This window comes from Pezoporus wallicus, unplaced genomic scaffold, assembly GCF_028554395.1.
Source record: "Pezoporus wallicus isolate ANWC-B61680 ecotype Strahan unplaced genomic scaffold, APGP_CSIRO_Pwel_v1 contig_7985, whole genome shotgun sequence".
Lineage (NCBI taxonomy): Eukaryota > Metazoa > Chordata > Aves > Psittaciformes > Psittacidae > Pezoporus > Pezoporus wallicus.
This window is the reverse complement of record NW_026636538.1, coordinates 887,884-948,831: the sequence shown is the minus strand read 5'-3', so window position 1 is coordinate 948,831 and position 60,948 is coordinate 887,884. Positions and strand designations below refer to the sequence as shown.

The window sequence follows — 60,948 nt, the reverse complement described above, 5'->3', positions numbered from 1 at the left end:
CTCTCGTTGTAGCCGCCCTTTAAATACTGGAACATGGCAACATCCACCTATCACTAGGCTCCATGGAAGCTTCACATGGAATCCATCCCTTCTTGGGAAAACTCAAGTCTGTAGTAATTTCAAACGTGACTGCCTTGTGTATGGGTGAAACAAGGTTACCAGTCTCTCATAATGCCTTCAGGGACTTCAAGAGCAGAAGCAAAGCTTGTGCATCTCCATGGATATACACCTACACCCAGCCACTCAGACCCACAGCAGCAGAGGGACCATCAGTTCATAGAACTCCTTTTGGCTAACGCTGAGATTGGATGACACCCATCTCCAATCTAGCACATCTCTTGAAGAGAGACAGTAAAGCCTGGCTGTCCACGAACAAACCCATGTTACCCTATCACATCAGAGAGGAGTTACCTCCCATCCAGAGCTTCACTTGCAGATGTAGCTCAAGGCCCAGCTTTGTTCGCTAGCTACGTAGATAAGGATGGTCAAGGAAATAGTAGGCATGAAAACAAGCTGTGGCAGCTTTAGTCATAACACCCTCTGAAAACAGTGTCCTCAGTGAAGTATTTAGTTTATACTTCATCAGATATCTGAAATGAGGAATCACTTTGAACCAGAGCTTACTGAACAGCAGTGGAAACACTGTGTAAGAGACTTGATATCCCCAAGGAAAAAAGGGAACAGTCTCAAACAAGTCAGTTTTATGAGTTCATTGTGGTGATCCAGTTCTCAGTGGTCCATGCCTTACCCTCTGCTGTGAACTGAATTAAAAATGCTGAGCCAAGCTAAGAGGTTACTTGATGCCACAATAAGGACAGAAAATGTACTTGCTTTGAGCTGCAGATGTTCTAAGTGTTTTAAGAGCACTGTAGGAAACCCTGAAACTAGGAGTTTCATGTTAAGAGTTTTAAATACAGTTTTCTTTTCCAGAATACACCAAAATTAAAGACATCATAGTTTCAGTAAAGAAATGAATTTTCAGTGAACCTTCAGCTTGGTAGAACTAGCCACATATTTAAAAGAATGCAAATTCAAGAGTTTCTTAAACTGGAAGGTCCCACTATGGAAACCAGACAATTTCAGCAATTCAACCAAATTTAAACAGGAACAGTCTGCGAACCACTAACAGCAACAAGACACAGAGTACAGGAAACAATAACTCCCACCCATCAGACAAAAATATATGCTCTTCCACTTTGCTCCCAACATCCATCCCAATTCACAGCAGTTCTGTTAGTCCTTCAGGGAAGAAAATCCATAGTGACACTGCACTACTTTAAGAACAGGCAGCCCTTTCTGGTCCTTCTCCCCACCTGAAGTCACTCAGCTGAAGCTCTTGGTTCCTAAAGAATCAATTCATGTGCCATTTTAACAGTATTAGGATAATTTTAGTAGTATCTTCAGAAGAAATTCAGCTTTGTAGTGCTTCCCTCCCCCTCATTTATAGCAGAACAATGGAGAAATCTTTCAGTACTGGCCCAGAAAACTGAAACTCTGTCCTTCGTTGGCACTCAGTGGTCACCAGAAGGAGACTCTCAGGTACAAGTGGCTGCAAGAGACTTGCATTTTTAACAACTGAAATCTTGACTGGTGACCAACTCAAGTCAAACTATGATTAACAATAACTGAAAGTCTGCTATACCATGTATTCTGAGGTCTGCATTTCTCAAAAGCCTTACTCACAGGACAATCCCATGGCTAGGAACTATTAATAAGGCAGTTTCCAAAGAGATGCAATTCAGTTACAACACAACAGTACCAGAAGTATTTCTATAAAGTTTGAAATGTTTTTAATATGTACATTCTTTCTTAGTAAATATTAAAGTAGTGCTTTTCTCTTGCACTTTTTTCATTAGACTTCTAAAAGGGCATCAGAAATACATTTTTCAACCCCCTCCAAACCAATGCACAGTTGTTACCTTCGTAACAAACACATATGAATTCTGTACACCTTTCCCTCCCCACAACAGAAATAAAAATATGCCATGACTATCCAATTACACATCATCACAACAGGTTTAAATTATGCATACAAATAATTCCAGAGCCCAACATACTGGATTTATGAAACCATTCCATGCATTCAACAACAAATAAAAAGAAAAAAAGAAAAAAAAAAAGATTAAGTTTCTTTAAATGGTGTTCTCTTTCTATCCAAGTACCAAAGTCTGGATTCAGTGTATCATTAAGACTAACCACTGCTTGAGTCATAGAAACATGACAGTACATAGATAACCAAACTTCTATTTATAGACAATATGCTATACAGTTACTACCTCTTTTAATGAATGTCAGATAAAGCAAGTTTCGCTTTCTAAGACACTGAAACTGCACATTAAGAAAAGAGTAAGAGGTGCTGCTAAATAGGTAACAACATTTTGAAAGGAGGCTATGTATTTATATGATCCTTCTTAATAGCAGCAGTTAATTAGCAGAGTTCCTATGCTGTTGGCTAGTTTGTTTCTTTTTCTCCAGAATGACAAACTATTCAAGCCGACTCACCCAGAAATATCACCAACTTTATCTTCAAGAGGACAAAAAACACTTTATGCAGTGAAAGCCCCTGGGGGCAGTCTCTCTCATTACATAAAATCTTGGTATTTTCTACAAAAGAGGCTCATAGCACAACATACAGATTGGAAACAGACATTTCAGACATACATTACAAACCTGAATTCGAAGGGTATTCTTTTTCATCTTTACTATGAAGACGACAAGTAAAATTATAATACTATTTACATGCAAATGACTCTGCATGATTTTGTAATATCCTATTTTTGTGTTTGCCTTAAGATACTCCTTGAAAAGCTGTACTTCAGTTCTAAATTTATTTTACATGAATCTTGACAGGTATCAGTCTCAGGCATTACTCCCTACCAGTGAATAAATCAATACTGTCAATATGCTCAATTTATTTTAACAAATCAATGTAGAGTGTCTTATGTTTCTGATATACAGGGGATAATTCCTGTGCACATTAGTATCCATTTAGTAGAAAATCTCTCCATTAGCAAAGTGCTTTTTCAGTACAATTAAAACCAGCTCGCTGCATTAAATATTTGCACCTTGCAATACTGCTGAACTGCAGTCAAATACAGTGAGAGTACAAAATCATTGATCAGTACCATGTGTTTCAGCTGCTAACAATTCTGTTTGTGCCACAAAACCAGAAGCCAATCACTGAAAAAAAATCTTGGCTCTTCTTTAACTGCATTTACCAGGTGATGTTGGTTACCATCCTTATCAAACACATTTTGTATAGGCTATTTACAGTGTACATGGCTGACCATGCACCTTACAGACACAAACACATCTGCCAGTTTGATACCATGTAATTACACAGTGCCTGAAAATGACAACACATCTTAAACACCATTTTAATTAACAGTTTCAAGCGGGAAATGGTCTTTATTTCATAACTGCTATACTTGCACGAGTTTTAATTTTTTTTATATAAAACGCTAACTCCTGTCCAGAAGTCTAGACACATTCTACATACTACAGGTTAAGGCAGTAAAAAAAAAATGTGTTCCTGATAACTGGTCTTGACAATGTCAATTAAAGCTGTCTGAAGCCACTCCAGTTCTCCAACAGAGCTCTGAAACACCAAATAATTTGCAAGTGAAAAAAAAATAATTAAGAAAACCCATCACTTTTCTTTCTTCAGAGTTTTAGTAATAGAGAACAACAGAACTGGGTAGGACAGAACAGAACGGGGTATGGCAAGTCAAAAAGCGTTGAGGGAAGGGAACGTCTGATTTCAATTGATTCCATGAGTTTACCAGTTGAAAGAATACAGTTTTAGATGGGAGTCTGACTCAACCAAGAACTGTACGGAATGAAGGAGAAACCCAATTTTATGCACATTACTGCGTTCTTAAAAATATACTGTTATCTTCAATAATTCAAGTAAGGTAATAGACATTATCAAAAATAACTTCATGAACCATACTTAAGTTTCAAATCACATTCTCAAACTTTTAACCCAAAACAGTTTTATTGTGTTAACTTCATATAATAAACCATGAAGGTCTGACTGTACAAATGGTTAATGATTTGCACTTGTGACTGCTGCAATAGCTAGCAGACTTGCTAACCAACTTACTGTAAAGATATGGCAGATTATATGTTTAATCAAAGCACTTTCATTTAGGCATGAAACAAATTCAAATGGTTGACATTCTGTGCTTCTAATGCATCACTCCTAAGAGAGGCAAGAAACACCCCCTATTGTACAGACATTTTTACAGAATACCCTTCCTTGAAATTAATCTTTTCTCCACAGTTGTAGATGAGAGTATAATCTGTTGTAAACAGGGCACTGTGTTGTAAAACCAGTTTAAATCAAGATCTCTCTCCAAAAGTTGGAAAAACAGACTCTTCAGCATGTCTTTCAAATGTAGCATGTTCTGTTTGCTATATGAGTTACTTTCCTTTGATTCCTTTTTAAAGACGTTTGTGTTCACAGCAGTTCTGTTTTTAAAAATTGTTTGAAATTTATATAAAATTCTGTACATGTTCACAAATTATTGCATAAACAGCATAATCTTCATGACAATATTCAGCAACACATGTCCATCTCAGGAAGTTCACGTTTCCCTTCTTGCTTTTTTCTTCTTTTTAACTTGTTTGGGGGATTCCCAGCTTTCTTCAGACTTTGCTAAAAGAAAACCAAAAACCAACATAACTATAGTGTTAGGTCTGAGAAAGTTTACAAAGAACTGACTTTAAAAATGCTGGATAGTACACCCCATATATTTTATGAAGTACTTTAGAGCAATCAACTAGCATGATTTTTGAAGGAGAGTTATACTCATCTGTTTCTCCCAAACAGTCTAATTTGAAACGCATCTAAACCAATGTTTGCTAATTTCAACCTATTATTTTATGCCACAAGTATATAGTGATATACAAAGGTAATTAATTTTGTAAATATTATTGACAATAAGAGTCATTATTTTTCAGCTTACTGGAAATACCATACACGTACACAGTTGACATTAAATGTTTACTTTTATCAGATTATGCTGGTTTTAACCACTAAATAAGTAACACTCCAAAAGAGTGTTTTTTAAGAACAATGAACTACGTGAGGATGTTGTTCCATGGAATCCTTAATCAAATCAAGAAGACGTATATTATTTTTTCAAATAGACTGCCTTGAAACATGCTGTCTGCCAGAAGTGATAAATGGGGTAAAATATTTTATATGCTGAACATAAAAGATGTTTTTTCAATTGCCGAGGCATGAATCAATCAGAAAAGCCTTCATATTTAAGAACCAGAACAAAAAGTTTTAAGTTAACACGTGGTTTGAAAGATTCTGTTTAATATATTCAAAACCAAGAAGCCAATTAGTGCAGTTGAATGAAACTAATATTATAAAATCATCTAGTTTCTTCTGCAGTCATTAAAAACTGATTCAGTACTTCAACACTTAGCCAGGAAGTTCTTACAAAATGTCAGTATTTATTAACCTCACTGAAAAGTCTAATTCAAAGACTTTTACCTTTAAGCAACACTTTCCGCATCCTGCCTGCCTTCCTAATTTTTCTGTCTTGTGGGGTACGTACTCTGGTACAAGCCCTTTTGCTAAGTACACCAGGATGTGTTTGACATCTTTGGACACAACATATTTTTAAAAAGCAATCTACCTGCAGTAGTTCAATCTGAAGTATGTGCTGTTAAGCTACAACAAACAACTGCATCACCCAGTATCTTTCTACTCTCATACCAGCAACTGTTTCCCTCCATGATTATGACATGGAAGCATATGGAAAAAGATGTTAATAAGCTGAGAAGCAAAAAAAAAAAAAAAAAACCCAAAAAAAAACAATTAAAAAAAACACCCAGTAGGTTGAATATTGAACTGCTTGTATTTTTCCAAGTTTTCCAAATTTTGGTAGCTAAACATCCTGTCAACTGCTATGTTAGTACCCATCTGTTTCACTGAAGACTCGCAAGCAGGCCTTTAGAAACAGCGCTGGCAGAACTACTTAATCACTGCATGGAGTCCCAGTCCTGATGGCAAAGAGTAAGTCCAAATGTCTGTTAAGGACCAGACAAGGCCAACAGACATTTTCAGTCACTCAAGCATATGAAGCCAGTGAAAACACATTTGTCAAATTATTTCAAGAAAAGCTAAAATACGGAAAGATACATAAATGAAGCACATAAAGCACGTAAGCACAAAAGTACCTGATATGGCCCTCTAGCCCCAGACCTCAGTGCAAAGCATTCCTACTATATATGCTCTGTGGGGACAAAAAGTACATGCTGCATTAAAAAGAATGAATTGTACCGAGAGATACTTACTCTGTGGAGGAGGCACACTGTTTTGCTTAATATTGGGACTAGAAACATCTGTCTCTGGCAGCATCTGTGGCACTTGGGAAGCGATCTTGTCAGACTCGCTCTCTGATACAATTATGGATGGCTCAGTAGAAACAGCAAGCGAAGGAGCCTCCTCAGGCTATTTGAAATGCAGAAAGAAGTTGACAAAGGTTTACTATGTCATACAGCAGTAAAACATTCTTATACAGTGTTATTCTGGCAGTATACTTAGTAGCTGCTGGAAAGATGGCACTGAAAAATTAAACCAATATTAAGATACTTCACAACTTGAGCTCAAGGCCACAAGACTATGACTGCCATCTAGTGTCAAAAAGACTCTAGAACTTATACTCAGGAGAGATGCAAGACAGTGAAGCTTACACACTGGGTTGCAAGGCAAATAGGCAAACTGTGTATGCCTAAATAGACAATACAAACCCAAAATTTTGTAATATTTAGAAAGCATTTGCTTTCTAAACATAACATTTAGAAAGTCATTCCTATCCGCTGCTCAAAACCCTCTGTATGCTGATATTAGAATACCAGATATTTGCAAGAGCAGTAAAAAAGTATTTCAGTGGAAACTACTGGAGGAGTAATTGCCAAAAGATACTTGTATTTTCCAATTATCTGGTCAACCTATTTTGAACGTTCCCACAACAGAGGCAAGATGTAACAGTAGCTCACTCTGTGGCACTTAATGGCACTGAAGTACAGTAAACCAGAAATCAGAATTTAAAAAAAACATTTTGACATTCCAATAGTAAAATCAGAACATAAACGTACGATTCCACTGCAGGTAACCTACTGACAAAAAGGTTTCAAATATTAGAAGCCTTCAAATACTAGAAAACAGTGCCTCAGTCAAGCGATAAACCCCAAACCTGACAGTGTTACTAAGAAGTCATGGCTATAGCTGTGCCGCAACAGCCAGAACCTGGAACTATCATAACAAAACAGTGAAGCCTACACCTAGCCCTGGATGTGGCTCTACACAGATCCTACACTGTAGTCACCAGTTAGTACTGTTTCCCTTGCAGTAAACATTTCAAAAATATAGCAAAACCAGAAAAAAAAGAGCAAAAATCTTTTATTAAAACCACACAGGAATCTGGAGGGTATCTCTCTAACCTTCCATGAGTACAGGAGTTTGACATACATCAGCCAAAAATGTTTTTTAATAACGATAATTGCAGTATTTCTTTTAATCTACTGAAAATACGGTAATCAATTTTTTTAGGATCAACCATGCTGGTAAAAATCAACTCCTATCCTGCAGGATTTCTAAGCTTAGCCAATTCTAATGTCTAATCAACCAGCAATCATCAGCTACACATAGAACAGAATCATAGAACAGTTAGTAGGGCTGGAAAGGACCTTGAGATCATCTAGTTCCAACCCCCCTGCCATGGGCAGGGACATCTCACACTAAACCATCTCACCCAAGGCTTCGTCCAACCTGGCCTTGAACACTGCCAGGGATGGAGCATTCACAATTTTCTTAGGCAACCCACTTCAGTGCCTCACCACCCTAACAGGAAAGAATTTCCTCCTTATATCCAATCTAACCTTCCCCTGTTTAACCCATTACCCCTTGTCCTATCAACTACAGTGCCTAATGAAAAGTCCCTCCCCAGCATCCCTACAGGCCCCCTTCAGATACTGGAAGGCTGCTATGAGGTCTCCAAGAAGCCTTCTCTTCTCCATGCTGAACAGCCCCAACCTTCTCAGCCTATCTTCATATGGGAGGTGCTCCAGTCCCCTGATCATCCTCGTGGCCCCCTGGACTTGTTCCAACAGTTCCATGTCCTTTTTATGTTGAGGACACCAGAACTGCACACAATACTCCAGGTGAGGTCTCACAAGAGCAGAGTAAAGGGGCAGGATCACCTCCTTTGACCTGCTGGTCATACTCCTTTTGATGCAGACCAGGATACGGTTGGGTTTCTGGGCTGCGAGCGCACACTGAAGCCGGCTCATGTTCATTTTCTGATCGATCAACACCCCCAAGTCCTTCTCCACAGGGCTGCTCTGAATCTCTTCTCTGCCCAACCTGTAGCTGTGCCTGGGATTGCTCCGACCCAGGTGTAGGACCTTGCACTTGGCATGGTTAAACTTCATAAGGTTGGCATCAGCCCACCTCACAAGCATGTCAAGGTTCCTCTGGATGGCATTCCTTCCCTCCAGCGTATCAACCGAACCACACAGCTTGGTGTCATCGGCAAACTTGCTGAGGGCGCACTCAATCCCACTGTCCACGTCACCAACAAAGATGTTGAACAAGACCGGTCCCAACACCGATCCCTGAGGGACACCACTCATTACTGGTCTCCAGCCGAACATTGAGCCATTGACCACAACTCTTTGTGTGCGGCCATCCAGCCAGTTCTTTATCCACCGAGTGGTCCATCCATCAAATTGATGTCTCTCCAATTTAGAGACAAGGATGTTGTGTGGGACAGTGTTGAACGCTTTACACGAGTCCAGGTAGATGACATGAACTGCTCTACCCCTGTCCATCAGTTCTGCAGCCCCATCATAGGCGGCCACCAAATTGGTCAGGCAGGATTTCCCCTTGCTGTCACCAAGCACTTTGTTTTTTTTTTTCTTGTGACTCAACACGCCTTCTAGGAGAATCTGCCCCAAGATTTTGCCAGGCAGAGGTGAGACTGACTGGTCTGTAATTCCCTGGGTCATCCATTTTCCCCTTCCTGAAAATGGGGGTTGTATTTCCCTTTTTTCAGTCGTCGACAACTTCACCTGACTGCCATGATTTTTCAGATACGATGGCCAGAGGCTTAGCATCTTCATTCACCAGCTCCTTCAGGACCCGTGAATGGATCTCATCAGGTCCCATGGACTTGTGCACGTTCAGGTTCTTAATATGGTCTTGAACCAGATCCTCTCCTACAGTGGGCCCAAGGTCTTCATTCTCACAGTCCCTGCATCTGCCTTCCAAGACTTGGGTGGTGTGGTCAGAGCATTTGCCAGTGAAGACCGAGGCAAAGAAGTCGTTGAGAACCTCAGCCTTCTCCGAATCCAGGGTAGCCAACTCTTCTGATAGCTTCTGGAGAGGGCCCACATTGTCCCTAATCTGTCTTCTATTCACAATGCACCTATAGAATCCCTTCCTGTTATCATAGAACCCCTTCCTGTTAACATGAACTCTAACAAAATGGATGTGGTGTGTAGAACAGGAGGAGTTCTTAAAGCTCCTAGTTCTGCAAGATAATTGGTTCAGGTCACTGGCACCATAGTTTCATTAGGACAGAGTCACTCTCCAACTGCAAGTAAAGAAACTTAAGATTTAATGACATACTGCTGACTAACAAACATGTTGCAGCTTGAATACTGAAGCATGCAGTATTACTGCAAATGTAACAATACAGGTATCTACAGCATTATGTGGACATTTTCCCAAATACCATACTTCTGTGTGAACTTTGGAGGAGGGAAGTGGATTGTGGTACCAAACATTAAGAACTGAGTTCTACTCTTTGCTAGGATATTTTGTGCTAACAAAGCATTTTAGAAAGGAAAACTTAGACGACGAATAAAGCCTTTTTTACAGAATCGGAGAATGGTCTGGGCTGGAAGGGACCTTTTGAGAATATAAAGTTATAATTCTATAATTTATTAATGAAGTAGTGACTTGTGAAATTGTCAGAAATAAAGGACTTTCAAAGATATCTCTTAATTTAAAACCTGGGCCTGCTGATAAAATGCAAAGGTTGCCACACAGTCCAATATATGTGAATGATATAACTGCCAGATAAACCACCAAAAGTGTTCAACATTCAGCTGTTGCTGGTCTTTATATTTTGGTTTACAACTTATTTGCATTCAATTATTTTTTCCTCATATTTAGTTCTCAAGTTTTGGAGCACTTGCTCAAGACTAGATTATCTGCCTTGGAAACATAAGTCACCCATTTCACACATCAGTCACAGATGTTTCTAAAGTTTCTAAAGTTTCCAAAACTTTCTGGAACAGCCAAGTTGAACAATATCAGAAAGCATCTTTGCATGTGTGAAATTACAACGAAGCCCAATCTATTGGCAAAGATACTTTATAAAGACTGACAGATCATCTGCCTTGCCAGATACAACAACGCACAATTTGTCCTTTATCAAGTCCAACTAAGTTCCAGAGAATGTTGATAATAAAAATTTTATGTGTCCTTTGCCCCTACACCAAGTAATTTCACACAGGTAATTTCTTGTTTCACAAAATTGCTACTAACACAGCTATACAGAGGCACACATGCAAACAGAATTTAAGACTCAAGGGTAACAGAAGCAATCAAGCTTCCAAAAAGTAGCGCACAGAGCAGCTCTACATCAAAGCTGATGCCAGCAAATTAACTAGGAATGGTTCTGAACACTAAACAACTGAGCAAAGTGTACTAAAACTTGACTGGTATTTTGGCAGTAGTGACACCTTGTGAGAAAAAGTAAAATATCAAACTGCAGATAAAAGGAATCATTACATGTGGCTGAAGAATATTTCTTAAATCAATTTACATTTCTAAACAAGCAACAGCTAGCCTTCTGGGATGCACCAGTACACCTCTTTCTAGATGTCAAAGAAACCACCTTCAAATCACAATTTAAATATGAGATTTCTGACTATGCATTTTCAGATATGGCCTCCAACACAAAACAGTGTATTTGAAGTTTTAAAAAACCCACACATGGCCAGGAAGAAGGCCATTTCCACATATAGGTGTTTTTTCAGATACAGCTTCAAAAAGCCACAAAACCCACCTCTGCATTAGTCAGAGAAAAGAGGCAGCTGTTGCTAACCTTGAATACGGGTTGGACCTAAACACAATTACAGTAAAGGCTGTACTTCAATGTAGAAGTAGATATTTAGAATAACCTAAAAGTACAACTGAATGTGCTTTTCAAGGCACATGTTCTCCATGAACACTTCCTGTAGTTTCCTTTGGTAACCTGAAGTCTCTCATAAAAGATCCTGTTCTAATGTTTTCATTAGAATCTGAAGACCTTATTACTGTTACAAAGCAAACGCTTAGCAATGAAAAAGTAAACCTCTATATTCTGACAGATATTCTGTGGTAGTAAACTGCTGTCACACTGGTATTGTTCTCTCTTTATGGAACACAAATCCAGTATCACTAGAAAAATTAAATGATACTTCTTCCTATAATGTGATGCTTGTAGGATGACGGTATCTAAAAGCTGCTTGTTGGAGAGAGATTAAAGAGAACTTCTATTGTCTAGAATATCTGTTTAAATTGTGAGCTGAAGCAAACAGTTTATGCTTTGATTCAGATGAAACTTTTCTTACACATTTATTAATCTCAGCATAGCCATTAAAAATCAAATTTAGACTGCACTTATTTCAGAATATACTAAGTTAGTAACACTTCATTCTGTTGCAATGAAACAATAAAATACACTTAAGTCTTGCACTTTGACCTATTAGTTCTTAGGTTTCCAGATTGCTTGAATTTTCAAACAAGAAAGTAATTTGACAGTCACAAAAATGACTACTAATTCAGAAGATACTCCTCTTCAAAGCAGACATCCTTTCTAAAATTTGTAACTGACCTATAGCTAAAATCCAACCTCTCAATCCCCTCTATATTCATAAACATACAGCCTGAAACAGTATTCTTACTGTAACTCTACATACACAAATTAATGTTTCAATGGACTTTGAGCATTTCCAAATCAGAAATTGTAACATAAATCCAATTCTGTATCCCTACCTTAGCTGGTTCACTAGTACTTATGGTCTTCAGAGAAAAAGCTATTTCCTTCTGTGGTTGAACTTTTGAGGTATCCTCCTGAAATTCCTCTCCAGCTTCTCTATCCAGTTCTTCAGGGTCCTACAAAAGTGGGATGGGAGAGGGGGGGGAAGAGCCTGTGTTTACAGTAAATTTCATAGAAGCACAAAATGATTTGAGTTGGAAGGGACCTTTAGGATCATCTAGTTCCACCCCCCTGCCATGAGTACAGACACCTTCCACTAGACCAGGTTGTTCAAAGCCCCATCCAATCCATCCCCATCCAAAGCCCCAGTGGCCTTGAACGCTGCCAGGGATGGGGCATCCACAGCTTCTCTGGGCAACCTGTACCAGTGTTTCACCACCCTCACAGTGAAGAATTTCTTCCAAGTATCTAATCTGAATCTCCCCTCTTTCATTTTAAAACCACTACCCCTTTGTCCTATCTCTACGCGTCCTTGTAGAAAGTCCCTCTTCAGCTTTCTTGTAGGTCCCCTTTAGGTACTGGAGGGCTCCTCCAAGGTCTCCCTGGAGCCTTCTCTTCTTAAGTTCTAACTCTTCTTCCTTGCACATCAGTTCTGTTGCCATAATCAGCTTCTGTAACTAAGAAAATCTATCTATAAAAATTTTAAGTAGTGGGCTAATATTAGCTCATGCTAACACTCAAAATTTATAGAACAACACATTACAAAAATACCCATAGGATGCAGTGATATCCCAAGAGCAATACCCTTCACGCAATTTACTAGCAAAAATCCCAATCTGTGAATTAACTGCATTTCACACTCCTGTGAAATTGTAAGATGCAAAATTAAATGGAAGTTATGCCAAAAACTTTGCAAAAGTATCGTGATGAGACTTGACTGCTCCCAATTCTGTGCTTTCTTATACGTGGATGCAAGCTCTGCATATTAAACTGTACATTTTTTACATATTAAGCTTTAAGATTCTTGCAACCCTATTTAGTTTGCCATGATGCCTTTAAAATAAATTATCTTGATACAGAAACTCGAATTACCCAAAGTATCCAAGAGTTTCAACCTTTACCCCTTAAACACTCTTAATAGTGAAAAGTTTTCATTTCAGATGATGAGCAAATAGTTGTATTTGTTTATAGCATCAGAAGAATCCTGTGGTGGTAAACAGTAAATAGAACACATCTGCAGTTTCAAGCTGGAAGTAGCCCTGAAACTTTGTTCCTTCACTTACTTCCCCTGGAACCTTGTGAAAATGCAGTCACAGTCTGTTGATTCTTGACAGGAAAGAATATATATTGCGTTATACCTAGCTCTGAAGGTAGCTTCCACTGCCTTTACCAACACTGAACTCAACAAATGTCAGTGTGAACAGTGTCAGTGAGATAGACAATGCTGTTTAAATGAACATGCTCCATTTTCAGAGGATAAATATATAGGTTTTACGTGAGTCTGAAGTAGAAGTGGCAAGTTAAATTACTGAACTACTATAACAAGGATAATGTATGCAATAGTAGCAGTTCTGTCTGCTCCTGTCAAGTAACCAAAACCAATCTTTCATAAAAATTTAATACAGAGAAATTCTCTTATTTCAACTGATGATCTCATAGACTGATGGATTAAAGGAAAAAGCAACAAAATCAGAATGATTAGAAACCAATGGATAGAATAAATGAATCTGCTTATGTTAATATGGACAGTAGGATTCCGTTTGACATATACAACCTAAAAAGCACCTCACAAGCAATGGAGAAAAAAAATACTTCAGAATGCACTCACTGACCTTAGCATCCATGCAAGACATCCACAAATACCTTAACAATATAACAAATAACAAATAACCCTAACCTATTGATCTTGACTAATACTAGAATGTGACAGATTTCAATTACAAAAAAAGCTGCAGTAATAGTACCCTCAGTTTCAATCTGCTTAAAAAAATCTCACTCTGAATTGACAGCAGCACCCACCTCCACACAACTTTAAAAGTTCTAAAGAGTTAAAAAGAGTGTAATAGGAATTTAGTCTTTTAAAACTGTTTTATTAAAAATCTCAGACTGAAAACATGATAATCATAAAAAGCAAATTCAAAGTGAGAACAGCTGAAGTTACGCTTTCTGCCTCTCTCCAATTCACATAGATTCAACAGAACATTTAATATTTTGTAAATAATGTAAATTATGAATGACTGTCACTACAAGCAGAAGCAGACTGTATTCTGAGCATGGGCTATTAAAAGCTTTTTCCTACTAGGAAAGTACTTGGTTTTTGTCTATTCAAATATGAGTCAATTGCCAAGTGAATGAAGTGCAAACTGCTTTTCCTATTTTTACAAATCTGTTTCAACATAATTCTTAAAAAGCTATTTAAGTAACACAAAACTCCAACCATCCTCAGTCTGCAAATACTATCCAATTCAAATCTGACTCACAGAGCAGCTTCATCTACTGAGCCTGCGGCACTGATACTTGCCATTTCGTATAAATCAAGCTCCAACAGTACTTCAGAAAACCACTATATTCTCCCAGAACTGTACTTTAAGGTAGCCTAAGAGAATACTTAAATTTCCTTCGTTCTCCTAGCTAGCTATATCCACCAAGGCAGCTGGACAAAGGACATGAGAAGAAGGTTTCCCATGCAGAGAAAGTTCCTCCTGGAAGTAACCCTACAGTACAGAATCCCAACTACTTTCCCCAAAATCCAGCAAAACTATGTCGAACTAACGAATCAAATGTGGGATAATTGAAGGAAATACTAGCAAGAGAAGGATTAAATCTTAAGAAACAACAGTAGACAATCCAATACCATAATGAAATTAATTTCCCCCAAATAATTTTTGCTTTAGTCACTAATATACAAAAATAATGTGATTTTATGAATTTCTCACAATTGCATTTCAGACTATCGAGATTTCATTCCATTTACCTGTGCAGGAGAGTTAGTTTCTTCACCCTGCTTCTTCTTTTTCTTCTTCTTTTTCTTGGATTTGCCACTTGTAGAACTCTGAAGAACAGGCTCTGCTTTTTCTCTTTCATTATCTGAAGCCTTCATATGGGAATATAAAGTATTAGCCTTTAAACTGGCAATGAAACATGCCTTTTATAGACTAAACAAATTAGCTCTAAGGAATTTAATTGCATATGAAAGTATAAATGCATACCATCTTATCTGTTCAGTTAATTTTAGGAAAACATGCTACCTGGTAATAGAGGTACAGGAGCCGAGAATGAAAAAGGAACAGAACATCATGCACTGGTGGCATGGAAAAGCTGTTTTTCATACAGAGAGTTAAATACTGTTATGAAGAATTTATGAAAAGAAATCTAAATCCTCTCTTAGTCTACAATGATAAGGTAATCCTTTTAATATGGTGAGACTGTAAGACATGATAGGGAGCTAAGTGGCTATTTTCTGAATAACAACATTCAGCATTTTCCTTCTCTGTGTACGTATTAACAGAACTGTGATGCTCTTATCAGTGTAAAAGAGATGAGAGATTACCTTTATCACCACCATTAAATTACTAAGAAATGGCAGTGGTGAGGTCAAACACTTGGAGCTAAGGAGAAAATATCACCTTTTACCTTCTGAACATCAGGGATCTCTTCAGTTTGAGGAACAGAAGCAACTTTCTCTTCATCTACCCAGTTTCCCCACTCTTCTGCAGGTGCATTCCAATCAGAACTGGGATCAGCTGAAGAAAGTCCATCTACAAAGATTATAAAGATTTTTTAGGAATGTCTCCTTACTTTAGCAGGTGCTATTTGATAGTTTAAAAATGAAAAAAAGAGAATCTATGCATAAAATAATTTCTTGGTATCAAGGTATAAAGATTAATTTCCTGTATTTATGAGGGAAAAATACTAGATTTCAATGACAGGTGGAAGACTTTTGTAAGTAATGAGTATAACAGTTACTTTACAGAGCTATCCTATTACAAACAGCAGCAGCTAGCTAGATGCAATCGCTTTGAGATATTTTTCTAGACTATGTGAAGAGCGACAAATTTAAGGGTTGTTCTCTTAAACGTTCCTAGTTTGTGAAAAAATTAAGGTGAGCTATAACACTGATCAATCTTACCTTCGTAAGAATTCTTTACAAGTCATATCTGGAAATGGAAAGCTTACAAGATGACTTTTGACTCGGTAACACTTTCCATTTTTAATAAATGTTTTAGTTGGAGAATAAAGGTTAAGTCCCCCTTTCATTCTGCTGTCATTCATTTATGATGGCACATATCTATGTTGTCACACAGGAATGACAGATCTAAAGTGTCATCTACGTAAAAAAAAATATCTGAAGGGAAAAACTAAGCCTTAGACTCTGTTTAGTAGAAAGTACAAGCCACTTTTAAAAACAGAACACCATTTCACATTAACATCACTAATATTTCTCAGCCTCAGTCTATGCCAGATTGAAGGAGAAGCAGCAAACCTGGTCTGCCAACTACAGTAGGATTCAGATTAAACATGTGAAAACTAAGTCGAAATGAAAAGCAGTAATAAAACCAATTAAATCTATTGGCAAGCATTATGAAACAAAAAATACATTAAGAGACCTTAAGATTACTTATTAGCCTTTTTCACCTCTTGCTTTCATATAAAAATATTACTTCAATTACACTTTGGACACTAAAATTCACCGATTTGAAAGAAGCCAATTACTGCCCAACATAACACTTCACAGCTACTGCTCTTTCACTACTTGCTTATAAAAAAAAAAAAACTAATAAAATTAGTAGTGTTTGTACATAATTTCCTTGTCTGAACCAGCTAGTGCAACAAGGTGTTAATCTGTGCATTACATCGGCCTAAACATCCATTATTTCCCTATTTCTATTCATGTACACTTAATTAACTGACACCTATGACCAAATTACTGTATTAACAGAAGCTATAGCCATAAACACTCTATGTTCAGAAATGTGAATGAATTATGCTTTTGATAATATGCAAAACTGACTGCTTTCAAATTATTAACTGAAATATGCTTCCCTTATCCTTAAGCAGGATAAAAGACAAAAGAGAAGTTTCAAAGTGTTCTGGTATCTGAGCAGGCATGCCAAAACTTGTGCAGTTAAGGACTGCATCAACCCATTCCACTTCTGCAGTCATTAAACAAGAAGCTGTTCTCCGAGAAGGTAACATGCAAGGTGGCTTTTCTGGCCAACTTCTTGAACAATTTTTCAGGTCAATGACCTAATGAGAGGCACTAAATAGTTTCTCTCGAACACTCTTAGATCTGACTGAAAAGAAGCTGTCAATTACAAAGCAGAACAAAAAGTGAATTTAAGGCTAAAAGCTTTCTCCACGTGTAATGTTTCCTTAACAAATACTTAGGAATGGCTATAACTTTATGACACTACAGCCCAATTTATGGAGAGACTGTGGTAAGAACTACAGGAATATTTTAAAATTGGCAGGGAGGGGGAAAGGGAGAGTAAACACTGATTTGCTACAATTCCCAAGTAATTTTAGTGATTTCTAACCTGCATATGCTTTCCATACATATAATAGCTTCCTAACTTTTGCTAAATGAGAAAGTAAGTTCGATCAATTACAAGAGTCTTATGTCACATAAGTTTTCAGTAAGGTACAAGCATGTAAAAGCAAAATGTGTGACTCAAATACAATCTGCTAAATATGTCTTTTGCAGACTTGCAGTAAATTTTCCTTATCATTTGCAGTAAGACTGCTTTAAGTGATTACTAAGATTTTCTAGCAAAAGCCAGAAGCACATTAAAATGCATGAGCTCTCTTTCACTTCTGCATTTCAATACCTAAATATTTTTCCTAAAAATTAACCATTTTCTGTTATCATTCATCAAAACACTTCTTCCTGCTTCTTCAAACAGTCGATTAGCTTTAAAGCAGTAAAGCATTCCAGGTTTCTCTTCAGATGCTCACAACTGGCTAAATACAAGTAACTAATATAAGAAACTACACTTCAAAGTAATGGTAATTAACAAAATTTTCTTAATTAACATTTTAGAGGAACATACTTAACCCAGACCATTCGTCATCAACAGGAGCTTGAGCATGACTTAAATCCCACTGGAAATCAGAAGTACCAGCCTGAGAAACTGACTCGCTGTTGGATCCTGAAAAGGAATAAATAAAATTGTACTTGTATGTTAACAAGCTCCCCGAGTTTTCTTGGACAAAAAATCCAATCAAAGTAGGAAAAGAAGACAGAAGGCTCAAAGAAAAAAAATCTGCTTCTATGAACAGCACAGGACAGGAAAACTACAAAGCTTTTGAAAATTAAGATATATTCAGAAAACAAGGAAACTGAAGAAGGAAGACAAAATTAAGTCCTGAGAAGAATATGGAAAAAAAGAGGTAAGGGTGAATAATAACAGTCTATAAGGCTTTCAGCAGTCTCCTCAAACTGAAAAAAATACAATGAAATATTACTACCCCGTATCAGTAAGAACACTTACAGGGAGCTTAAATGAACAGTACTAGAAAGAAACCCCAGTAATTACATTGCAGATATAGCAATTAAATTATTCATTACTAAGAATCCAATTGTCATTTCAGATACAGGTTTTCAGGAACATAAAAGCAGCATGACAAATAACACTAAGGCCAATAAAAGCCATGATAACAGAAAGATTTAAAGACATCTAACACCATTATTTTGAGGAAAAAAAAAAAACCAAGAAACATTCCCAAATAGAAACAATGTTATTAAAATAAAAAAATAAACCAAAAAACATTACTTGTGAGACTGAAAAGAAAAAAAAAGTCATTTTCTTACTTTGCGACTTACTTTGGAAGTGAAGTTTAAATAGGGCAATAACTACCTGGGTCTTTATTTTATAAACCACCTCTGCAAAATATCCCTGGCGGTGTTCAAGGCCAATTTGGACAAAACCTTGGGTGGCATGGTTTAGTGTGGGGTGTCCCTGCCCACGGCAGGGGGATTGGAGCTAAGTGATCTTAAGGTCAACCAGGGATGGACTCTTCATTAGGGACTGCAGTGACAGGACAAGGGGTAATGGGTTAAAACTTAAACAGGGGAAGGTCAGATTGGATATAAGGAGGAAATTCTTTCCTGTTAGGGTGTTGAGGCACTGGAATGGGTTGCCAAGGGAGGTTGTGAATGCTCCAGGTTGGACGAAGCCTTGGGCGAGATGGTTTAGCGTGAGGTGTCCCTGCCCACGGCAGGGGTGCTGGAACTAGATGATCTAAAAGTCCTTTCCAACCCTAACTATTCTATGATTCTATGAAAATATACCTCAGATGACATGAGCCTCGACATGTTCTCATTTTTTTTGCTAGCCAGCCACAAGTAAGTAGTAAATATTTATTCATGTGGTCACTTTGCATTACAACATTGTTGGCTAAGGGGCACCAAAGATGCTGAATATATTTCACTGCTTTCACACTTCTCTTTCAATTAAAGTCAAATGGTAATATTGCAGATGAAACTCAGCTCAGCCTTGTCCCACTTTATTAACTACACTTTCTTAAGTTTTAGCCTCAAGACCGAAGGTGAATTCAAGTGGCTCCCTTTGCAGGTAGGGAGGAGATCCTGCCCCTCTACTCTGCTCTTGTGAGACCTCACTTGGGAGTATTGTGTACAGTTCTGGTGTCCTCAACATAAAAAGGACATGGAGCTGTTGGAACAAGTCCAGAGGAGGGCCACGAGGATGATCAGGGAGCTGGAGCACCTCCTATATGAAGATAGGCTGAGAAAGTTGGGGCTGTTCAGCCTGGAGAAGAGAAGGCTGCGTGGAGACCTCATAGCAGCCTTCCAGTACCTGAAGGGGGCCTATAGGGATGCTGGAGAGGGACTCTTCATTAGAGACTGTAGTGATAGGACAAGGGGTAATGGGATAAACCTTAAACAGGGGAAGTTCAGAGTGGATATATAGAGGAAGTTCTTTACTGTGAGGGTGGTGAGGCACTGGAACAGGTTGCCCAAGGAAGTTGTGAATGCTCCATCCCTGGCAGTGTTCAAGGCCAGGATGGACAGAGCCTTGGGTGACATGGTTTACTGTGAGGTGTCCCTGCCCATGGCAGGGGGATTGGAACTAGATGATCTTAAGGTCCTTTCCAACCCTAACTATTCTATGATATGTTATTTTATTATAAAACACTGTTTCATCTTTTTCTTTAAGAGAGCGTCTGTAAGATTTCATTAAGTTCTTTGGACCTTGGCATGTATTTATAACTTCTTTGTTATCATGGCTCATATGTGCCCAAAGAATGAAGCACGCATGAGCCAGGACACTGATATTGAGTTCCACAGTTAAAACTGTGAAGTGCAATACAAGTAAACAGACTAAATGCAACAGCACTGGACCAGCTACTTACTAGAAGAAAATGTCCACGCCAAGATCATTAGATTAACTAGAATAAGCAAGAGCAAAAAACCTGACGTATGATCCCTTTATCGTATAATAACTCACTGCAGCATTTATGTCAGTAGTTTAACACACAAGATTTGTTATAAAGCCAGGTTTGCACTCTGTAGCAATTTCACCCTGCAAATAAGAAAACCCCAGAGCTCAGCTTTCCCACCCGACATACAGAAACTGAAGACTTCAAAGCCTGTCTATGAAACTGAAGCATTACTTTCAAAATAGGTTTCTTGAAGGGGAAAAAACCCAACCATAAAATAACAAATCTCCCAGAAGATCAGGGTAAGAGTGTCTTAGAAAGCAATCTTGAGATCTCCAAACTGAGACACAGCAACACTGAGCAATCTCTTATACCCATTATTTAGACTTAACACACGAACAGGAAGGCTAAGTACGAAATATCACCTCCTTATTGATCTACCTATTGATTATTAATTTACAACAGTTACTTTACTGCGTAATTTCAACATAACAAAAAAGCTTTCTGGACTTCCACAGAACATGTTTTCCACCTGTTTCCAGCTACCAGTACGATTTTTGAATAACAATGAGAAAGATGCACATCAGTAACACTTGGCAAATTCTATTTCCACCTGGTGGAGTATAAGAAAGTGCGTGTGTGTGGAAATTAAAAAAAAAAAAAAAAATCTTTGGAAGGGCATGGCATACATACCAGAAACTCCAGGAGTTAATCCAAAGGAAGAGAAAGAAGTAGAATTCTGTTCAGAGGTATTAATCCTTGCATCCACATTCCAAGCAGCTGTGGGGGAAGGGAAAAAACAAAAACAAAACAAACTTGACACTGCTGGCAATGCTGAAAAAGTTATTTAACTGTGAATAGGGTCAGAACCAAAGTGGACATTCCAGCCATTTTAACATTTCACACAACTGAGGGCATTATTTTGCTTGTTACATCAGATAATCAGTGCTGAGAGAGATGTGACTGTATGAATGCTCAGCTTAAAACAATTTTCAAGCTTTCTAAGATCTTCCCTCTACAGCATTTTGCATACAGAAATTTCTCACAAAGGAAAGGTAAATCGTGTTCTGAGCCCCACAGTATAACTATTCTTTCCATTACTGTAATAATTTAAGGTACTGAAAAGCATATTTATTAACTCTGTAGATGAAACCTAGCTTGAAGCAAACTGGACATATGTTAAAAACCACAACTGAGCTCAGAACAACTTCTGACAAATAGGAGATGCTGCTTAAAAATTAAGATACACCTGCCTGTTAAGTGCAAGGTAAAAAATAAGCAGAAATAATCAGTAGCACTAATGTGTCAAAAGTAACAATGGGTTAGAGTAATAACTTGGATTTATTTAACTGGAGGGGCAGGTGCTCAAAACTGGGCAGACTATTCCAGATGAGGTTGAAGAACTAGACAATCGCTATCCCCAAGCTACTGACTCCTGTTAATACAGCCCAAAATACTGTTGCTGTCCTTTGCTGCCAGGGCCTATGGCTGGTTCATGTCTAGCTTCGTGTCCACCACGACCCCTTATACATCGAGCTGCTCTCCAGACAGTCCTACCCAGGTGCAGCACTTCACATTTGTCCTTGTTGACCCTCCTCAGTTCCTGTTGGCCCATTCCTCCTGGTTTAGATCCCTCTGGATGGCACCCCTGATCTGGACGGCATCAACTGCTCTCCCCTGCACCTCCAATTCTGGTGTAACCTGGGAATCTGATGTGAATGACACTTTGCTGTCTTCTCAAAGTCATTTATAAGGATGGACATAGACAGGACAGCCCTGCATATCCCTGCAATATCCCCCTTGTTATCAGCCTCCAGGTAGAACAGAACTCATCAAAAACTTCCTTTGAGCCAGTTTTTTGACCATCCTAACTTGGATACAACAATATTGTGAGAGACAGAGTTGAAAGCATTACTGAAGTCATCATACAAGACATCCACTGCTCTCCCCTCACTCACAAAACTCTCCATTTTACCAGAAGCAAGTCTGCGTGGTCAGGCACAATGTATTCTTGGTAACAAAATCAACAACGGGCTTGTCAAAGTCACCAAGAACTACCTTATTAGAATATACAGCAGAATACAGCTAACTGGAATATGAATAAAGCCCTTTCCCTCTACTTGGCAACAGTTCACATCTACTTCCAGCAGTTCAGTCTCTGGAAACCCATTTTAAGATATGCGAGACAAATAAGAGAGGTCTAGATTAAAGCAACACTGCTGACTACAGAGAAACTGTGCTTTCCATAAGACACTAGGATCACTTACACTGAACAGTGGGAGGGACCATACTGCAGCATCTACTATTACGTTCAGGACTGCTGCCCAAAGAAAAACAAAGACTTCTCCTTTCATTATTATTATGGACAGTACAAGTTATGAAGGCAAAAAATTGTACCAGAGAACACTAAAAACAATTTCTAATGAGAAAAACAATGTAACATTAGATATCAGGAGAGCTGAACAATCTGTGACTGGAGCCTAAATAAACACCCACCAGAAACACACACAGTTGATTTGACCATGTTGGATCAACAGAACAGACTTATAACCTGGGTTTTAAGGCTTTAATTAAAGAAGAAAGTTACACTTCAAAATTACTTAGTAATCGCTTTCAGAATTTTAGTAAAGGGGTATAAAAAGTCTGATTCCTTCTCAGAAATAATTTTATTTTAGTTATTTATTTTACAGTTATACTGTAAAGATATTAAGCCATTAGAACTAACAGTAAACAAAAAGCTGCTTAGTTCACAAAACCACTCCATGATACTTCTACAATATATAAACATTAAACTATTTTAAGAGATTCACTACTAAAAAAATATACTTATCTAAAAATGTTTAAGTGAAAAACATTTTCTTTGGAATAGCTTACCAATAGGTGTGAACAAAGAACGTTCTTTCCAGGGCCTGCCCACCAGGGTTACACCCCAATCCTTTCCATTTCCATTAGCATCTCCAGTGTCCTGGCCCCAAGCCAATGTCTCAGTCTTCCTTTTCCCAGCTCCAGTTGAAGAAACAGATGTCCATTTCTCCTCCCCTACACCAATCTGTGAGGAGATTTTTACAGACTTCTCATTCCAGCTTCCTCCATTTACTGTATGGCTTTCACTCAATCCTGGAGAAACTTAAATACAGGCATAATGAAAGCATTATATAAAATAAGAACTGGATGAAGAATGAAAACATGACTTATATGCATATACACTTAAAAATTTAAAAAAAAAGTACAAATGAACAGCAGCTTTGCTACACCAGTGCGATACAGAAGAGCTGCTGCTCTATCTCAGCTGATTTTCCAGTTCAGATGACATGCACCATCTGTCTACTAACTTGAAGGGTGAGGAAAAAACAGCACTAAACTGCATTCTCCTTCCTGCATCCCTTTTTTTATATGGCTGGTATCTTGGTGAACCAGTGCCTCTACATTAGAAAAAAAAAGGGGTGGGGGTGCTTTCAACACTGACAGGTAATTTATCTCAGAGTATGGCAATGATTTGTGAATACCCCCATGCAGTAAATTGAAAGAAATTTCTATTCCGTAACTGCATACTTCCTGTTCTCTAAGCAGGAAGTAGAAGAAATGAGCAAGGATTAGAAAATGCTTTCTAAACGCTACACAGGATTTACAAAGAGCACAGCTACCATACTGACCATAGCATCCAACAAGATTAGAGTTTACAAAATCATGGTAACACTCAAAATAATTTATAAGCAATATATTTGACATTACACTAAGGTAGAAGACCACAAGAATTTACTAGCCATGACAAGTTTAAAGTATACTTTGAGAGAAGTCAGAAGATCATTATAAAACTTTTTTTAATATTATATATCCTAATGGTCGCGTGGTGCACCCAGCCTGACCTCCTATATATCCCAAAGCTTTCTCAAAGGGCTTTGTATATCATCAAATCCTCTCTATTTTTATAGATGCAGTGTAAACAATAGAAAAACTGCTGATTTACAGATAATTAAGAATATCTGCATACTGCAAGGGTCACACTTAAATAGTCAGCCAAAACGTATCATATGCCAACAAAAATTACATACCACGTATTTTTTCCTCAAATGAACTCATAGCTCAGGCAGCATGAACATGCCACACTGACGGCAGCCTCACTGGCAAGGAATTAATTGCTGAGGTGAAATATCCCTAGATTTTCTCAAAACAAATCACTTCCAAATACAGGCATCTATAAGGTCAGCACTGCTGCAGCTAAAAGCACTGCCCTTTCTCTACAGCACTAACATTGTGTCAATAAACATCCTCTAAGGACAATATGATGTCTCAGCGGATGGCAACAGTAAAAATAGCAAAAAGAGACAGAAACCAAACCACGGCTGGTAGAAAAATACCTTTTTGCATTTTTGCAAAAAGACAGCAGAAATCTTGAAGCTTGATCATCCTATGTTTATCATACTACTCTCCCGTCACGTACATTTACCTTCTATGCAATAAGCAAGTTTTCACAGAATCACAGAAAACTTGAGATTGGAAGGGATGTCCAGAAGTCACCTAATTCCACCTTCTGCTCAAAGCATAGCTGGCTGCAAAATCCTACTGACATTATTGAAGCTCTGGAAATCATAAAGGCTGATAATTCAAAGCATCTCTGAGCAATCTTATGTAGAATTTTTTTTCCTCACGGCTAGCCACAATTTCCCGTACTGAAACTTCATTATTGCCTCCTGCCCTCTCATTATGCATGCCTGAAGAATACAGGTTCCTCCTTCTGTACTATGGTCCAGGAAGTTTGCACATAAAGTAGAAGCTCTGAAAAACTAGCAAAAAGCAATTCACTTTCTGGATCTGGGTTCTTTCAATAACTCATTTATTGACTTAATTATACTAACTACTTTTCCTTACAGCATCACCATTAATGTTGTCTATGAGTAAGAAGCAACCATCTTGATTTATTAACTAAGCTAATTAACTTCAAGTATTACTACAGCAATATCTTTTATTAGAGAACAGCTAAGATTCACCAGTTGATCACAATCTAAAAATAGCCAAATATTTTCACATGTGTGTATGATATATATGTCATGTGTATTTATCAACATACATTTAAGTACTTTCAAAATGAATATATTTAGTGTGCCTTTCAAAAGGAGCACGCAAAGAACTGAGTTACCCATGTATACAATCTGAAGCAAGCACAAGGTCTGCAATAGTCAGGACTGGTATTTTTGAGCTCTTTGCAGTTATCAATATTTGAAGCTTTAATTTGAGCAAATAATTCATTAACACAAAAAAAAAAATCTGAAAAGCTAGTATAAAGAATTTAAGCAGAGCTTGAGAATAAGCTTTGCTGTTCCGTAGGTAACCATTTGTATAATAAATGATCTGTCTTAAAATTCTAGATACTGAATCCTTTTCCTACACATAAGACTGTTCAATCTGTTAAGAAATAACCACAACTTAGAAGTATAACGTCTGAATAACCAAAAAAGCCAGCTGCATAATAAAGTTCCAGATCAGCAACTGCGCAAAACCCTGCACTAACAATTTGTGTTTCACTTCTGTAAAGCACTTTTCCAGTTATTATGGATGCCTAATAATGAAAGCCTTTACCTTGTGGAATTGATGACTCCCCCTTTGCAGGTTTAGAACTGCTAACTTGCGCATTCAGAAGAGCATCACCTGATTAAGAGAAGGAAACAGAATGGTTTTATTCCCCCTCCCAAATGGCAACACCTGAAAAAATCTTCTAAAAAGAACATAATTACTGATACTTTAAGAAAAACCCCAAACAAGCCCAAACTATGCATACATCAAAGTAAATCAAGACATTTCCAGAAAACTCAGTGATAAAAATAAATTATCCAATTTTTATTATTTGTACACAGAATGAACTCAAAAAAGATTTAGGCCCTATAAACGAAGTAACCACAGATTTCAAACAACTCTAGCTAGTTTCCCAAGAATGAAGAGCACAAATCTAAAACAGAGGTTGTCATTTTCAAGCAAAGGGCAGCTCTACGTATTTCAGAAATATATCGCTATTTCTAATTTCTACTGTACCATGAAAACACTAGAAACAACTGAATGCCGTTAGAAAGCTACACTGTTTTCAGATTGTTTTAGCTTCTTAAACCATTTCTCACTAGCAGCCAAATATGAATTCCTATGCCTACACACAGTTTAAATGAGCCCATGCAGTTTTTTTTCTGAAATAGTAGCAACCACAGAGCCTAAAGCCAACATTTCCTCATTGAATCCTTGGCTGTAGTAATTGATCTACCAATTCTCAGCCAGATGGGCTCCACCAGTATGAACAGGTTTTGTATAGGTACTACTAAATCTATGTTGGAAAAAAATTGTCTACATGTTAAGCAGTAAATGAACTCTAAGGAGAACTCATGGGCATAACCTTCCCACAAGGAAGCATCTGAAACTTTTAGCTGGCTGCCTGCAGTCATGCTGAGGGTGCCTTTGAAGTTTCCAGAAACATAAAGGGCAGAGCCAGCAGAACAGAAGGGAAGGAATGGGGACATGGGCCCATGCAGCTGTGCAGCTACTGACAGAGGTTGAGCGCGGAGGCCAGTGTCTCAGCCACTTGCTCCAGAATATTCTTTCCTGAGACTCCCTGCAAGTGTGGCTCAAAAAAAAGGGGGAGTTTTGCACAATGAAAAGCAGCTTTATACAGCTTGAAATAATTGCCTCAACAGCTACACCTCTAAATATACTTAACCACACATCCAAAGAGAGTCACTATTTAAGCATTCAAGTAAAGTTATTTTTCTAGAACACATTCACAGACCTATGGACCACCATACCTTTATTTTTTCTGAGACCAACCGGAAGTGATGCTGTAGGCATCAGCTGTTCAATGGATACAGTAACTGTATTTTCCACCCCTTGGAGATTTGATTCTGCTGAGGCACTGTCGGTCAGCACCTTGTCTCGCTTACGCTGTTGTCGTTTCTCTCTGTTACTGATTTTTGTTTCCCAGGCTCCTAAAACATTCCCCAAATGAAAACATCACTAAATATGTTAGAGAGTAAAAAAGAAAGAATTTTAGCTTGTTTCATATCAAGCTTAAGTCTGAGTATAGGCTGAGTTTAAAAACCACATATGTGGCAGTCAGCTTCAATATTAGCTTGAAAACATGAACAACTGGCCAAAAGCAAGTTTTTCTGGGTGCAGTACGGTAATACTTCGCTTCACAGAGCAAAACATGAACAAGGGCCCTGCTATTCACAGTTTTTCCTCAGGTTTTGTAAGTTAAAAAAAAAAAAGAAAAATCAACTGAAGCTATTAAATACTGCTGTTTGAAAGGTCATATTTCCAGATATAATATACAACTATGATATTATGATAAAACTGTTTCTTTATATAGCACAAACAAGTAAATCTTATTTAGCAATTAACCCAAAAGATGTCTAATTGCATTTTTGTGCATTTGTTTTCAGTACCTTCATCAACTTCCTTTCCATCTAGACGTGACATATCCTGAACCGTTTTAGCATCTCCCTTTGATTTCTTTTTTTTCTTTGACTAGAATAAAAATAAAACATTATCTTAATAATTACTTAGTGATCACTTATCACAGTGATTTAGAATTCCTTCTTTCCCCTAATCCCCCCAAAAAAACAGAGGAGTAAACTTGAAACATTTTCCTGAACAACTCTCTATACGGACAGCCCCTTGAAAGGAGTACTAAACAATACTAACTGCTAAACATAATACCACTGAATCAACATGAAAGACTTGTGCAGTGCAAAAATGGCAGGCGGGTGGAACAACTACTTATGCTACAGATCATAAAGCCTGGTGGAAGAAGTTATGCTGAGGGAATCGCAGTCACAGAGGAAAATGGACTCTTTGGCACGCAGATCCCACCCTGGCAAAATCTGTTTTGTGCAGAAGCAAGTATAAAATTATACATGGAGAAATAAATAATGTCAGTGACTCATTTAAAAAACAGTGGGTAAGAGAATTCCAGCTTGGAAAATGACTTCTAAACAGGAACAATGATTAGGGTCCATGCAATAGATACACACGATTTTTTTCCAAGGTTTTGCCAGTTATGGCTTTTTGGCTATACAAGCAGAGATAAATAAAGAGGAACAGAGATGACTACTTCTGCAAACAGTTAGCAATATAAAGTGTTATAAAGATAACACTGAGAAAAAAAGATGAAAAATGACCAAAGATACTGGGAGAGAGTATATTACAGAAAACCTTGGAGTTTAATCTTTTGATAAGCTAAGTGATAGCAAATTGACCTGACTACCAAAGAACTAGACTCAACAGCTTTTCACTATTGTATAAAGATGTAAGAACCATCAGATAAACCTGAATGAGAAAAAACCCAGGCTTTTAAAAGGAAGATGGTTATCCGTTCAAACGTTGTAAGGGGAACTATTCACTGATTCACTGTATCTGGAATATTCAAATAAGGATATTCTAAGGATGGCTGGATGTCTTTCTGGAATCCATGCTTTTGTCAGAGTAAGATTAGTAATTGTCAGCTTTACACCCGAGTTCAAACTGTATGATATTCTAGTCTTACATGTCCAAGAAGAATGTAACAACCTTTCTAGAATTCAGAACTGGTAAAAGCTAAATTATTACTCCAGTTGCAGCTGATAACGAATGGGCCTACAATTGCATGGAGTTCATATGCCTCTTGAGTTAGCATGCCCCGAAAGTATCATGTAGCTTCAATGTAAGTACTGAAAGCAGTATAGCTTGATAGTGCAGCACCACAGATAATTTCACTGCTTATATGCAATCCTGTGCCAACACACCTACAACAGTTAGGGAACTGACTTAATTCATGGTTTACTAAGAGACCCACAATACAGATGCACACAAACTGAATTATCTTATTTGCTCAGTAGGGTACCTTTACCAACATACCAGCAACCTAACTTCTGAGAAAGCAGAAAGTCCTCAAAAGAGGAGGGACAGTTTCAAAAGCACTCTGATAAAAATTAGTTCTAAGAATATGAACAAGCCACACTATTTGCCAGAACACGTTATAAGGAAAGAATTAAAAGAGGAAACAAAAAACAACATGAAAAACAGTTACAAATTGCTTCTCAAAGCTCAAGCAGAGGAAAGATTACCAAGTTTGTACCTACATCTCCCATTTTCAGCTACATTGAGAACAGAAACTGACCTCTTAGAATCTCCCACCCACAAAGCTGTAAACTACCCAACTGTCCTCTGGCACCAAGAGAACACCTGAAATTACTTCAGAAGTCTCTCAGGTAGCAGTTTAAGATGACTGTTCCTCCCAGTTATGCCTCCAGTTTCTTAAACAATTAAAGTAGCTCCTACAGAGGTATTGACATTAAATTGTACACTTCTCACAAAACATGGAAGCTTAACAGTTTTAAAAGCAAGTTTTATTAACAAACACTTATTAAAAAGATAAGGAATTCAAATCTTGAAAATACATTTACTTTTCCTAACTTGAGTTACTAGAACCTTACCTGAAAAAAAACACAGAACCCTAATTAGTTATCCAATTTATTTCCACCTACCAAACTTAGTGTTGTTAACAGTCACTATCTGTAAAAACTGACAAAACCAGCAAGAGATGTTAAAGGTTACTGATCAAGATATCAGTGATTCTGCAGAAGCATACTCAGTGTCACCTTCTGCAACACAGAAAGCTGCCAGTGTTGGCCCTGCCACCAGCCAAAGAGCACATGAGGAACTCCGCAGTCGTTAAGATGCATTGTCCTCTATGCAAAAACAATGGGAAAAAACCCACCTTTCTTCCTCATCCCTAATAGTCTGTTTTATTTCTGGTATTCAAGCAATTGTGTGTTTGCAAATGGAACGGGCAATAGTTTTAACATCCCAAATCTCATGCAGAATCAATTATCAGATACAGTCCTTTGCACTAAAAGAAAACAAAAAAAAACCAGAAAAAACCCAACCAAGAAACCCTAAGTTGTGCGAGTCACTAAAATGGAAAGAAGGAAAGAGACTATTCAGTGTCAAGAGAATCATAAGCCCACAGTCACAATCCAGGTATTACCCAAAATTTCCCACCCCCCCCCCCCCAAAGTGAAACAAGAAGACACAAATTACTGAAAAACATGCATGAAATTCATACCCCTGAAGCAGCTAAGAAATAGGGAAACACAAAGGGAGTGCGATTTTCATTAAAAGCATATATTCAAGCACAAAAAAAAAACCAACATACTCTTCAGGTTATAGATTATACATATATCCACAGATCTACGCACATGCACATACTAATTAAACTCCACATTGACTTATAGCACCCATTCCAAGCTCTTTGTCCCACAAAGACACACAGAACCCCTTATAATCTTCTTAGTAGGTTTATAATGTTACAAATGCAATGGATGCCCTGAGAGGCTTAACCAAATAACTGAATGGCTGTGAAGTTACCTGTTTAAAGAAAGTTCTTGGGCATGCTTTTAATTGGAGGGTAACAATCATGCTTGCCCAGGGTTCCCCAAGTGATACAAACCCTTTAATTAGTTAAAGAAGCTGCCTATCCATATAGTGATACTGATTTCCTGGAGCTGCAGCTTCAACTCAATATTTTTAAACTCAGGTCACTATGTTTGCAATTTTAAAGTAAAACTCAAGTTTAGTATTTAAACACCATACCTATTTGGAAACCTGCTTGAGATAAAGTCAAAGTTGAAAGGAAAAATATACTTAATCCGTCAAGATCAAATTTCATTATGATCTTGAAAAACAAAACCCAAAAGCAAAACAAACCACAAAATCCATCTGATGTGTGACACATGGAGGAGAGAAAGAAATGTGCAGCATGAAATTTTAAGGCAAACCCATTTCACAGAAAAGTCTATTTGCCAGTGCTAAAAATGTTTAGAGCCCTATAGCCAAGTAACAGGATACAGTCTTTTAGCCAACATACTATCTCCAGAAGAAGTTATTATAGAATAGTCAACTCAAAGCTCAAATAACCTAAACAAATTACATCATGCAACTACTGTTTTCTGGCTGTTTATGCATAATCATTTATTTTTCCAATACTCCTCAGTACAGTTAGAACAAACCCATTTTGTTCAAGAAAATAAATCAGAAATCTGTGACAGCAGGAACATTTCATGCACAACGTTAGCAAAAGGACAAAACCAGAAATTATTGTCAAAGGCCTATCATAAATATATTCATGTTGCCTACAAATGATAGCATTTATGATAAGGCCAGGAGATACAAGTCCTCACAGTGAAAAAAAAACCCAAACCACTGCCATTAGTATGGTTACCTCTTAAAGCTACAGACCAAGCTTTTAAAAAAGGTTCTTCATGTAGCTATTAAATTTGCCTAACAAAAAGCTCACACCAGACTTCAAAGCCTGTATTTGTCATCAGAAATTAAGAACTCTAATCACTAATGGATACATCTCACAAAAGAAATAAGCAGACACATGGTCTTAATCCTTTGAGTAGCAGTCCCCAATTGTTAGACTACAAGCCACTTAACAATACTAGCATTACATTGCACCTCCAGAGAAGCCCACAAGATGAAATACAAACTTTATTTCTGCAGGCTTAACATCTTCACAAGGTGAACAGGGGTATCAGTATTTAGTGGGGGGGGTGGGAAGGTGGGTTTGCTTCATGCAAACATTCCATGATAAGGCATGACTTAAAAGAAAATACTACTTTAGCTCTTTCCAGCACTAAATCAGATTAGTACTCTTCACAGTAAGAGCTATGCCTCTTCACTCATGTCAGTAACAAGATTTCAAACCAAAAACAGAATTATTAGCTATTGAAATAACATGTACTAAACTTTGACATTGTCATTTCATATCCATAACTGACCTTTTCATTCTTCTTTTCTGTGTCCACAGGCTGCTTTATATTTTCCTTACGGACAGCATGTATTACTTCATCCTCAGATACATCAAGGAAAGACCGTCCATTAGGCTGTGTAAACAGTAAGTGTGAATAATAATGAATCTGGAGAAAGCAGACTCTCACTGAAGTGCAACTATCTGATGACTGAAAAATGCTTACAAGATTAATGAGTAAAGCAGACAGAATCACAGATTGATGCTCAAAATATCTACTACATTTCTGTATTTACCAAAGACAGAAATGAGAAACAAAAGAAAAGAGGTCTCCCCATTTCACCTCAACACTGTTCAACACAGGAATTGCTTCTCAAAAGGTAAATTTCTGGAGTTACCAGCTTTCAGAACAGCTACAAAGGACTGCAATGGTTCTGAAAACCAATTCAGAACAGCTACAGTGGTATGTGCCATAAATTATCTAATTAAATGAACACATTTACCACACTGCAGCAGTTCAGCAACGGGCAGAATTCTTAAAACAATTTCTACCTATGCATATCCCTCAGAGCTCATTACCTTCACAAGTTAAACTTCATAGTAGAACTTCATAGTAATCAAACACGAAGCATGACTAAGCATGACATCCCATTGTTCTTTTCAGACAGAGTTGATTATAGGTATTACATTAGTCTACCATTTTCCCCTCACATAATAAAGGAAAGAAAATTAACATGTATTAATTAACATACAAAGTTAAAACTCTGGGCAGTTATTAAATTAGTCTTTAGTAACAAAGGCATACACCCTAACCCACATATTCCCTATGCAAAAATATTAATAATATTTTAAGTAAAGTTTATTGTTAACAAAAAGCTATGACTGAATCCCATTCATGATGATTCAGATAAGATTGAAAATTAAGACATTAAGCATACATAACTACTTCATAGTTACTTTAATTTCTGCAGTTCCTTTTAAAATAAAGCCTAAACTGTCTTTAGTTACGCTTCTTATTAAAAACCTCAAAGTTATTTTAACTCTGCATCACAAGAACCTGATTGCCTTTAATTAAAACAAAGGCCATGTACAAATTTGTGTGACTTACTCCTCCAAATACCAGATCTGATCCTCAATTTAACCAGTACAGGTTTTTAAGTTTTGCCATGTTATATTATGCTTAACTTGGCACGACTTCACCGCTGCGTAGCATAGTATTGCTTACTGAAGTTAGACAGCATGCCAACTTCTTATTTTCTAACTATTAATAGAAATTGAAAGATCAGGTCACCTAAACCTTCTTCTTCTGCAACAACCAGTTTAAACTAGACTTTTTCGTATCTAAGATGCAGCACGTTTCCATGAGCGCTCTGAAATGAAGCGTATCTTACAGATCTGGGTCCCAAAACTCCAAAAGCGCCCCTCAAAGAAAGCTCACAGTAGTTGATTCCACAGCAATACTGAAGACCTGATAATTCAATCTTGAAAAAAATGCATTGCCAAAAATCAGTCTGGAACCCGTCTATTTTCTCCAGATTCTGCATAGCAATTTTATTAGTAGCATGATGTCTTTCAATTCACATTGGTACCTGTGACATTTAAGATCTTAAGCTGGAGATAGACTATTTCTAAGTTATTTATCCATAGAGTTAGATAACAGATTGCTGCATCCAATACTGGACTTGTGTAAAAAATCTTTATAGCCAACTAACCTTTTTAATTCTGTACCTTGTTTTGTTCTTACATACATATATTAAATCGAAAACTACTTTTTTAATTACTCTCATAAATTCAACAGATTAAAGTTTTAATCTTTAATTTAAAAATGAATCAAAACAAAAAATAACCCTCAGCTCTCTCTCTGAAACAATAAATTAATTCATGTCCATTAAGAACCCTCTGGAAAAATTCATCCACATGACTCTTTTAAAATGCTGTCTGATCATCTATCATGTAAACAACCATTAGAAATAGGTTTAAAAACTTGAACTTTGAGACAACTCTCCCCAAATGTATCCCTGAATTGTAGCAGTCTCCTTTTCAGTGGAAGCTTTCGACATCCATTTTCTGCCCACAGATGAATCACAGAATTTTAACAAAAATTCATATGACCATTTTTGGTTATACAAATTATAGTAACAGAGGCAGGAAAGAAAAAAAGCTTGCTATAGTATTCAGAAACATTTCTTCTAAAAAACAACTACAGCCAAAAAGACTAAGTTTAAAACTTGATAGTAATATCTTAAACATCCACTGGCAATATGAATTCATTCAAATTGTGCAACTTATTATTTGTCATTTTAATTTCCTCAACCCAAAAGCTACAGGGAAGGTGCAACAAGGCAGAAATAGTGCTGTTAATAACACTAACTGATTTTTGAACACATTTCTTGTCTGCTGATCTTAAAATCCCAGTATTTAAATAAAACATTTTCACACACATTCACTTGAAGGCATTAAGATAATCCAGAAGTAAAATAAGTTTTGCTTAGACTGTTAAAACAAAAACCGCTGTTCTTTAAATATGGTACAGTGCAACAGATACCTCAGTTTCACAACTTCAAATGGCAGTAATGAAATTGCTAGCGTTTGAGTCTTACAAGGCTGTATTAACTAAAGTCCTTAGTTACACATTATAAAGATATGCTTACTTAGAACATCTTTGGCAAATGAAAGAATCTGTTTACCAGTACTATTTTCTGTAAGCTTCTCTGAAGAAACTTTTCTCTGAGCAGTGAAGAATGCTACAGCCCTGCTTCTCCTGCAATTTGACAATTAACATATATGTAAACCCAACACGTGAGTATCAGCTGGAAGTATGAAAGAGTCTTTATGGGGTCTATTTTGAAGTGCAATAAGCATAAACCAGTCATAGCCTGAAAAGCGCTACTTGGTCTGCTTGGAAGAAAACTCTCAAATGAATGAAAATGCTTTTACTAAAAAGTGTAGCCTCTGCTGTCCAGGTGTGCTCCAAACCATAGCAAGAACATAGTCAATTTGGTATTTTCTGGATCCACAAACAGATGGCATGAGTGGCTTTCTAAAGCATTAGTACAGTATGCAAAACAGGCACTCTCAAATTTCTGTGGTGTTTTGCAGATTGAATACAATGCACATAAAAGCAGTCTCACGTTTATCTACTGAAGGTTTGAGAAGCACAGCAATTATTCAGAATGGAGAGGAATTAAAATTAAAGCTAAAGTAAACTTTTGAAAGAAAAAGAAGTCTAAATGAATGCTAAACCATTTCAGTTTTTTCCCCGCCTTCCTCAGCAAATAAACACAGGATCTCATAGTTGCTATTGTACCCATCCAATGCAATGCTATTCAACTAAACTTATTTTACTAAAAATATTAGGTGAGTTGCACCCTACCTATACAGAAACTGAATAAAGCCACATGCAAAACAAAGCAGTAATACTCTTCCTCAGAAAGGGTACAATGAAGAATACTTCTGATCCTGATGAGTTACGCATTACCTGCCATACGATGAGCTCAGTAATTCTGTATTAAAGTAACCCTACAGCTTTTAATTAGACATCTGTAGCATGCTCTTTAATTCTACAGGCCAGTTGCTCTAAGCTTTCTGAAGTGCCCACAATGGAAATTTAGACCCTGGCACATCAAACCTTGTAGTAAATCTACTGATAACAGGCTTACTCTTTTCCCTTCACAGAACCTCAGTAAGTGCACAGAAACACAAGATAAAAATGACTAGGCAGCAATCAGTATGAATTTTTGCTGCATCTTCAGATTTCCAATATTATTTTGAGAATTTATTATGTGAAGGTTGGGAAACATGCTAATATAGGTCTCTGTGAACTTCTTTTGGAAAATGAGCATAAGGCAAGTCTATTAAATTTTGCCACCCATATAAACTTATTTGCACCGCAGTTAATGATTTCAGTTGGTACCTTTTTTTTTTGTTTACAGGTTGTTTTTTTTTAACACAGAAATAATGAACAGAGTACTACAAAACCAGCTATAAACATATTAACAACACAGACAGCTGAAAAACTATTTTACTCTTTATGGAAAGATTTGCTCTTACATAGACTTACTTACCTTTATTCTTGAACAAACCAAGCTTGAAAGTGCATGAGTATCCATATTCACCAAAATGTCAGTTAATTTCTATATAAAATTAATACAAAGTTTGCTTTTATGAAGCCCTGCACTACAGAGCATTGTCAAGTTTGTGTATCTATGTCTTTATCTTCTGTTGAGGCGGGTTTTTTTTAACATCTTCAATGATGACTTGCAAGAGCTCATGCTTTGTTTTCATACTGGAGTTTAATGAAAATAAAATAAGGAAAATTAAACTGTTTCTAGGATTAGTCTTCATTTTCAAGAGGGCATAACAGATCTACTAAATCTTGAAGAATTTGCTGGTAAAGGTGGCCAAAAAAAATTGCATCTTCAACATGCCTTCTCCAAAATGGAGACCTAGCTACACTGCAAAGATTGACTCACAATGCTTCCTCTTCTTGGTACTCTGCATTCAGGCTCTTGCAACTTCCAGAATAAACTTCAGTAGTTCACTGCTCAAAGACAGACTGGTGCTGTACACAGGCATCTTCTCTTCTTGTAAGATACTCTAGCCTTAAATTCTCACTAAAAAACATACCCTAACTTCTCAAGTCTTAACACTGACAAACTCAAATGAAGGTACAAACCCATTTTCTCTGCCTTTTCTGGTCATTAGGGAAACAATCCATGTTTTATAGAGCAAGATATAATTAAAAGATGCAGTTGTAACAGGCAGGAGACATCTGCTGCACTTTCATTCCTATAATCCATTTGGACATAAATAGGATTACAAACATACTAACAATACAAAAGCTATAGAAGCAATCCTTTTGAGCCCCCAGACTATAATACAGTAAGGCAGTTGATAATTTTTACATTTTACTAATTTTCTCATGAAGTGTATGCATACTGTCAAAGAAGAAAAGTTCCCACACAACGTGCCGAGGATTGAGAAAAAAGGTCAGGAATGATCTGTTTCTGCAGGGCTGCTAAGACACAGATTTCCTTATTAAAAGAGATGATCCTTACTGAACAACTAAATCAGACATATTCCTACTGAGGCAAGCTCACAAGATTGACATTAACATGTTCCACCAAGAAGACACAGTGAAAAGCCTTACTCAAGTTTGAATCATCACAGCATTTATGGAGCTTTACAATGATGCTTCCAATAGTCTACACCTGCCTGGACTGCAACTCCTGGCTTGAAATTCTAAGCCATGCTAAGGTCTCCACTACTTGCTCCTAACCCTGAAAGCATTCGATGAAAAATAATAATAAAAAAAATATGATTTTCGTGTAATTAGTCTTTCCATTAACAAGCCTCTAAGAAGAAACGAGCTTTTTTCTCATCACCCTGGACTCTTAACATATAATTTCTGCATGTGCGCGCTGCTCCTCCAGGTTTCAAAGCAACAGAGCAACCCAGACGACACATGACAGCTCCAGAGCGGTCAAGACCCCCCCATCGCCTCCAAGGGCAAAGAGCACCCAGGTGAGCAGCACAGCGGTTCAGGGGGAGGAGCTCTATAGCCTCCAGACCCTGCGGCCAGGCCTCCAGCTCTTCTCACCAGTGCCTATTGCCCGGCAGGAGTTTCACCGAGCAGGGGCCACAGGGACAAGGCCTGGGGAGAGGCACACCCGGCGCTCGGCGTCGCTCGCCAAATGCGACTTCCCCCTCGCCTTCCCGCAAGGGACCCACCGAGATCGGCCGGTGCCACTACAATCGCCGCCGCCGCCGTCCCCATCCTGTCGCTGTCAATGAACCTTTCATGCCCCCTCCCTCCGGGCGCCCGGACCCGGCCGCCTCCCGCACTCCACCGCGTCCTTCCGCCGGAGCGGCGCGGCCCCCGCAGCCCCCCTCACCCGCGCCGTTTTCTCCGATAGCTTCTTCCTGTTTCGCTTCCTCTGCTCGTCGCCTTTCAGGTGCAGCTGCCCGGGGCTCGGCCCCACCGCCTTGCCCTGGCCTCCGCCGGCTGTCAGGCCCGCGCCGGCCGCCTCATTACTCTTCCTCTCCGCCGCGCTCCGCGCTGGCTTCCTACGGAGGCCGCCACCGCAGGCCACAGCCAAGAGCAGCCCCAGCAGTCCCAGCCCCAGCGCAGCCGGTACCACCAGGGCGAGCCAGGTGGGCAGGCTCTGCGGGTCGAGGCCCAGCTCGAGGCCCAGCTCAGCACGCAGCAGGCCCAGGCCGCCAGACAGGACGTCCCGCACCCGTGCAGCCGCCTCCTCGGCCTGCTGGGCCACCGCCTCTTGCCAGCTCCCCGCAGCCATCGCGGTCCCCTGCCCCGCAGAGGCTCAAACCGGGCGGGGCGGCGAAGGAGCGCTCAGGCTGACCGCATCGCAGCCTCAGGAGAGTCCCGCTCGCCCGCCCAGAACCGGAGCCGCCGGGGGCGTGTGTAGACGGGGGGTGGAAACAACAGGACACAAGCACAGCCTCGGCGGGACGCAACTGCCTCAGCCCGGGTCTCCTCCTCTTCCTGCCCGCCCTCCGCCTTGTACGCAACGTCACCGCCCCGCCGCAGCGCGCCGCCGCCGCCATCACCGCGAGGCTGACGCCTGAAGGGCGGACATAGAACTCCCCAACGCCCATCTCCTCCTACTCCTCCTCCCCCTGCCAGCCCAGCCCAGGGCGGCGCCGGCCGCGGGGAAAGGAGAAGAGCGGTGCGGGGAAAGGGGAGGGGGGGCGCTGGGGGCAACCTCGACGTGGCAGCCAGGGAGCGGCGAGGGCCGGGGGTTGCGTGGCCCCTGCTGTCGGGGCGGGAGACCCCGGGGCGTCTCCCGGCGGGCTGAGGTGGCTGCTGGCCGGAGGTCAGCGCCTCTCGGCAGACGCTGGTGTCTCCCTCGGGGGCACTCCCCACGGAAGCGTGCGCGTGCCGCGGAGCGGGCTGCCCCCGGTCCGCCCGGCGCGGCGCCCTGGGACTGCGTCGGATCCGCGTCCCTGCCCTAACAGGGCGTTGCTGCACCCGCATCAGCGTGGGTGTATCGCCACAGTAACGGTCATGACTCGGCTCTGTTTTAGCCTGCGGTTGCTCCAGAGGGGCGGTTGCGGTGCGGACACGGTAACCGTTGGTCTGTGGGTGCTCTCAGCCGCCGTGTAACTCCAGGAGCAGCCCTGGGGCCATAGCAGGGGCTTCGGGACTTGCAGGTAGATAACCCTTCCTGTCAGGCTTCAGAGGCCGGGACCAGGGCTTGCCAGAGGTCATCCCTTCTGCAGAGGTGTTTGAAAATGTTGCCAGGAAAACCCCAACCCAAAACCCCAGTGTACTTTTGCTTATTGCAAGGTAATAGAACTACATAGATTTTTATTTACAAGCCATATTTTGTAAGTTCTTAACTTCCACAAACTGTATGAATATGTCAAATTAAACAGCTGCATGAAAAATACAGCTGTGTATCACGATGGGAAGCCTTTTGACATCTGGAACTCCAAAATGATATTTCTCCACGTACTTTAAAAATGAGTCAAAAAAAATTTGCCCGCAAGATTTTGTCTTGATTTTTCATCAATCCAGCCTCAGCATCCAGGGTTCCTGCAGAATTTGAGCTATCAGAACCTCAGAGCTGGCATTGTTGAGTGGCTTCATAGTGACCATGGGCTTCTGCAGTGGTGCGTTGCTGGAAAGTAATGTATTCTGTGCTTTCCATGAGCAATTGTAAAAAATACTCCTCTCAGCCTGCTAGACAAATATCTGGGTTTAGTGGATTGAAATCTGTATGGGATACTTGAAATTCAACATGTAAGATAAAATCAGTTTGTTTAAACAGCACAGTGATTGCTTACACTGCTTTCCTATAACTGCTTTATTTTGTGAAGGCAAAAGTCAAGTTTCACATACAAGTGTTTGTATGTTTTTACTGCTTTCAAAGTATTTTAGTAAAGTACTCTCAAATTGCTTCTAATATCTTTGGTGATGCCACAAGGCAGACAAGTCCTGATTTTCTAATTTACTTCAGTTGGACAAAGGAAGTAGTGGTCACAACAACTCTGCTTGGGCTGAGCATTTTACTGGTAGACATATATATATATTTTAAAAGATTTTTTAGTTATTTTATTCAAAGCCATAATACTTATAATACTTGTTGTTGTTATTAAGCCTTTTATGCTTTAGCATAGACCATGCACATTTCTCAGGAAATATTAATTACTATTGTACTGGTTGTTGCACAATTCAGCTACCCTAACATGCCAAATAAATTATTATATAAGTAGTTTCTTTGTTTAAGATGTTGCTCTATATTGATAGAGTTGGTGAAACAGTGACCACATACTTTCATTTCTAAATACATTAGCTGAAAAAAACCTAACAAATTTGAAAGCATCATTCAGCTACAGTGGAGTTTTTTACTTTTTTTTAAACCGAGTCCACTGAACAATAGATATTGTTAATTTTGAAGAAACAGCAAGAACCAAGGGGGGTTGAATTCCACAATACAAATGACTAAGACCCGCTGAAGCTTTTTAAATACAGCACCCTGGCACCACCGAGTGGCAGTTTCGTGAACAGGCGAGCGGCTGTAGGAAACAGTTTTACATGGGAAAATCCCAAAAGGCAGCAGGTGCCCACTTGAAAATAGCTACTTTCGTTTTGATTCGGCTGCTGGAGCAAGATAATCTGAAACTAATAAATATCTTCTTATTCTGAACTAATGAGAGCCATAAATAGGCATCTGATTTGTAGAAAATCGAAATATTTTGAAGAAAGTTTGACTCATTAGAAATGGTGGAATAAACGTGTCACTGGCAGTACTCATCAAATAAAGCAAACGTTCTATGTCATACTAATTTCAACACTGATATTATTCAAAGCCAGGTTGGATGGAGCTTTGAGCAATCTGGCCTAGTGGAAGGTGTTCCTGCCTGTGGCAGGGGGGTGAAAACGTGACGAGCTTTAAGCTCCCTTCCAATCCAAACCATTCTATGAATTTATGATTCTATGATTCGTCTAGTGTTAATCTTCAAATGCTTTGATAGATTTGATCAAAGCTACTCCAGGGTCTCTTTCTGCCAGTGCTGAACATAAAATATCTTTCTCATGCCATTTTCCCAAGGATTACAGCAAAAGGTTGAACGACACATTACAAAAGAGAAATTAATGACAAAACCAAAAAGAGAGAAGACAAAGCTTCAATTTTATTTTTATTACTTTTAATGTAAACTCTCTTGTCCCTGTGAACATTCCTTATTTTACCACAACTACTATTAGACATGCCCTGTATAATACCTTTCCACAACCATATTTGAAACTCGGCACCTTCCATTTGGCATGGCATGACAAAAAAGGAACTATTGTTTCATAGATCTCAAAATACCTATTCCACATGGTTTCATGATTATCTCAAAAAATATTGAAGCCATGTATCTTGCAGCTTTAGACATTCTTTAGAAGTCAGATGGGTACAGCAGAAATAAATTAAGCCCCATTAAGCATTTAAATAAGGAGAATCCCAACAAAACACATTCAGTGTTTCTATTGTGTCAGGAAATTGAAAAATCTTGAACAAATAGGCAGTTATAATGTGTCACACAGATCATGACTCTAAATTGCTTTAAGGTGGACTCAGTACATAAGCCTTTGAAAATACTAGGGTGGATACTCGGTATTTATCCTGAAGGAGGGAACAACAACAAATCCCTGACTCTACAATCCTTGGCAATGTCAACAAATAGCCAGGAAAGCAATGAGTAGTCTGCAGGCAGATTTTTCCTTGAGAAATTATTAATATCTGGGTCATGGCTGGGTGCCTTGGGCTAAGACTCAGCCCAGGCTGAGGACTGGATTCAGAGTTAACGATTGGATTAGGAGCAAGAGAGTGGTTACGCATAGAGATTCAGTTAGAGTGGAGCTAGTAAGAGTGGACAGAGAGGGGTAGGTCATGAAAAGAATTCTTCCCTGTGACATTTTTCAGCCAGGCCATGTCTGGGCATGTTGGGGACACTCAGCTGATGTCTGGGTTAGGGTTCATCTTAATATTACACACATGGCTGGGGCAGAAAGAAAGCCCAGAACTACAGCTTGCGTGGGATAGAAAAGGAGCGATCACAGTAAGAGGTAGGCTGCAAAAATAATTCTTCCCTGAGATCTTTTTAATCTGGGTGCTAGCATAGGGCGTGGAGCTAAAGCTCCAGTGTTCAGACTAAATTAGAGTTATACCAGGGAAGAGCCTAGACCCCCATCTTGAGTCATCCTGAGAAAGGGTTGCTGAAGGAATTGCCTTCTGAGAATTTGATCATCATTGGCTTGGGGTCTTGGGCTAGTTGGTATCTCTGTTGGTATCAGTTGTTAAAGTTGAGACTACAGTTAGGCTTAGGGACAGGGAACAGGCAAAGTTTGGACCCCCATCTGGAATGGGATAGGAAAAGAGATGCAAAAAGTATTATCCTCTGAGAAGTTTCTTATCTGGTTATTGGTTAGGGGCTTTGGGCTAAGTCTCAGCCCAAACCTGTGGTTAGGGATCTGGTTACGTTCAGCTTTGGGTGAAGAGAGAAAGCCTAGAGCTTCATTTGGTCTGGGATTGGAAAGAGATTGCACAGGGAAATGATTGTCCCCTGAGGACCTGCCTGTGCTGTGGCTGGGGATGTTGGGCTAGACCTCACCTGACACCTAGGTTTGGGGTAAAAGTTAGAAAAGACACAAAGAGTGGGAGCTCCATTTTAGTGGTCCAGAAAGGGGCTGCCAAAGGGAAGAGTGGAGTCTCAAAAGAATTCTCTCCTGAGATCTTTTCTACCTAGGCCATGGCTGAGACCTTGTCCTGAGCTTCAGGTGACATGAGGACATACTTGTCATGGCTAGAATATTTTGGGGAATGTCTGGGGAATTTGGGGTTGGAAGAAAGACAAAGTGCAGAGTTCCATGTTGGGGGTTGCTGAGGGAATGTGTGGGTTGCAAAAAACACTTTGTCCCCTGAGGACTTGTTCATCTGGGCTGTGGCTGGGGGACTTGGGCTAATGCTCAGTAACCTTCTGTTATCAGAGTAGTAAATGATTTCAGCAAGTCACTGAACAATTTTAGTTTCTCTGATGCAGTGCTTCAGGAAGGATTTCTTGCTCAAGTAAGGAGAAAGGAAGAAGACAGTTCAGTTAGATGAATAATCCAGGTCCTGCTTTAACCTTGGAAGTTCACTTCGTTTTTTTTTTCCTGTTGACATGATCAGCTTTATGAGGTGACACAGAATCCTAAATCAAAATTCACTGTTAAGGAATACTATGTTCTTCAAAGTATCTCTTAATTTTATATAATTTTTCATTATAGTTCACATTCTTGTGCATAACCATGTAGTTCAAATAGAGAAACATTCTGACAAAAATCTTAAACTTAATTCTCTGTACGAAGGATGTCTGTTCTCATTAAACCTTTGACATAAATAGTGTTTAGTCATCAAAGCTAAATTGTTGTTATGACTGATAGAGCTCTTGAGTGTCTTGGGAGGTGAAGAACACTTTGGCAGACTGTTCACATTCAAATTTCTATCAATCAGCCCTAAGCACTGAGAAAAATAAATATGCAAAGACCTGCTACCCAGCTGAGAAGAATCCCCTTTATATTAACTGAATGCAAACACGAAATTATGAGCCTATTAGCTCATATCACTGGTTATATGAAATTGTTTTCTGTATTTTTTTCAAGTGTACATGAAATATCTCCTGTGATAGGTCTTCTAACGTTTCTCTTTGGAGAGTTTTCACAGCTTTATTTGGTAGGCGAGACAGTTTTCCTAATACAGCATTTTAATCAAGAGGTGGTTGCTGTTCATACAGATGGCACCAAGTGGTTCATTTATTAGCAATACAGTTACAGAATCCAAGTCTGCAATCTTATTTGTGCATTTAGCCTTTTGCACTGCAGTCTACGTTGCTGGCTCTCCCTGCACTGTTAGTACCTGAGGTATCTAGTGACAGAAACAGCAGGGACATAAGTGTAGAGATATTCAAGCTCTTTCAGTTATTCCTGTATGTTCTAAATAATTTTGCTCTAAGCTTAGTTTCTGTCATTCTGACCTAGTGGTAGATAAGAATATTCCAAAATACCAAATGTTCTCAGAAAACTACAGTTCAGGGAAATTACAGTCACAGCGGGAAACATCTCTGTTTCAGTGAGCTTTTGATGCAGCACACCTGGAGCTCCCACAGGAAGCCTCATCTAGTCCTGCTTTCCTCATGGCTCACATAGCAGGGTGCTGTTAAGCCTGAGCACCCTTGGCTGTGAGGTCTGCCGAAGAGAAGACCTGTTCTGGGCAGCTATACTCTTGGAAACCCAGAAAATCCAAACCCTTGCCTGAGCTAGGATATCATGGTTTTTCAGTCCCCTTTTTAGTAAATGGAAAGCTGTATAGTCCCATGGGAGGATAAAAAAACCAAAACAACAACCAACCCACCAGTCAGTTATAAAACTATGAATAATACGTAGAACATACATGAATTCCGTCTGCACTGTCAGTGCTAGAGATGGCATTTCCTAACTTTTGGGTACTTGATTTGGCATTCTTAGTTATTCTTAATGTGAGAATTTATATGCCAATTAGTCTTTTTAGAAAATCAAATAGGAAAAAAAGGTTTCCAGATTTTAAAATCTACCTCTAAGTTTACTACTAAAACTAAGATTGAAATTATTCCTATACAAACTAAAAACCACAGTCTCATTTAAAACTCACTGAAATCTGACTCCCTGAAAAAACACACTGTCTATGGTATGTATATCCATAGTGCTCAGTGAAATAATCCCAGGGGTTGTTTCAGTTCCTGGTCCTGAGGTGCCTTACATCCACACTGCTTAAGACTCTCCTTTAACTTATGGGCTGTGTTCATCCTGAATAGAATCATAGAATCATAGAATGGTTAGGGTTGGAAAGGACCTTTAGATCATCTAGTTCCAACCCCCCTGCCATGGGCAGGGACACTTCACACTAAACCATCTCACCCAAGGCTTCATCCAACCTGGCCTTGAACGCTGCCAGGGACAGAGCATTCACAACCTCCCTTGGCAACCTATTCCAGTGCCTCACCACCCTAACAGGAAAGAATTTCCTCCTTATATCCAATCTAAACTTCCCCTGTTTAAGTTTTAACCTGTTATTCCTTGTCCTGTCACTACAGTCACTAATGAAGAGTCCCTCCCCAGCGTCCCTATAGGCCCCCTTCGGATACTGGAAGGCTGCTATGAGGTCTCCACACAGCCGTCTCTTCTCCAGGCTGAACAGCCCCAACCTTCTCAGCCTATCTTCATACGGGAGGTGCTCCAGTCCCCTGATCATCCTCGTAGCCCTCCTCTGGACTTGTTCCAACAGTTCCATGTCCTTTTTATGTTGAGGACACCAGAACTGCACACAATACTCCAAGTGAGGTCTCACAAGAGCAGAGTAGAGGGGCAGGATCACCTCCTTTGACCTGCTGGTCACGCTTCTTTTGATGCAGACCAGGATACGGTTGGCTTTCTGGGCTGCGAGTGCACACTGAAGCCGGCTCATGTTCATTTTCTCATCGACCAACACCCCCAAGTCCTTCTCTGCAGGGCCGTTCTGAATCTTTACTCTGCCTAACCTGTAGCTGTGCCTGGGATTGCTCCGACCCAGGTGTAGGACCTTGCACTTGGCATGGTTAAACTTCATGAGGTTGGCATCAGCCCACCTCACAAGCGTGTCAAGGTCCCTCTGGATGGCATTCCTTCCCTCCAGGGTATCAACCGAACCACACAGCTTGGTGTCATCGGCAAACTTGCTGAGGGCACACTCAATCCCACTGTCCACGTCAGCGACGAAGATGTTAAACAAGACCGATCCCAACACCGATCCCTGAGGGACACCACTCGTTACTGGTTTCCAGCTAGACACAGAGACATTGACCACAACTCTTTGCATGCGGCCATCCAGCCAGTTCTTTATCCACCGAGTGGTCCATCCATCAAATTGATGTCTCTCCAATTTAGAGACAAGGGTGTCATGTGGGACAGTGTCGAACACTTCACACAAGTCCAGGTAGATGATGTCAACTGCTCTACCGCTGTCCATCAGTTCTGTAGCCCCATCATAGAAGGCCACCAAATTGGTCAGGCAGGATTTCCCCTCAGTGAAGCCATGCTGGCTGTCACCAAGCACCTTGTTGTTTTTCATGTGCCTTAGCATGCCATCCAGGATTTTGCCAGGCACGGAGGTGAGACTGACTTGTCTGTAGTTCCCCTGGGTCATCCATTTTTCCTTTCTTGAAAATGGGGGTTATATTTCCCTTTTTCCAGTCATCGGGAACTTCACCTGACTGCCATGATTTCTCAAATATGATGGCCAGTGGCTTAGCAACTTCATTCGCCAGCTCCTTCAGGACCCGTGGATGGATTTCATTAGGTCCCATGGACTTGTGCACGTTCAGATTTTTAAGATGGTCTTGAACCAGTTCCTCTCCTACAGTGGGCCCAAGGTCTTCATTCTCACAGTCCCTGCGTCTGCCTTCCAAGACTTCGGTGGTGCGGTCAGAGCCTTTGCCAGGGAAGACCGAGGCAAAGAAGTCATTCAGAACCTCAGCCTTCTCCAAACCCTGTGTAGCCAGTTCTCCTGAGAGCTTCCTGAGGGGGCCTGCGTTCTCCCTAGTCTGTTTTTTATTTGCTATGTACCTGTAGAATCCCTTCATGTTATCCTTAACATCCCTAGCCAAGTTTAATTCTAACTGGACCTTAGCTTTCCTAACCCGGTCCCTAGCTTCCCTGACAACATCCCTGTACTCTTCCCATGCCACCTGTCCTTGCTTCCACCTTTTATAAGCCTCTTTTTTCATTTGAATTTTCCTCAGCAGCTCCTTATCCATCCAAGGAGGTCTCCTGGACCTCCTGTTGCACTTCCTTCTAGTTGGGGTGCAACACTTCCTGAGCTTGTAGCAGGTGATCCTTGAATATCAACCAACAGTCTTGGGCCCCCCTGCCCTCTAGGGCTATATCCCATGGAACCTTACTAAGCAGGTTCCTGAAGAGGCCAAAGTCTGCTCTTTTGAAGTCCAGGGCAGTGAGCTTGCTGCACGCTCTTCTCACTGTCCTGAGGATCTCAAATTCGACCATCTCGTGATCGCTGCATCCAAGGCTGCCCTGGAGCGTCACGTTTCCAACGAGCCCTTCCCTGTTGGTGAACACGAGGTCAAGCATGGCACCTCTCCTTGTTGGCTCCTCTGTTACTTGCAGAAGGAAATTGTCTTCCACACAATCGAGGAACCTCCTGGGTTGCTTGTGCAGGGCCATACTGTCCCTCCAACAGATATCAGGGTGGTTGGAGTCACCCATGAGAACAAGGGCCTGCGATCATGAGGCTTTTCTTATCTGTCTATGGAGTGCTTCATCCGCAGGTTCTCCTTGATCAGGCAGTCTGTAATAGATCCCCACAGTAATGTGTCCCATAGCTATATTCCCTTTAACCCTGACCCACAAACTCTCTGTGGACTGCTCACCTGTCCCCAAACAGAGTTCCATACTCTCCAGCCTATCCCTAACATAAAGGGCAACCCCCCCTCCCCGCCTGCCAGGCCTGTCTTTTCTAAAGAGCCTGTAACCTTCCATTCCAACACTCCAGTCATAGGAGCCATCCCACCATGTTTCTGCAATGTTTTTTATATCATACCCCCATAGATGTGCACACATCTCTAATTCCTCCTGTTTGTTCCCCATGCTATGGTCATTTGTACAGAGGCATCTGAGCTGAGCTCCAACTGAAGCTGCCTCATTGGCTGGAGCGGCTGGGGTATATCTGCATTGCTCCAAGCATTTATTATAGGTGCTGGCAACTGACTGGGTGTGTTGGGATGGAATGATGTCCCCCTCCCCAACACATCTAGTTTAAAGCCTCCTTGACCAGTCTGGCAAGCCTCCTACCGAAACTGCTCTTTCCCTTCCTTAGACCAGCTCCACCAGCCCCCACTAGACCTGGCCTACAAACTCGGGTCCCGTGTTCAAGACACCCAAACCCCTGACTATGACACCACCCTTTTAACCATTTATTAACCTGGCTAATCCTCCTAGCGTTTTTTAGGTCCTGCCCTGTATCCTGGAGAATTGACGAAAAGACTATCTGAGCTCCAGAGCCCCTAACCACCTCCCCCAGGGCTCTGTAGTCCTTTATGTTCTCCAGGCCACTGCTGTCTATATCCCTATCACCCACATGTGTCACCAGAAGTGGGTAATAGGCCGTGGGACTTACTAGAGCAGGCAGCCTCTCTGCCACATCCCTGATCCGTGCCCCTTTTAGGCAACACACCTCCCTTGAAACGGGGTCAGGCCGACAGACGAGTGCTTCTGTCCCTTTCAGTGTAGAGTCCCCTACTACTACGACCCGCCGCTTTTTCCTGGCAGCACCAGTAGAAATCTTCTTTACCAGTGCATCAGCCGGCTGTTTCTGACGCGAGTGCGTTTCCTCATTAGCCCCCTGCAGGACAGGAAAGCGGTTCTGCGTGGGGTCAACAGATTTAGGAGGAAGCCTCTTGCTTTTAATTGTCCTTTTCCTCCTTTTTTTGTTGTTTTTTTTTTTTTTTGTCACTAATTCCCAGCTTCCCAGGTTAACGGCCTCCTTCTTTCCTTCATGAGCTAGAGGGGAAGCTCGAGGCCCCTGCACAGTTTGGGCCAGGAGCAAGCATTCCTGCTTCCTCTCAGCTTCCCTGACATCTCGCAGTCTATTAACAGCATCCCGCAGCTCAGCCCCTGCTGCAGGAGGACCTCCACCAGGGAGCACCGAGTGCAGCCCTGCCCATTGCGCACCCTCCCCTCACCAGACCAGTGCAGGCACTCTCTACACCCCGAGCTCTGCACTGCAGCCTCCCCTCTCACCGGCTCTGTCTGGGTGCCTACACCGGCCAATGCCGGGGCAGCCAGAGCAGAGCTCCCGGACCGGGCCCTGCTCATACGACGAGTGCTCGCCATCCCGCTCGCCTGCCCGCGCAAACTGCCTCCACCCGCTCTGGTGGCTCACGCTCCTGGTTCATCGCTCGCGCTCCCTGGGGTAGGTTTTTACCCGGTCAGGGCTGGTGCCGCTGCTTCAGGCTCCGCCCCGTGTGAGTCAGCTGCTCGCTCTCGTCAGCTGAGCTGCCGGCTCCTGGGCAGGTCCTGTCGAGGACTTGAGGCTCCCTCGGTGGCTCTTGTTGCTCTGAGTTGAGGCTCTTCGACGCTGATCTCCCCCCCCAGCTCCGGTGTTGAAGGCATCCTTTCTCGAGCTACGCACGTCAGCAAATGACCCAAGGTTCCTCCTCTGTGTTTCACTTGGGTACCATGTGGTGTTCCTATGACCCTAACAGATAACTATTTTTTTTCTATTTTTTTTTAATAGTTTTTTTTTTTTTTTAGGTCAAACTGTCTGAAACAATGTGAAGGCTGTTTTACAGCTTGCCAGAGTGAGGTTTTTAATGGGTGTATGCTTTGCTGTGCACTATAAGGTCTGTGAAGATGTTTCAACACATGAAGATAATGTAGGTCAGGCAAAGCCAAGCCTTGTCAGCAGGGCTTACAGTAAACTACCCTGATTATGCTGCCTGAATTTTGGTAAGGAAGTTGGCTGGAGTGGTCCAAAACAAACCCAGAATGCAAACTAGTGGTTAAGGACTGTGAATGCTCAGAATAAATGATTCAAATATTCTCTTTGCCCTCTTTTATTTATATAAATAGACCTATCTAAATTGTCTAACACAAGGTAGACATGTGTTAGAAGTGTTCCCTTTTGAAAATTTCCTCCTAAACAGTAGCCAAGCTCAACCTGAAAGTCTAAAGTAAAGTGTGAAAGACCACCTAGATTTCTGTGAAGTTTTGTGCATTAGCTGGCAGACATTTTGGTAATCATGTAGTTGTTACTCAATCATTCTGTGCATGGTTTTGATCTAAACCAGAGCACTACTATGCAAAACATTCATATTTAGAATTACAGAGTAAACTATGTTAGACTGACCCATCTATTCCCATCCACTGTATAAAGCAAGGCTAACTTTGAAGCTTGATTGTGGTGCTCAGCCTTACCCAGTCAGGTTTCAAAATTCTCCAAAAATGGAGATTTTTCAGGTTCTCTATTTTCAAGTTTCAGTGCTTGGCCACACTCTTGTTGTGAAAAGTATTATCTTTATATCCAGCTGGAATTTCCTGTAATGCAGCTTGCAGCCATTGCTTCTTGTCTTTCTGTGTGCGCATCTGAAACAAGCCTGGCCCTGTTTTCTTTATAACTCTTCTTTAGTTAGCTGAAGACAGCAATTAAATTCCTTGTAGCCTTCTCTTCCCCAGGCTAACCAAAGCCAATTCTCTTTCTATGCCATATGCTCCAGCCTTCTAAGTATCAAAAAATAATGAGAAAACAGTTAATTTTACACTGACAAAATACATTATAGAGCTTGAACATCAGTATGTAAATGAACAGAAAGATAGGAAGTAACAGGTATTTTTGGCTGAAAGCTAAACCAGAGCAATGGGGACAATAGCAAAAATTCCTGTGTGAGAAGGCAGAAACAATTTTGTCCAAACTGTGAGACATGCCTTTTTTTCCTGTTTCACTTAGAGTTAGGTCTTTTGCTTAGTTGTCTTCTTGTTTTAACTCAGGCTATTCTTAAAATTAGAAAATGTTCTTATGAAACAAAAATTTGTATTTGAAACCTTTTGACATTTCAGAACAGAAATATTTTATTGAGGAGAAGTTGAACTGTTTCAACCTATTATGGATTTTCCATCCTGTCTTTTAGGTAGAACTGCTAGTCAGCAGTTTGACTCAAATTCATGAACACTCCCCTTTAGTTCGATTTTACCGTATCTACTATTAATTAATTCTTCTGTATGTTGAACTTTAAGAAGCATTTTATGGCTTCAAAAAGGTGAACAGGCCTAAGTGTTTCATTAAAAAAATGAAGATCTAAAAGTTCCCAGCTGTTTAATTCCACATATTTTTCCAAGCATGTTCATGATTATGAACCAGTATGCTGCAAACACAGCAGACTGCACACTGAATTTCTGAGCAGCCTCCCAGTTTTCTGCATGCAGCTGTGCTGTCTCCGTGCTATCAGCACATCTCACTGGCCTACGGCCTTTGACTTTAAGAAAATTCTGCATGTTCCCTTGACTTCATTTTCTCCATTTTGTTTGTAAAGTCCCTGTGAAGTAAAAGAAAAATAATAATGAAAAAGCAGTCCTGTAACATAAGGACTAACTTTTATGATACTTAGGTTTATTATGTGATGTTTATGAAGACCATTCAACAATTGATGCTTCATTTTTACTGTGTCTAAAATAGACACTCTATTTCCTGTATTAAAATCATGCTCTCAAATCTTCTCATAAAGTGTGGGGTATTCTTTAGGGAATTATAGTGAACAATAAAAAAAAATATTCTCAGGATATCAGCAGTCCATGTGCATTAGGAAAGAAATAACAAATGCCTAAAAATCTTTACAAGACAGTGTACTCCTATTAAAATCCAAGGTGATACAATTATGCAGATGCCAAAGTGCCTCCAGCAGTTACATGTAACTCCTAATGCTGATGTCTGGATAATCTTTTAAAGCATTTCTTACTATGGTGACTATTTTTTCCAAAGTTCTTTTGGTTAAATCATTCTGAAACAATGCATTTCTTGCAGTAGCATTCAAGCAGTAATGAAGAGAGGAGATTTTTGAAAAGGCCAGTGGATGGTTCATTTGTTCAGCAGGGCACAAATGGCATACTGTGTGCTCCAGAGTGGATGTTAGCTCTTTTTTTGTTCTTACTGGCCTTGTTTCTTTTGCTGCCATTTCTGCAAACTCATCTGTTTGACTTGCCTTCTTCCTAGCCCTTCCACTTCCCCCGGATCCTGCCACTTTTTTCATTCCAGTTAGGCATGCACTCGTGTCCTTTTCTAATTCTGTAGTCCTTGTAAATAATTCTCGGATTTTTTTTTTAATTAAACATAATCTACTAGAATATATATAACTGAACAAGAAACAAGAACTAAAATATAATATAGTTTAAAAGTTTGGTAGCCTTTACTCCAGTTACTCCATCTGTATCTTACATCTTTTTATCCTGTCTGTGTTAGAGTGCAAATATTTTAGGGCAAGACAATTCTTTTTTTTTGGTGTGTCGTTACAATTTTTTTTTGGTGTCAGATACACTGGTGTTCCCTTCATGAGGTGCCCTGGGGCACCTCTGCAACATTGCTTTTAGTTACTGCTGTAAGGACCCAAACACTTAAATGGATCAGTCTGGCTGGGAAAAGTATGAAAGAGGCTCCATCTGCTAACATGTGTTAGACAAGAAAAACATCCTGAAATAAAGAGAATTTGACTTAATGTACTCCATTTTTGGCTCTTCCTTAGAGATCTTGTATCTGTCTTAGCTGATAGGGAGCACCTGGCTCATTTCCATCCTGGTTAAATTTTCGGTCTAGGCTGATAACTATCCAAGCCTCAAAAATTACAGCAGAAATCAAATCAGCTTTTGGAGCCGTCTTCTAAAGAAAGGGAAAACTAGGGTAGTTTAATTCTCAGGAAAGAGAAGGTGCTGTGGTTCTGCAAAAGGGCAGATCAGAAGAAGGAAGGGTAGTCAGAGACATAATCTGTCAGGAAATTGGCTGGGATGACTTAAAAGGAAACGTTTTATCTAGTCCCCTCATCAGCTATGGTAGCAATTACTTGCAATATAGTAGGGTACAAGGGAAAAGTGAGATGTGCATTAACACAATAATAACACTAAAAATGGCTCCTTGCCTTGTATTAGCAGGATTCCTACTCAATTATGTGACAGTTTGATGAGAAGTCACTGACTAGGAACATTGGATGTGGTTAAGATGCTGTAGTAAAGCATTAGAAAACAGGATTTCCAAACTTGCACACAGTTAATGAATTTTGTCTGCTGCAAGACTGTCAACAGTTATCCAGCACTGAAAAATGTATGCTGATCACCTAGAAAACTTTGCACTGTGATGTCAAGTAGAAAAACCAGGCGAGCAGGGTCTGGAGAAAAATGCCAAGACCAAAGTGTTGGACAGGTGTAGTTCTCCATGCCTTCCTTGCGTTAATCCTCTCAGCCAGAAGCCACCAAAAACAATAGCAGGACTACACAACACTTTCTGCATTCTGAGGAGCATGCTGATTATGCTTGTGCTTTCATTCTGCATTAACAATTCTGACAGTGTTGAAAACATGTAGTCTTTTCCATTCAGCTTGACTTTAGATAAAATTCATTTTAGACTTGCACATTTTGAACATTAGGTGTTGCTGAAAAAGTAGAAAAGGAACAAAAAGTGGGCCATGATTTAACTGCTTAAGTGATCTTTGGATTGACCAAGTTCTTCAGCTGCTCATTATTTGTACTGTGCAGTGAGTTCTCTTTAGGAGCCCACTAAGATGTGTAGTGTACAAGCAGAACAAAGAGACAGTTCCTGTCCCAGAGACCCTACTGTCTTCATGATGAATCTTGGCAGTATCTCTTATCCCCTCTACTTGGTTCAAAAGTATTTGTTAAAGGTATAATCTTTGGTCATGTTATCCTTGGTCACAGGTACAGCATGCAGAAAGCTTGAGTCCTGTGCACAAGTTAGTCCTCTACACAGGTACTTGGTGCCCTCTTCTAGAAATGCTTGCCACGCCCTTGCTCCTTTTGTGCCTCCCTCCCAACTTAGCACTTCTGCAGCTTTGGAAATTTGGCCTTATGATAACAAGTAGGAAGAGTTTAAAACAAAGGTGAACTACCCAGAGACCAAGGAACTGAAATACTTCTTGGTGGAGAGGCATAAAGACTTGCCAAAACCATGAAATCACATCCAGTAGAAAAGTGTCACCACTGATCCCACTGAGCTCAATATGGGGCTTTGTATTGACATGTGCTTGTGAATTGAAGCTCAGACATCCAGAAACGGCTACAGAGAGGCAGCAGCAAGTTCCAAGTGATTCTCAAAAGATTTTATTTTTACTCTGCCTCGATGTTGCCAGCTAAAAGGGGGAGGGAGAAATTTTGTGCCTGGGGAATAAAATACATCACCCCACATTTGAAGTGTATTTGCCTGATTTGGATTCTGTCTTCCTGACACCAGTACAGCAGAGTGAAATAATTTTTTGATCCTAAAAAAAAAAAAATAGTATTTTCAAGATGACTTTTTTCTTCCTTTCTGATTTTGTTCCTCCTGACATTAATTAGCTGAAGCACATAAGACCGAGCTGCTATTGCACAGCATAGCTTTTTGTGGGCACTAGGCAGCAATACCACAGGACTCTGCACTCACATGAACCCAAGACGGGAACAGGCGAGTGTGGACTGAGAAAGATGAAAGAAAAGAGCTTAGAATTTAGAGAAAGTTGAAAAAGCTGTTTTTAACCACTCAGGAAAGGTTTGGTGCCTGGGAACCTTTGCCACCAGAGAGCAATGGAAGCCTTTAAGTACACACATCACCCACTTGGTTTAAAAGACTTCCTTGTCTGTCACTGAATAACATGGGTTGTTATTTGTTCTAAATCCAGTCTAAGGAGACTGAAGATCAGTTGTGGAAGCTTTATTGAGGCTCTTTTAAAATTATACTCCAGATACACATGAAATATTTTAAATTTTCAAATACTTGAATCCTTTTTTCTTTTTTTTTCCTTTTTTTTTTTTTCCTAGTTAGCAGAACGCACACTTTTTACAGGTCATTAGAGATTTTATGTGTGGCTTTTTAGGGTGGAACAAGTTAGTACCAATTCTAAATCCACTCATCCCTAATATTTTACAAATGACTGAGTTTCTTGTAGTCTTATATATATTTTGTATTTCTTCTTACTGTCATGGAAACAGGCATTTTCACTATGGTCCTCAATGGATAGGGGCAAAGCTTCTATTTGTCTCTGCGTTACTTCCTTCCTCTGCTCCTCTGTCACATGAGAGAATGGCATTTGGTTTATTTCTGAAGTCACAACATAACTTCTAACCATGATAGTGAAAATCCAAAACCGATGGATTGCTAACTGTCTATCAGTAGAGTGCCCCTGAGACCACTGTGGTCTTCGAAAATTACGAGGAAACGGGTTGAGAATTCTTGAGATTAGGTTTCCCAACAAAATTAGTGTATGGCCAGGGACACAGTGGAATCTTCACATGATCCAGTGCAAGAAAGGCAGTGACTTCCAGTCAGCTGTTGGTGCTCACTGCCAGCTGCCCACAGCTCTGCCCACTCTTCTTGGCCTTTCCAGCCTGTGGTTCCCAATGTGTTGACTCTCTAAACATGAGCTTATGCTTTTCAGCTCTCTTCGCACAAAAAACATGAAAATACTTGAGGTTCATTTTTAAAGCAGCATGCAAGAACGAGGGAGGCAGCTCTACAGTAGGTTGAAGTGATAAACCACAATGTCTCCTCCTTCATCTCCCTCCCACTCAGTGAGGAAAAGGTAAGCAAACAGAAATGCATGCATACACACACATGAACAACCTTTCTGAAGGAAGTGATATAACCAAGTCAAAACATAATGTTTTTAATAGGTGGTATGTTTACTGAAATGAAAGACTTCAGCCTCCTCTGCTCACAGCACCTCTTGGCCATCAAGCATGGTTTCCTTTACTACCCTAGCAGTAAACGCATCATCAGAGCAGGTCAGTGAATGAAACAGGAGGAAAAGAGTGTGTGTAGTGACATCAGCTATGGATGCCAAGCCCATGCCTCAGGTATAGTCCACTAAGACATATGTCCATATTGCTCAAGGAGTCTTAGAATAAATGATCATAGAATCATAGAATGATTTGGGGTGGAACCCCATCTTCATAAAGAACACCAGTTTAAACCCCCCTTCCATGAGCAGGGGTACCTTCTACTAGACCAGGTTGTTCAAAGCCCTGTCCAACCTGGCCTTGAATGCCTGTGAATAAATACTCAGTCTGACAGGCTTCTCAAGCTAGCATTATTCATTGATCCAACCAAACCCCAGCTCTACTCCCTTCCTGTCTCCTTCACTGGCCACTTTGCATTCCTCAGCTTATGTTTCCATGCTTGGCTCACCCATATTATTTCTGTGGTTCTTCTCTACTTAACAACTCCTCACCTAGTCTTTCTTCCTCAGCTTCCCCATTCACAATGATTTCTGATATTCTCCTTTAGATTTGTCATCTGATCTTAGGTTCTTTTTCCAGTGTTTTTTCCTAGGCATTTCCCACCATTTTCACCATATCGGATCACTAATTAAACCTGTATCCCTTTCATACTTCATTCCTACCAACCTATTTGTTTACTGTCAGACTCCTATAGAGCTTCATCTCAATCCCATCTCAAACTACATCCTAAGATACCCACCCCAGCCTTTTTTCTCCTCTTGATTATTCCGATCCTACTGCTCTCAGCACCTTGACAGCCCATTCCAGCTTTCCTCTCTCATGCTGGAGCTTCCACACCACCCACACTTAACCATGGCATTCCTGCCCTGGCCAGATCCCCTTTCCTCTCTCCTGTACCAACAAGACCTGGTGTTGTGACTGTTGCTCTCAGATCACACACCCAGACCTCATCCAGCAACATCAACAGCTTGGAGTCAGAAACGTGGGGAAAGTAAAGCTCAGCTTGAGGCTGCAGCCTGCCTCAGCGGATGGTCTCTGGGACTGGGTCTCTGCTGAAAGCATCTGTTCTGCACAGGCTCTAAGGTCTATAACGTGACCAAATTTTGATGAAATTTCATGAGAACAGCAAGAAGTTAATACTTGATAAATAGACCACCCAGCTTGCAAACAGGAAGTCTCTGTACCAAAGCATGAATGTGTTAAAGCTATTTAAAGAAAAGCCTTCCAGAAGTTTTTAGCATGGTCGAAACAATGTATTTTTTTTTCTTAGTTGTGTTTTCAGAAACAGCTGAAAGCTTTTGACTGAAGTTTTCTAAAAAATTGTCCAGAGGCAAACATCCAGCATGGGAAATTCCAGACTGAGAATTCATGTGTGGCAAAATTACATGCAGCTGGTAACAGCGCTCTGGGTTCAGAAGAGATTGATAATTGTCATAATAGTGTGACCAGTCCAACTGCAACACACTAATGTACTAACCAAATCAGAGAGCATAGTACTGCTTACCAAAGAGTAGCAAGAGCAGTGTGCAATTTCTTTTAGTTCAGAGGTGATTATAACATTTCATTCCATTCATTCACGTCATGGAAATATGAATTTGAAGCCTAATGGAATGTATTCAAGAGCATTATGAAGCACAGCCAAATAAGAGGGTTCTGTCAAAATCCCAAAGTTATTCAATGTGAATAGTATGCAGCATGTATGTGTGTAACAGTAGCCATCAATAATACCATTACAGGAACACTAGGTTTGATTCTCTTTTTAAAATGTTTTATCATCAAGGTTAGCTTAACGCTTTACTTCTTATGTAAAATAAGAAGACTGAGACCCTTTTCTGTTTGAATGTGCAGTAGTGCAGAGTGGCTAGGTGAAGATTGTTCTGTCGAAATAATATGAATACAAAACTGTTTTAGTGGGGTTTATGAGCTGAAATGGGAGCAATGTCAGATACTGTATAGAAAAGTGGATTGGGACTTAGATCAAATCTCTAGACCTCTTCTGTTAGGTCTCTCTGTAAATAATTTCTGTGACTCATTTCTCCACTGTTAAACAGCATGTGAAGGTCTTTGGTATGCTGCAGCTAAAGTTTCAATTTCTTAACTTCTAGAATGCTATTAGTTCTGTTCTCTTGTATTGGGCCACCAAAACAAGTAACGCCAGCCTCATTAATGCTAGACAATATCCTTCCAGCAGATGGCAGATATTGCTTATCCAATGTAATCCTTCGGATCCGTACGACTGCTGTGGGACCTGAAACACCAGTAAAACAGGAGCTAAAACCTGAATAACAATCCTCAAGACACATGTTTCAAAACGATCTTGGGTAGCACGATTAAAATTTGCCTTATTTCTTACGTCTTTAGTTAGTACAGAATTCCTAAGTGTATGCTTATGTGTGCTTCTTTTTCACTGTATATATGCTTTCTTTAGTAAAGCATTTTTGGGGGGGGGGGTGGGGGTGGAAAGAAGTAACGATAAGTAATCTAGCTGTTCAAAATTAGGGGAAACTGTTCTCAGTTGGGCATGTGTTTATGGCATTTGAGTACTAATATTTCCCATTACTGAATCACATGAATTGCCACCAGTAATGTGAATTAACGAATCAGAATTCTTTCAGACTTGAAGTCAATCGGGCATTTTGTAACAGGAGCAACTCATGCAAGTCTGACCAATGTATAGCAGATTTAAAGCCCTGAAATACTTCACAGTAAATCTTGAAATCTGCTCTATTTTCACTGCTATTCATCCTACCATACTTATTAGTTTCTTCTGTCCTTTATATAAATCCACAGTCAGAGAAGTTACAGTAAAGTTCACCTCATGGTGTAAGAAGCATAAAATACATTAGTTGATGGAGATCTCTAATGTTACAGCTCTGTTCTTCATTCTAATATTTTTTTGTCTGCTGCTTAAGAAAAATGCCAACTGGGGAAAGAAAAACAAAAGAAATAGTAAGAAATAGCTTAATATTTGGAAACAGTCACAATTTAGCAGATGGTAAATTATTTTCCAGATCTGGGGTGTGTGATAGGAAAGACCCTCTTCTGTACGAATTATGTCAAATTTGCTTTCCATACTAATTTGTCTTTGGCTCTTTCTGAATCAAAGCTCCCGTCATAGGCTTTTATTCATTAGCCATTCAGATGAGAATTGAATTCTTCCTTGGTACCCTAAAAATGATATACAAAAGAAATGAATGATTTTTACAATTTGGGGGGGGGGGGGGGGGGGGGGGGGGAGTTGGGTTTCTTTTGTCCCAGCTGGCTGGGTTGTTTTGATTAGAGGGTATTCTAGGAGGCCATCTCTTTCCAGTATTGTTTTAAACATTCTTCAGTCCTGTTACTGATCTTTTCTTCAGTGAAACACTCTTTAGAGATTGATCGGCTTGTGCCAGGACAGGAATCATTCCCAGGCAGCATCTTCACTCTTAATAGGAAATGTTACATAGCTGCTTAATATCATTCTGTAAATACAGATTTAAATGCTCTGTGAACAGCTGTATAATTTCTTTATTATGATAGCAAGTCTCTTGGCAAAACTAGACTATGCCAGATGATGCTTTACTGATATTATTCCTATTATTACTATTGACATTATTACGCTTAATGTTGAAGCCATTCCATAGAGAAGGTATCACAGACAGATCGTAGGACCATTTTTCCATTGGTTACCCAGCATAAACTTGAGTGACACACGAAGTATATATGTTGAAGGCATAAGAGTTTCAGAATTAGGGAGTTTCAGAACGAAGGAAATTTCCTATGAGGTGTATGCCAAAGGTAAAGTATTGAAACTGTCCACTAGCTAGTCTTGTCTCCTGCTTCATAACTAACAGGGATAAGCATGTCTAGGAGAAAATGTAACACTTTGCAAAGTCTAGCTTTCATGCCAGTGTGAAATACAGCATGAAGTGTTTGGTAGCACTTATGTCAATATGTAACATCATTGGACGGTTAGACTTCAAATCTCAAGAAGAAGAATTTAGTATTTAGCACTTTTAAATTATTTGCGCAGTTAGATGGGAGACCCAAGTGGCAGTGAATGCAACATAGGTCTTCTTGCATGATACAATTTCTTGCATGATACAATTTCTATCAAGAATATGAAGCAAATGATGATTATAAATAAGTGTCTAGGAGCATTGTCCTGGGTTCAGCTGTAGCCGCCATTTTTCTCATTAGTATCTGGCGCAGTGCTGTGTTTTCAACTTTAGCCTGAGAACAACACTGATAACACCAATGTTTTTAGTTGTTGCTAAGTAATGTTTACTCCTATCAAGCACTTTTCAGTCTCTCGTGCTCTGCCATTGAGAAGAGGTGCAAGAAGCTGGGAGGGAGCAGAGAGAGGACCCCTGACCCAAACTAGCCAAAGGGGTATTCCATACTTATTTGCAAAATCTTACTGTCCATTCTTCTGAAAAGCTGTACTTCTGTGCCACTGCCCTGATAAGGATCACAAGATTTGCCTGGGTTTTAGCCTGGTTTGCTAAGAGGTAATCATTGTGGGCTCTTTCCTTTTCATGTATCTGGAAGGAAAGAAACAGAAAAATGGGGAAAAATGACCAAACACATCTGCTTCTCTTTTCTTCTGCCCTCTTCATTGCTGTAGGTGCTGGGAGGCGAAACATAGAAGTTTTTATGCATCAAGTGAAAAAACAATCCTCTTTTTACAGTCTTGACTTTAGGAAACATTATTTTTCTTTCTTCTTGAATCAAAGCATATAAGTGAGATGTGACATAAATAGTGGTGTATCTAGCATATGTATCATTTCACCTCTATACATCTATACAGACCAAAGCATGAAGGAATATAGCAGGAAAATAGCAGTAAATAAGAGAAACTATTGAGGTTTAAATCTGATTTAGCACTGCTGGCAGTTTCACTGTGGGATTATAATCAGCATTACTTTACATGGAGTTGTTTATACTATCTGATACATAAAATTAAATTGGAATTTGGTCAAGTCTAGACAGTTTATTTAGGCATGGAATCTCCAAAGCAGAAAGTTCCTATATCCCCACATTGCTGGAACTTAATGAACAGTATTTCCCAGGTTGGGTGTAAATGGAAGCAAGGAAAGATGAAGAAAAGACAGTCTGATACCCTCACACAACTCAACACATAATATTAACAATGGAATTTGCATCAAGTTGAGTGCTTGCAGGAAGAATGCCAGTCTCGTTCAAATACCTGAGGGTGCAAAGAGGCAGGCTCAGTTTTCTCAGCCATGCCACAAAGCACTTTGATCATCAGACACCCACATTCT

The 60,948-nt window shown here is 39.9% G+C and overlaps 1 protein-coding gene across 3 annotated transcripts; it reads right to left on the bottom strand.

The window, feature by feature from the left end:
* Positions 1–1,767: 1,767 nt before the first annotated feature.
* On the bottom strand, positions 1,768–38,573 carry MTDH (metadherin). 3 transcript variants are annotated; one of them, XM_057400513.1, is made up of 13 exons: positions 38,076–38,572; positions 32,213–32,317; positions 27,836–27,917; positions 27,197–27,376; positions 25,992–26,060; positions 23,289–23,540; positions 21,108–21,194; positions 18,065–18,163; positions 15,648–15,772; positions 14,989–15,108; positions 12,071–12,190; positions 6,316–6,472; positions 1,768–4,660 (listed from the first exon to the last, which is right to left on the bottom strand). In XM_057400513.1, exons 1-13 carry the CDS (start codon positions 38,478–38,480, stop codon positions 4,590–4,592), a joined length of 1,872 nt encoding a protein of 623 aa, XP_057256496.1. In that variant the 5' UTR covers positions 38,481–38,572; the 3' UTR covers positions 1,768–4,589. The 3 variants fall into 3 exon arrangements, with proteins under 3 accessions (XP_057256496.1, XP_057256498.1, XP_057256497.1); XM_057400515.1 differs by lacking the exon at positions 12,071–12,190 and having other exon boundaries at positions 38,076–38,573; XM_057400514.1 differs by lacking the exon at positions 21,108–21,194.
* Between the last annotated feature and the right edge of the window lie 22,375 nt (positions 38,574–60,948).

Coding starts and splice junctions, on each gene's coding strand:
- MTDH (XM_057400513.1), bottom strand. CDS start 38,480: ATGGCTGCGGGGAGCTGGCAAGAGGCGGTGGCCCAGCAGGCCGAGGAG. Junction 27,377..27,835: donor TGGAAAGGAAGTTGATGAAG/GTACTGAAAACA, acceptor GGAATGTTTTAG/GAGCCTGGGAAACAAAAATC. Junction 26,061..27,196: donor TGGTCTCAGAAAAAATAAAG/GTATGGTGGTCC, acceptor TCTCTTAATCAG/GTGATGCTCTTCTGAATGCG.